Source organism: Phytophthora infestans, genomic scaffold (genome assembly GCF_000142945.1).
Source record: "Phytophthora infestans T30-4 supercont1.9 genomic scaffold, whole genome shotgun sequence".
NCBI classification, from domain to species: domain Eukaryota; phylum Oomycota; class Peronosporomycetes; order Peronosporales; family Peronosporaceae; genus Phytophthora; species Phytophthora infestans.
In genome coordinates, this window is record NW_003303750.1 from 2,170,751 (window position 1) to 2,237,801 (window position 67,051).

Here is a 67,051-nt window from a genome sequence, read left to right on the forward strand (position 1 = left end):
TGTATGCGCTTCCGGTGAGTATAACAGAGTTCTACACATCAAGGCGGGTAAAACAGTTCCGAAACCAAGGCGGGTTACACAGTTCGCACCGGGCTGAACGTCTTCAGTCGGCACGTCCGACGCGACCGTCCATGCCGGCGCAGTACACGATGCAGATAGCCGTCGTGCCTGCCAGTGATAATCACAAGCCACGAGAGACTCAGTAGTTTCAACGTTTAAGTGGTGGAGAGGCTCCGAAATACCTTTCCTCTTTGGCTTTGCATGAGGCAAGTAGCCGTCGTGCTGACAGTGGCTATGACAAGCCACGAGAGTCTCAATGGTCTAATGCTTAAGTGGAGGAGAGGCTCAGGAATACCTTTCATCCCTGGTCTTGAGGTAAGACCAAGTTCCTTACGAAACCAGGCATCGATGTACACCCATAACCCAAGTGTGGTGCACGAGTGCACCCGGTGTTGGTCGAGGCAACGAAAGCAGGTGCCGCGCCGAGCATGACACCGTGGTGATGGCTGATCCCATCACCAAGGTTTAGTACCGCATGAGTACTTGGTGTCAATGTCAGACACCAACGGTGTAGTGGCATGGTGGTGAGATATACCCCACCACGGTCGGGTACCATCCAAGTATATGGTGTATATGACAAAAACTGGTATAGGTGCAAATGATATGCTCCATACCACGGCTACATGCACATACCGTGCATCGACACTGGCTGCTCTCGATCAGCCTGCCAGGAGCTCCGCAAAGTGAACTCGTCGTGCATGACACACATGAAGTCCACGGAGCACTTATGGTAGCTGTGGTACGTGTCGTACGTACACAGCGTACCTGGTGTACGGGTCCATAGACCTGTACACTGTGCTTGTACATGCTTCGTGCATGATGCGAGCACATGCCATGAATCAGCTCAGGCAACAGCACAGCAGAAGCTGTTGCCGCCAAACATGACAACCTTGTGGTGGGCGGGCCGCACCGAAAGGTACATGGTGTCGATGGGAAATACCTGCACCACGACTGCGTACCATCACGGTACACGGTGTCGACGAAGGACACATACGCACCGTTGGTATGCCGACCAAGACGCGAAGAGAAGTGGAGCTCCGACCACAAGGATGGATCCTGCTGGGGCCAAAGGCATGGAACTAGGTGAGCTGAGTGCTCCCTCTAGTGCTGGGGCAGGTGTCGCCCTTCTCGGTGTCGTCCCTCGCGGGAGATACCATCACTCGCGATGACTGTCGTGTCCTCTGGTGCGAACTGTGAGCGAATGCCACACGTTCGGGTGCTATTGCACCTTGTGCTAAAGCACTGTACGCGCGCTAGCGCAGGTGCTAAGGCAGTGCTGAGTGTAGGCTTTACGACAAATAAAGTGTGAGCATAGGAATTTAAAACCCAGTGTGGTTTGAGAGCTCAAGTTACTGTAGGTGTGACTGAGAGCCGCGACAATCTCATGGCTGCTCAGTGTGAGAATTAATCTTTATGTGTTTATTTCTCTCACTTCTGATTGGAGAATCTGGTGATTTTCAGTTAAGTGGGGGAGGATGTAACAGGGTACATCCAGTGTACCTCCCGGCTACATAAAGAGTGACCCGTCACTCTTGTGGACACCTGGTACACGGTATCAGGTGCTCTAGGGTTAGCCCCACTTTAGGTAACCTCTAGTTTGTATGGAACCCAAGCTAAGCAAACTTATAAATACATCAGTCTTACTAGCAAACAGCTCCTTCTGAGCCCGGAAACACGTGGACTAACGTCCCCTCGGGTAGTTAAATACCCTTACACACTTCCTCTGTGCAAGGTGCTGCTAGTATAGCGTGAAGACATGCACGCGGATTGGAAAAAAAAGTTCTTCAAGTGAAGAATGTGTGTTGACGCTTAAGAAGTAGAAGAGCTGACATTTGACTCGGAGAAAGAAGAAATGAGGTCCAGCTGATCTTTTAACAAAGTCGCCCGGTGCACGAAGAAGCTTTGAAATAAAAACGCGGATTTTGATTTAATTTAATTAAGCACGGTCTCTCTGATTTAGAAGTTAAATCCAAAACTAATGTATTTCTATTGCGATCTGTCAAGGCGCCACTAGTAGCAGAGTAGACGACATTGGTAACGTGCTTAAGCTGACAAACATTAAAGCCAGTATACTTCGTAATCTCCGCTCTGAATGTTTTCGGTGCCTTGATGCATCTCCTGTGCATGCTTTGAAGCCACAGCATCTCCCCACTGTTTACCTTTAATTCATGGAAAACTACCCCTCCTTTCTGTCTTTTTAGAGATAAGAGCGACGAATGTCTCTACAAGCGGCCGCCCTATTGCCATTCTCTAATAATTGCACTGTGCCTTAATTGTGTCAATCGACTCTACACACGATGCTAGACTCGCTCTTTGACTGCCCTTGTCTTGCGTCTTACAGATATTTTGTCTTACATCTAAATGTGAGGACAGATTTACGGGTGACCCATGATAATCGTATGTTGCTTGTATCGGCGTAACAGATAAGCTACATTCTGCATTAAATGCAGTTCTTGGCGCTGATTAAACATTCTGGCCTCTTGGTAGTGCCGTTTAAAATTTACGATATGAAGTAGACGCTGCACCAAAGGATGCAGCTGTGAGATGTCATGATTTATAAGCGCTACGCTCAAAGAACCAAGACCAGAAGATCGACGCTTAGCTCCTCTACAAAGATGAAATGGGCGACATACTTTACTGCATCAACTTCCCTCAGCTGTAGATCGTGAATTTGCAGTGCGTCGAGAAACATGGTGAGGTCCCGACACATTTATCGCTGACCAAGAATTTCCCGACACGTTTATCGCTGACCAAGAATTTCATTGAAGATATAGCGCTGGCGTGAGAGGACTCAGTGTCTGCATCTGTCAAACCAACCAAGGAAATGCCGCTGATTCTAGACAACATTGCACAGAAGGCTTAATTGACTACTGAAACAGGACTTCAAAAGCTACGCGTTGATGGCCGAAATCTTGGAGCGCGCCACTTCGCGAAGCCGAACCAAGAAGGCAAGCGTCCACAAGAACAACGCTAACCAACTACTATTAGTAATACTCCGTTGCTACAGCCATAACAGCGATAAATGTATCGGTCCAACAAGCACTCGATGTCAGCTTAAGAGCAGAAAGCACCTGCGAATATTTTATTGTGTAGCTTTTTCATCAGTTGATTCACAAGCGTTCGTCCATCGCGTTTGAAAGTGAGGCGTTCTTCTCTCAAAGCTTTTGCGTTAAAGTCCAAGATCGAGACGTCCTTCATAGCGACTCGGAAGAACGATCAAGGTCCGCGCCGTGCGGACCTCGTTGCAGTCTCAGCTTCAAAGATGCGTGCTACAGATTTATACTTAAAATTTGTAATGGCGGAGGTTAACGTAGGCAAATGAATGCTGAAGAAGGTGCCGGAGGTTTTGGGATGTTGTTAACATAGCGGTTTGCTAACGGAGGATAATTAACTGAAACGACAGCACTACTCAGGCCTCGACGCTGTCGTGACTGAATGCTAAGGAGTAGGCGCGGCACTTTATCTCCATGCCGCATGGAGGTGGAGGGTCGCTCACTTCAATCCCCTCAAAGATCTATCAGAAGCGCACCATGTGGCATCTTTCACGCCGCGGCTCGCGCACGGTTATGCCACCGTACAGTACCATCTCCACCATCATTTTGAGCCCAGCCTCTACGACTGAGCTGCGCAAGTGATACGCCAGTTACTGAGGCGTCCTCAGTGAGGACCTATTGCACGGTACCCTAAGGGCCGAGACTGTCCGGGCCGAGAATATATAGTCTCTTCTTTGATGGAGGATCTAGGGGCAACCCCGGCCCCGGGTGGCGTGGACCTGTAGTGTTGACCCTAGGAGAAGAGGTCACGATCTCCACCCTGTGCTGGGTGGGGAGTATGTCTTATGCCTCTAAGCGTTTGACCAACAACCTGGCGGAGGCGCTGGGACTGCTCATGCGGCTGCGGGCGTGCCTCAGGGCAGGAAGATCTCCTCTTCACGTTGTAAGGGACAGTAGCATGGTGCTGCGTCAACACCGACGCCGAGTTCAACCGAAGGCGGACCACCTCCGGAATGTGTATTACTAGTGCCAAAGGGCAGCAGATGAGTTGTCGGTCATGTCCTGGAAACATCACCTCCGCGAGTACAACAGGATGGTGGACGCCCTCGCCAATCAGGCCATAGACGAGCGTAGAAGTGTCTAGACCCACTTAACGCCACTAAGCAACGGTATCTGTTAACTTGGTCAATGATGTAGGCCATTGTCTACATCGACCCTTTGATGGGGTTCTTTCGAGGAGCGAAGCCTCAACGCCAAAGGCGCAGGGGTTAGCTGGCGTTTCTTAAAATATGAGGCAGGGACGGCAAATAGAGACGACCGCTGACAACGTCACAGGGTGTCGTTCCATTAGCTAGCAGTTGTATTTTGCACTAGGTAGGTACAGTACTGCACCCCGTTTTCGCGGGGGTGGACCATATAGGATTTACAAATAAATCAGATTTTAGCAAGCAAACAATATATTATTTATATTTAGAATCATCACATCCGGAAGATTATTAAAGGTCCAAGGGCACGAAAACGGGGTGCAGTACTGTAAAAGGACAGAATGCTGCACAGAAAATAAGAAGCAGGGATCGCTAGCTCTAGCTTTCGCTAGTATTTCAAAGCTTCCATAAAATAGAGTTGCCGTTTGTAGAATTGATTTTTAAATTAATATAAAACTTTAATAAAAACAAGCTCCATTCGCGCAACATTCATGCCTACAATTGGCAAATACATTACCGTACTTAGCTGAGGTGGGCGGCTCAAACAACACGCATGAAATATTTATGTTTTTTGGTTTTTTTCTTAATTGAGCTCTGAATCACGTAGAGTTGTAGCAAAACCTTTTTATTTTGAAAAATGTTAGGGCCAAATAGTAAACCAGGTTTTAATTGATTCCCTTCCGAAATAAATTTTAGAACTTAAATTACGAGGGCTGTTTGCAATTTCATTGTGTGCTGTGACTTCGATATAGCATATCACGTCTGAGATGCATATTTATAACCACGTGAGACTCAGCTGAGGGATTTGAAAATCTCTGATATTAAAAAAGAGCTTCAATTTTTACCCTTTCAAGTTAATTTTTCTGACCATGGAAGAAAATGCCCCCCCCCCTGATTTTTTTTAGAGAAAGGGTTCTCGTTTTTCGATACTAAGTCGATCTTGGATCGTAGTCATCACCGAGCGCTTGTCCTCGTCGAGGGTTACTTGGAGAAACTGGTGAAATTCTTTGCTAACTGACGGTGTCACATTGACGAGAGATGGAAATTGGCGAATGCAAACTTCACATAGAATGCCCGAGCCGTCCAGCAGAGAGCGCATTGTTCCCCACCCTGTCAGAGTCGAATGCATCCCGCGAAAGATACCCTCGCCTTCCGTGAACACTTTCCAAACACTCACAACTCGGTCCTGCTCAAAGAATCGACGAACAGCAAGCCGCTGCACCACTGAAACAAACGTACCGGTCGTCAATGTCCGGACCAGGCGGTATCTGATTGCGAGTGTATTGCCGGGATTTCCAAACCCGTCGTACACTTGACGATCGCGCTGATGTTGTGGGAGCTCATTACTCTTCCAGACAACATGAACAGCCTTCTCTAGATCGTAGGGAAGCACAAATTTCTGCAGTTTTTGGTGGTACTCCAACTCACCATTATCATTACGCCAATGCGTTGAGTTTGTCTCCTCAGTATCCATTGTTGCCAAATTACAGCCATTCATTACGTCGTCCACTCGGGTGTAACATGCATCGATCTTTTGCAGCAGCGACGTAAACAGAGGAACATCCGACATCCCAAGCCGAGGCTCTATCGTGTCGATTCTCTCCGAGTACCCAAAGTCGCTGTTCTCCGTGTGCTCCGTTCCGCTCATCAAACTTGCTGGTTTTTGGCGAAGATGGAACGCCCCGCGCAGATTGTCGATGTAGGCCGCTTGCGTATTCGCCGTCGTGGCCAGCCTCCTCTGCTCTGCCTCTGACTTCAGTCACCCCTCGCGTTGGATCGAAGCAACCTCTTTCCAGATGGAGAATTGTCGACTTGAAGCAGTGCGTTTTACTTCCTTGCCAAGCTTGAGGTTCTTGAGTTGCAGACTCAGCTCGTCGCTTCTTCGCCGTAGACCTTCGATCTCGTCTTTGATGCGTTGCCGCTGTTTGCGTCGTCGAAACTTTTCTTTCTCGCGGTAAAGTTTCAGCGTGTTGATGGCTGCTTCGCCACTGATTTCACGCCCTCGAGCCTTCCCGAGGGATGGCGCTCCTCGTTGTTCAGGCATCACTAGCGTGCCGCTTGGCTCCACATTTTCGGTTGACACCAATGAATGCATCTCCAGGAAATTCGCAGTCTCCAAGAAGAAGGCGGCGTCGGTAAGAAGTTCAGCGTTGGATTCCATCTCGCGTGGTATACTGGTCACAGAGGAGGTGAATCGGAGACTGTTGTGAGCAGCACTGTCAGACTGACAAAGCAAGCGTTGTAGCCAGTAGCTTTCATAATCTTAAACACACGTGACGAGACGTGAGCAAGCTCAAGAAATACATAAGGTTCCACAGCTGGGATAATTTTTTTTGATTGATGACGCCAACAGTATTGGGGTATGGCAATACCAGGGCGAGCGGCAATGCCTCAAACCGTTGTTTGACAGAGGTGTAAAAAATACATGTTCTCTCTTTTAGACTACATGTTTAAAATAAGGCCCGGACAGAAGCGCAAATTATTTACCTTCTATCCTAAAGGATGCTTTGCCACGGGGTCATTGATGAGTTCCGTCCGTCACGAAGAACATCGCGGGGTCTTAATGAAAGCCGGATGATATTGAAGCAATGATGATCATTTGTGTGCAGAACAGAGACGTTTTTTTTTCTGCCGACAATCCAAAGCTGATGTTCCTCGTTGAGCTGTTGAAAACTCTACCGGCCATGCGCCATTCCTGCAGGACCTTAAGGCCGAGCTTAAGTTTACCCGATGGGAATATCTCTGTCATCGACTCCGATCCAATCTTCAATTATCAACGCTGGTGTCCGAGAGGGTTCAAGTGCGAGAGGGGGTTAGGAAGCGGCCATATCACTAGTGCAAGGTCTGTTCTATCCACAAGTTGGTCAGCGGCAGTGCTACCAGATTCTAATGTGAGGCCTGCAGCAATGGAAATAAATGGTGGGTGGTGGTGAATTTGACAAATTGCCCATATCGTCTAACACGCTATGTAGCGTCTACCTGTGTGATCGAGTGCGACCAAATCATTATTTGAGCGGCAGCATGACGTGCCATCATATATAGCACATCAAGTGGAAGAACGGTGACGAGCGCCCACGTCCTCGTGTCGGGCGAGACATCCAGATGCGTGGCCTCGGCAAGAAACGACGCCGCCGTCGTCCCATGAGCAGCAATGACAGCGATAACTAGAGGGACTCCGAAGCAGATGACGCTACAGGCTTCGACATGTCTAGGGTGCGGGGAGCACAGAATGCCGCTGACGTTTTGGAAGCGGAGGGGCAGCGAATGTTCACGATACGGCACTGGAGGGAGGAAACGATGGCGAATGAGGATGAGATGGCTACGTGCTGGAAGTTTTCAATCGAATTGTCCGTATCACCGCGCAAAGCTGTGCAACTTCGTTCGACCTTTGTTCAATCAAAATAAAACAGCCAAAACACAATTAAGTATATACGACGTGCATCACAAGTTTGACTAGCCCACATGGTTTTGACAACATGTTTGGTACAGAGCATTGCGAAGGATGCGAGCAACTTCCCGCAGTTCATAAAACTGTGTCCTACTTATGACAGACGATACAAATTATTAGTAAAGGCCAGGCAGGGGCCAGGTTTTTGGCTTGAGACCGGGCGGGGGGGGGTAATTCAGCGTGACCATCCAGCATACCTTCATGACAAAAATATAGCCGTTTAAATGAAAGGCAAAGCAATCACCGGCACACGTAACGTGCTCGTGTGGGTCATACGGGCTCGGCGGTGAGCGCGCCGCAACTAAATTCATTTGCGTACCTCGTACTGAGGCACCAACCGAAGAGACCAAACTTGGATTTGAGCGTCCACAGCTAGGGTACCTTCCTCCAAGAAGGCCGACAGCGCCTTGATTCATGGCGTGCGTCTTTGTTCTTCCTCAAACCCCTCCGAATCCAGATCAAACGTTTCTACGTCGTAACGGGATCGTTTAATCCAGCCTCTTCATCTCCGCGATCCATAGTCGCTGGAGAGATGACATCCCCGAAAGCGTCAGGCTCCGCAACTTCGCTCAACCCATCTCCTGGGGCAGCATTTAAAGTGCCCCCCCAGACGTCGGCAAGACGCACTCTTCTGTTTCCAGCTTCAACATCGAGCCCTCGACAGCTAAGGCACTCGCGGTCCTCTTGAAGAGCGTTCAGAGACCGTTTAAGTGGCCCAATTTTTTAGGCCTCGTGGAACACGTTTTAAAGCAGCTGAGAAAGTTCGGTCGTCCACCATGGCAGCTTGGCATTGATAGGACCGTTGTTCTCGTGAAAGCCCAGGTCTCCGCATTGTGGTCCGTATACAGATCGAGCTCATGTCTGTTCAGATAACACCGGAATTTTGTCGTTGCCCAGATGCCACCCCAGAAATCGATCTCCGAAGTGCCATCGTGGTGGGTGATCTTGTTTTTTTTTCGATCCGACGAGCAATTACTGGCATAGGCCACTACTCGGTCGCGATACGAGGACTCATCGGGGATCGCAGTCGGAACGTGGCGGCTGCAGAAAATGGATGGTAAATGGAACCGCTTTGAGCAGTCAGGGTACTCTTTAATACGAGGCTCGACCAGCCGCCTTTGCTGTTGCAGCAACACAGTCTAAAAAATGTTTTAATGGAACGGCACTCCCTTTATCTTGAGTCTCTCCATCGGCGAAGATATCAGAGCGTACATCGCGAAGAACAGACGAAAGTAGCTAGTGAGCCCTGTAATGGGCCCAACTCCAATTACATTAGTAGGTAGATATTTCTTGAGATATTACATAAGTAGGCAAAGTAGCCAGTGCCAATGTGTCATAATCTGATTGGTTGATAATGGGAAACAGACTCGCTTATTGACCAATCAGGTGTTGACCTGTATTTGAGTGGCTCACACGAGGCCAGGGGTAGCCGCCCTGGTCCCAAATAAATCAGAGTTGAATTTTACACAAGCCTAAGACTTAATCTTATTATTGCGAGCTTTTTCCGCACTATAGTGTAAGCTAGGGACGGTATCGCTTACCCCGTTACAGGTACTGAAGATGTGGTATATTATGTGCTGCAGAAACCTATCACCTAGTAACTCACCACAGCGCGAAAATGCTCCCTTATCCTCAAGCTGTGCGGCCAGGTATGTGTGCACTGTAAGCTAGTGACGGTACCGCTTCCCCGTTACTCCTGAGCACTTTGTAGTCCTTCCAATGACCAAATCTTCGATGAGCTAAGACTGGATCTCCGGGCGACCCTGGAGCACGCTGCATTCCCCCATCTCACTCGCGTGGAGTGGGAAGGGCTTCACCGCCTCGTGGTGGTGTCCGGAGATGCCGTTGTCGCATCGCTGTCGAGCTCAACTACGCCCGACCAGCGACATCTTGTAGCACAAGAGAACATGAAACACGAGCTCCCCGATGCGAATTGGTGGGTGTCAACTTCCTCGCGTCCATCCCAGAACTTACCGTCGTCAAGTTGAAGACGTCTACGTATTTTGGCGCCGGCGAAACCCAGCTCCCGCTAAACCGGTTGCTCCGCAAGATCGGCATCGCAAGCGCCTCGCGACTCATCGAGGTGTCATCAGCTAAGGTGACCTTCCTCCTCTCCCGGTTAGCCGGGAAGGCCAAAGAATGGATCCTTGGCAAGCTGGTTGTCGACCCGAGGCTTTTATAAATCTGGCAACTCATCCGAGCGACTTGCGTCTTGCGTTTGAGCCCCCGCATGATGAGTCTGGCGTTCGTGAAGAGTTCTTCGCCCTTCGGCAAGGGAAGATGTTCTTGCGTGATTACATTCAAAAGCCGCGCCTTCTGGCCTCATGTATCGTGACCAAGTCAATCGAAATGGCCTCGCAAGTCCACGTATTCGTGTTCGGCATGCGCGAGGGAGTGACTTGTTACTGGCTTACCATAGATGAACCCTCCTCTATCGCGGACAAATTTGTACTCGCGTTTCGCGAGGATTACATGGTCGCTGCGTCGTACGACGTAGTCATACCTGCGGATGATCGATAGTATACCCCGAGCCCACGGATGTCGACGCCATCAACTCGTCGAGCGATCGACGTCGCGGATCCTACCGCGGTGGCGGTGGGTAAAGCAATCGTTTGCGCATTTGTGTTCGGTGGGGAAAAGGAAGGTCACCGCACGGCGGCGTGCCGCGCGCCAGCTCCAGTCGTCGCGCACGCCGATGCGGAACATGCCTCGGTCGTTCATTGAAAACACACCCAGGACCAGTTGGGGCGGGCACTCTACTTGCTTTAACGAAGGAACGATCTCTCGGGTGACAGCCCAACCTTCGCCCCCCCCCGTTCTCCAAGCACACACCAATGTCACCACTACACTGGGCGACTCGAGACTGATCATCGTCAGCCTATACGTCACCGGCGCCCGACGACCACTGCGCGCGCTCCTTGTCTCAGGACCGACCAACAACTTCTTTTGCGCGTCGTATTTGTCAGTACTACCCAAGAACGTCCGCGTCCGGGTGGTCCGGGCAAGATTCAAGTCAAACTTGCAGATGGTAATGCGGTCTGTGACGCACGGCGTGGTGTGGTCTTGTCGTACAAGTTCGACGGCTTCCGCAGCAACGCCGTTTCCGTGATCGAGACAAATTATGTGTTTGACCGCATCCAGGACATCCCATGGCTTGCGCGATATCAGCCAGAGCTTGATTGGTTGACCCAATCTGTCAAGCGTTGACGTGGATTTGACGTGAGTGAGGTCTTCTCGCACCTCTTGGTGGCGCCAAGAGACTGGCCCCACGTCACAGTCGTGGGCAAAACAGCAACGGCGCAGGCGGTGCACAGAGCTAGCGATGGACCTCTCTGCATGGCTTGTGCTTCGATGTTGGACGAAGATCCCTCTCAGTGTCGCGAGGAAGATGATGGGATGGTCGAGCAGAGGCTCCCACAATAGGAGACAGTGGTAGATCAAGAGGTCCCCGCAGAAGGAATCGGCGGTCGAGCAGATTGGGCTCCCGTCAAACGATGCTGCGGTTGAGCAGGGGCTCCCGCGTATTCCCGGCCCGGTGAAGTATGGTCTCCCACGCCTAGAGGAGGGTGATGCATCGTCGAGTAGCGGTGGAGCGGTCTAGAGTGTGATCTCGAAGAAGACAAAGATGAAGTCGAAGAGACGACGTCTGTAACCTAATTGAGACGCCACGTCTAGCGATAGCCCGAGGTCCGAGTCGGTCGCGCAATATCGAAGTTCGCGAGTCCGCCACGCAAGGCTGCGAACACACGCCTTGCAGACTTGTCCAGGAAGAACTTCCTTTGGGACCTCAAAAACCGGTGACATCGAGCAAGTGTGCTTGATCACCGAGGTAGTCTCGGCGGATGCGTCATCAAACGCAGCCGCAAAGCAGAGTATGCGCTCGCACCCTCAAGATGCAGAGCCTAAGACGGCTCGTGAGGAACGATTCCAAACACACTCCTGGAAGATCTTGGGAGAGTCGGACAATCCCGTTGACGGCACCGCCCGCGAGTACGCCGGTGTCTTCCCGGATGCGATCCCCACCAAGCTACCGGCGGATCGAGGTATTAAGCACGAGATCGACCTTGCACCAGGGACGAAGTACTGCGTCACCAGACAATGGGTACTTCCCCGTGATCAAGTGAAAGCAAAATACGACTTCTTCGAGGGTCGCCGGAAGGCGGGTCATGTGCGCGAGAGTACGCTTTAAGCATATTGAATGATACCACCATCCCCGCGCAGACTTTGATCCCTCCGAAGGACATGGTACTGGACTCCATGACTGGAAGCGTTATTTACAGCGCCATCGACCTGACTAGTGTTTTTTATCAGATTCTGATGAGAGCATGTGATCTACCTCTCACCGCCGTGAGTACACCAAGTGGGATGCTCTGGGAGGGGCTCGGGATGCCACAGGGTCTGAAGAACGCGCCTGCCACCTTCAACGCGTGGTCTCCCATTGCTTCGTCCGGTCCGAGACGTCGCGCCAAGTTACTTCGACGCCATCTTCGTGCACAGTCGCGCTGAGGGCAACCTGAGTGCCGTGAAAGTACACCTGAAACACCTGAGACAAGTCTTCCAGGTGATGCGAGAGAACAAAACCTACGCAAACCTAATAGATGTGTCTTCTGTGCATCGGAGATTCCGGTGTTGGGATGCTACGTCGCGAGCAAGAGCGGTGTACGCGCGGATCCCGAGAAGGTCTCGTCTATCTGTGCTTGGCCAACATCGACAAGCCCCACTGAGTTGTGTCAGTGGCTTGGTATGGCCAATTACCTGTACAAGTACACGAAGAATAACGCTGGAGTGACCCAACCGCTGTCCTCGCTAATGAAGAACGGTGTGATCTGGGAGTTGAAATCGGAACGCCAAGCTGCATTTAACTCGGTGAAAAGGAGCTTAGTGTCTGAGCCGATCTTGAAGCTTGCTGATGACTCGAAGCCATTTCACGACGTCTGCGACGCGAGCGATTTTGCCATCGGGTGTGCGCTGATGCAGTTCGATGATGACGATCATGAACGCGTAATCAGCTATCAGTCGCGACACCTGAAGCCAGCCGAGAAGAACTACCCAGTCCACGACAAAGAAGCCCCTAATAATGCCGCTGTCATCACCTCGACGCCTTTCGGCGGATCCTTCGTGGTTTTTGATCCAATCACGACTGTGCCAATCCCAAGAGCTGGCACGCCAACATCACAGCTATTATCTGTAGCTGGGGTCCCTTGCATATCTGATGCGTCAGTCCCCGGAACCGACTTACCACCGTCACAGCTATTGCCAGTGACTTGAAGTTCTTTCATGCTTGATCGATCAACTTCCCGAGCTGACAGGGCCATTGAAGTTTGAATGTGTCTCAAATCTGATTTCCTTTTTTGAGACAGCCCAACGCCTGCCTCAGTCGTTGCCAGCTGCGAATGAGCACCGGAGGCCTCATCGTAAAGTGCCTTCTTAACGGTGGGGTCGGATGCACCTTGCTGCATGCGCGACACTGACAGGGCATCGCTCTCTGTCGCGTTGCGTCCGAAGCAAACAAGTTTATACTTCTTCCAGTTGATCGCTGGATCATGCCGTGCAAGCCACGGCATGCCCAATACCAAGTCGAACGTCTCGTCCAGCTCCAGGACGATGAGATGCTCCACAAACACCCGGTGTTTATTTGCGAAGCGCACGCGCCCTACGCGCTTCCCCGTTCTTACGGTGTTACCTGTTGCCAACCGTACCTCCAAAACACTTATGATATGTTTTTACTTCCTCGAAGCTTAGTTTCGGGAGCCTTTAAAGTCGAACAAAGTTGTTCGACGCACCTGAGTCAACCAAAGCACGATACACCCCTTTTCGCTTCGAGGTCACTTTCAGAATGACAAGATTGGGCTTGTCATCTTGCTTCTTGCAGCTGCAGTCCTCAGTATCGCGTGTCCGTTGTAGACACGGTGCAAATATTACTGGAGTTATTGCATGCAATATACAGTGGGCTGATACTCGTCTAGCTGGTGGGAGCCTCACCAAGCACAACCTTCCGGCCTGTGGCAGCGCTCCAGTAGGCTTGGTTCAGCGACCAACCATCAAAAGGAGAGGGAAAGAGCGCGGCAGATCGATTATAGATTGCGGTTAAGCTGGACGGCTGATCCGTAGGGCTCCATCGAGCTCGGCTAAAGGTTATTGCCTGGAGGGAGCGCGGAATAAATTATTTTGATTTTGAAATGAGAGCTCGCAAAAAAATTATTTTACTGCAAATAATATTTACATTTAATAAAAATAACGTTTTCGGAACCCCTGGTAACAGCGTGTACAAGGTGGGTAAGAGAGTTTTACACACGGTCGACCAGACCTTAAGGGAAGAGGAAGACGAGGGGTGCGCTTCCTGTGTGGGTAACATAGTATCACACGAGGCCTCGATATCCTCGGATGTCGGCGCTATAACATCCCCAGACGTGGGTTACGAAGTTCCACGTCACAGGCGCCGACGAGAGTCGTGTCTGAACCTCGTTCAGATCGACGTCTCTTCAAGCGACTCGGAGGACATGGCCCGGGCTCCTCTGACACGGGCGGTGGAAGAGGGAAATCATATCTACGATGACGAGACCGGTTTACCCGTCAAGGTATCTGGTGTCCACTTGGGGCCGTTAATAGAGGTTGCGGAGATACTGAGCCTCGAGGAAATGACGGACTAGTCTTTCCTGGCCAACCTCAAGGGGAAGGCTTCCGAGATGGTGCTCATAAGACCTGAGGCCACGCGGTAAGGGTTGAACTTCGCCTCTGTCTTGGACGAGAACGACCTCGAAGAGCTGAACAAGCAGCGTCAGGGGGGGGGGTCTGAGATCCTGAAGAATCCCAAGATCCAGTTTTGTTTTAGGGACGGAGTAAGCGGACGTGGTGAACAAGTACCTACCGACCCAACTCCCACCGGATCAAGGCGTACGGCATGAGATCAATCTCGTGCCTGGCACAAAGTACTCTGTCACGAGACAATGACATCTTCCACGCAAACAGTGCGAGGTCATCGATGCCTTCTTCACTGCGAAAGCAAAGGCAGGCATGGTGGAGGAGTCAAAGTCCCCGCACTCGACGCCGACTTACTGCATTCGGAAGCCGAAGGGGAAGTGGCGTCTAGCTCACGTTTATGACAAGCCGAGCATCGCGACGGTGTCAGCCCAGTCGCTAAATCCACGAAAGGATGGGTTGTTGAACAACATGGCCGGAAGTGTACGGTACAGTGCTCTGAATTTGGTAGACGGATACTACTAGAGCTGGATGCGCGAGAGCAACATCCCGCTCACCACGGTGAGCACTTCAAGCGGCATGCTTCGGGAGTGGCTCGTCATGCCGCAGGGCTTGTCTAACGCCCAGGTGACATTCAATTACCTGGTGACGCAACTGTTCTGGCCATCGCGCGCCTTTCTACAAACGTACTTCGACGACATATTCGTCCGTAGCCGTGACGAGGGAGGCAAGACGGCCATGGAGGTACATTTGGGGCACCGCCGTCGAGTGTTGGACGTGATGCGAACAAACAAGCTGTACACCAACATCGGCAAGTAAGTCTTCGCGTCACCGGAGAGCAAGGCTCTCGGTTTCTTCGTCAGCACGTGGGCGTTCGGGCTGACCCAGACAGGGTCAATGCCATAGCGGCATGGCCACTGCCCCGAAACTACCTCCACAGGTACAGCACAGAGTACGCGGGCCTCGCTAAGCCTTTGCCGGGACTCCTTCAGAAAGACTGGCACTGGGAGCAAGAGCACCAGGATGCCTTTGACAGCATCAAGGCCAGTCTCCTAGAGGCTCCTGTCCTGGCGCTGCCGGACGAGACGAAGCCGTTCAGCGTCGTCTGAGATGCCTCCGACTATGCCATCGGTTGTGCATTGCTGCCGACCGACACGGCTAGACATAAACGAGTCATCTCGTTCCAGTCCAGGCAGCTCAAAATTACCGAACAGAACTACCCTGTCCACGACTAGGTGCTCCTGGCAATGAAGTATGCCTTTGTGAGGTCTCAGTTTTATCCTCCGGACTTACGGACCTTTGTGATCTACACAGATCACCCATCGTTGAGGACGGCGACGAATTCACCTCACCTCTTCCAACAGATGGCGAGGTGGCTGTCCTTCTTCGCGGAGTACAACGGCCGCGTTGAGGACAAGCCGGGCAAGCTCAACGTGCTTACGGGCGCCCTCTCTGGGCGTCCAGACTACGAGTTGGCCCATATCACACGGGTGACAACGGATCTATATGATCGGATACGCGTATCGACGTATTGGGACGATGCGGCTGTCGCCCCTATCGTCACGTTCCTCGCCGCAGGAACTCACGCGAACCGAGAAATCGACTGGCTTTCGTCGCGACAGCGCTCCCGGCTTCGCCGATATTAGTTGAAGGATGGCATCCTCTATTAAAGGGTGGTGCCTAGTGAACTTTCACAGGTGGTCGTACCCAACGATGAGGATCTGAAGTTCGACATCCTCGCGAAGGCGCTCGATGTGCCCTCCAGTGGCTACTTGGGTCGTGAGAAGACCTCCCTCAGGTCATCTGGTGGACCCACATGTACAAGTGGGTCGTCCGGTACATGAAGACATGCGAAACATGTCAGCGGGTTAAATCTGCAGGACACGTTTCGGCTCCGTTTCAGAGCCTGCCTGTTCCGGCTGACTGTTGGAAGTCGATGAGTGTTTACTTCATCTCTAGGCTTCCCGCCGACGGACACGGCACCCTCCATTACTTAAGTAGGTAGATTTCTTTACATAGGTAGGTGCATCAGCACACGACTAGTGTGTGCTGAAATGCTGTCATGCCATTGGCTGATATATGGGGAGCCAGACCCATTATTAGCCAATTGGACTATGACGTGTATTGGAGTGGCCAGGGCTGTGGCCTTGGTCCTAAAATAAAGTCAGAGTTGATTTTTCCTTAAATCTAAGACTCAGTCGTCCTATTGCGAGCTTCCTCAACACTATAGTGTAAGCAAGTAACGGAGTAAATACCTGGCCCGTTACACGGCAAGACCGGGATGTTGGTGTTCGTGAGCAAGATAGTACATCTTGCTCCAGTACCAGTTACCGTCACAGACGAGCAGACGGCGAGGCTGTTCGTCGATGTCGTTTTCCGCTATCACGATCTCCCGGAGACGATTGTCTCGGACCGAGACCCGCAGCGCACGGATGCGGTTTCGGAAAACGCTGTTTCTCTTTACTGTAAACTCGTCTACTGATGTCCACTGCGGACGACCCACAGACAGACGGCAAGCCGGAGGGTCTCAATCTAGTACTCGAAGACACTTTGCGCAGTGCGTACGCGGAAGCTCCAGGTACGTGGCCGACACAGCTTCCGGTTGCTGATTTTGCTCTCAACAACGCGGTGCACGCGTCCACGGATTTCACGCCGTTCTACTTGAATGGCTTCCGTCAGCCAAGAGTGCCTCTCATGCTTCGAGAAGTCAGAACACCCACCATTCTAAGTGAGGTAGAGGCTCGGAAAGTTCTTTCCTCCGAGGCCTCAGACATGAGACCAGTTTCGCTGCGGAAACAAGTGAAATCCTTTGTGGATACCACGCTGAGCGTGATCAGCAGGGTCGGGGACGACAGGGCAGCGGACCAGGACAGACAGAAGGGGTACTCTTACTAACATGGAAGAGGAAACTTAAGTGGGTGAATTAGTGCTATTAGACACGAGGAACCTACGCCTAGACACTGTAAGCGATGTCGACAGCAACAAGCTGAAGTACCGCTTCGTTGAACCGGTCGCTGTCCTGGCCAGGCATGGTGCATCGTACACCATCGACCTGCCCAAGTCAATGGCGTCGCACCGGCCGCTCTACGCTGGCCGTCTTAAGCGGTATCATGATTCGCAGGGGGCTGCTGACTCGCAGACCCATCTGGATCAACCCCTCGAAGCGAAGGCCGGTCACAGCCGTCGACGAGGACGTCGGAGCAGGCACCTAATCCTCGGGCTGAACAGCAAGGCTGCGGTCGAGGCCGTACACCGGAGGGGCCCCGTACGAGCGGACCCCAGAGCCATACGCCGAGTACGTCGGGTACGCACCATACGTGTACGACTGGGAGTGCACCGAATGCGGCTCTGGTCTATGAAGCAGAGCCTCGATACGTCGGATCATGCGGATGGCCTCGTCAAGATCGGAAAAAGAGGCCCGCCGGTCCACCCGCAGATGCAGGTTCGAGACCTCCCGCTCCAACAGGTCCAGGCGGCCGGCAAGACGAGCGAGCACGCCCTTATGCCCGCCCTGGGTGGCAGCATCTCGGCCATTCCCAAAGCCAAGTGCAATTTCAAGCACGAGGGCGCGTTGATGAAGGCGGTCGACCCCAGGGCCGTGTGTCGGACCCGCAGAAGAAGTACGCGGACGAGAGTGGCGTTCGGAAGGCGCCGAGTACTCGTACGAGGGCATTTCCGCCCCTGCTTAACCGGAATGGAGAAGTTCACAACCACGTGCAGCGGATCTTCCAGGAGAAACAGCGTCGCGGTAAGCGTCAGCTCCTAGTGAAGTGGAGGAGTTATGCTCACTCCGAGAACTCGTGGGAGCTGATTGAGCGGCCCCTGATAGACGCCCGAAGGCTGTCGCAATCTAGGAACAGAAGCGGCGGCAGCTTCATTAGTAGTCCGAAGCTTCTTGCCCGAACGGGGTACGGACGTTGACGATACTCCGTTCCCATTCCTACATGGCGCCAGTATCGATCATCAGTGGAGCCACCATTCCTATATGGCGTCAGTATCGATCATCAATGGAGTCACCAAAGGAGAGACGTGTCTCCCGCTGCCTCCTATCGACGGCAACGCCACCAATCTGAGCAATAAAGTGTCTCTACTCGAAGGCTCCATCGTCATCTGGACCAAACAGATCAAAAATGTGCTCAAACAAGACCCCGAGGATTTACTCAAGTAAGGGCTCCACCCAACTCCCGATGCCGAGATTGAGTTCTGGAAGCTCAAAGCTGCCAACCTCAACTCTATTTTCGACCAGCTTCAGTCCAAGAAAGTGCGCAAGATCCTCACAGCTTTGGATCGTACGTATTGCACCACGTTTGCTCGACTGTGTAAATAAAAGGGAGTCTTCACGGCTCGTATCGAGGCCAATGACAACATGAAGTATCTGCGTACGCTGGAGGAATGGTTCATTCGCCTCAACAACGACGAAGACTTTCCAGCTCTTACGGAGCTCTTCAAGCCGATGCTTCACATTATTCTCTTGATATGGAAGAACGCCAAACACCACAACACCCCGGCTCGTCTCGTGGTGCTCATGCGGGAGATCTGCAACTCACTCATTAACCAAGCACGGAAATATCTGAGTGGCGAGTTGATATTTGCTCTTATTGACCAAGATGAAGCTGTACAAGCTGTAGAGCAATTCAAGACGACTCTACAAGTGTATCCGCACTAGAAGCCGCGCGCTTCAGAATGTCCCTTGGCAGCATGCGCTTGCTGACCAAGTGGTCGAACGGTAGACGAAGATCACGCTGGTCCAAGATGCGGGACAGCATCTGTTTTTTTTTCATGGCGTTCCCGTAACTCCGAGGGCGAGTACTTGAGAGACGCAACCCACGCCCAGACCATGTCCTCACACGAGCTCCAGTTGGGACAGCTCCTGGGAAGATTCCAAGGGTAGCCCCAGAGAGAGTAGTTACCACCCCGATTCTCGGGCTTTATACGACAGGTCGTGAAGACCTTCAGAGGGATTCGGTGTGCCGCGAGAAGCATGCACCAGGCCGCCTTCAAGTTGTCGGCGAACAGCGGCTCTTTCAGGATCTGGGAGCGCTCATAAACGCCCTTAGAAGTGTGACCACCGATAAGGTCAGGAGGGGCGACAGGGAACTCCAGAAAAAGGTCAGCCCCAGAGCTCTCCTCGGGAGGCCAATATCCTCTTGAGTTGATGGCAGCTCCCTGGTTGGCGGGTGTCACCACCGGACCCCCGCGCATGCGCTGGGCAGCTTGGAAGTCCTCCAGCTGCTGATCGAGGTCGTTCGTGATCTACCGGGGCTCATGGATAGCACTCTCCTCTTCCTCTTCATCCGAGGAGCCGAAGAGGTTCCGATTGGAGTACCCAGTCTCCTTCTCCTCGCAGAGTGGAGATTTCGAAGCCGTGCGCTTCTTAGAGGGCTTGGCGCCGTCGGGCTTGACGGGCTTGGGACGCGCAAGACCCTCGGCGAGCAAGCGATGTTTGAGCGATTTCTCCCCCTCGTCGCCAGTTTTGGGAGAGCCCTTAGCCTTGACGGCAGGACTCTCATAGCGTACAGACGTCCTGGGGCTGTGATCACCGTGGTCACTAGCGCGCGAGTGCACGCTGTCGTAGTCGTGCTCGCTGGGCACTGGAGTGTGTCATCCAACGGAGCCCACAGGGGCATCGTGAGTGATCCCGGACTCGGCCTCGTTCTCAGTGCCCGAATTGAACTCACGTTCAGCGAGCCGCGAGTTCGGATGGTTATGTGGTGAGACGGAAGGTGACGGGCTGTGGCGTTTGCTTGTACGCTTGCTCGCAGCCGCGTCTCCAAATGCGCTGATCGTCTCCGAGGCCATCTTAGAATCATCCTAAAGTGCAGAGCCTTTGCCGTGAGGCTTAGTGCTCCTGGCTTGCGCCTTTCTAGCGCTTTGGAGCGTGTTTTCGCACCACTCTTTACTGTGCCACGGGTCATGCTAAAGGTCGATGTGGGGACCGAGAAGAAGAGCGCTCAACCGCAGCTCGAGGCTCTAACTGTAAAGTGAGCCTCCACCGCGCTCGCGCAGCCAAGTCGATGTATTTCGACTTTGACATTGACGTACACTTCTTCATTCTGATTGGTCGGTAAACCGAACCTAAGTGGGGGAGGATGTAACGGAGTACGTAGCTCCAAGTGTACCCTTAGTTACATGAAATGTGACACGTCACACTTCGGGATATCCGGTACGTGGTACCAGGATTGTCCGAGGCCAACCATTGGCTAGTGACATTGCTTTTGTAAAGTTGACTCATAGTTTGCTAATATAACTCAAGATTAGCCTACCTATAAATATATTTAGCTTACAACTTCCCTTAAATTGGTCACTTCGCTCCCTTATGCAAAAAGGGACCTGTGAACTGCCGTTCACTGAGAGTTTGTAAGCTCTCGGAAGCCAACTTCCTCTAGCGCAAGGTGCTGTGTGACACCGTCATACCATCTCAGCTAGATAGACAGGGTGTTTGGTGGAAAAATGGAATAGGAGGTTGGAGTAACCGGTTACGGGGCCTGCTTACGAGCTTCATTGCAAACTTTGCAGGTGTAGCCGTCGTCGGGACCATCTCCAAAAACGAAAGCACAGATTTCATCACTCCATGGCATCGTGGAAATGTGAGAGGCGAGCAGAGGCTTGTTGCTTGGTGTCGTAGAGCTAGTAAATAACAGAATGACATGAATCAATAGAGAAACCACGTTTTTACTACCCTGATAGTACTTGAGAGGTGATCAGCTGCATACGGCTGTCTAGACTTCACTACTACTTATTTGGGGTACTTTAATGGGAATTTAAATTCTCTATTTTTTTTAAGCAAACTGCGCTAATAATAAATAGTGTTCTTATTATTGCCGTCAAAGTTATTTTTTCGATTTTTGAATAGCGCTACTGCAAACCTAACCAAAACTGGTTTCTTACAAGCAAGCAGATCGCGGAAATTAAGCGAGCCTTTTGTTCGATATGATGTTTTAGACATTTGACAAACAACTCATCTGTTCACGAATTTGGCATGTGTGAAAACACCATGACTCTCCAACAAATCACGCTTTCAGGACAAGTATAATTTGATCCTGTTACGGAGGCTAAAAAATGAAGAGTGCGCGTAGGTAAGCACGGCGAGCTTCAAAGGTCATCTTCATAACGTTTCAAAGAGGTCTGACGTCATGCAAGAAAACTGCACTGTAAGCAGTCCTGGCTGTCAGAGTTGGATACAAGTAGCGACTCCAAGAATCAAGTGAAGGAAATCCCTTTTTGTAGATAAAGCAGCAAGAATTTCATCGGCAAAATGAAATGTTAATTGTATACAGGTCGGGATAAATATATTTTAGAAAGTGACTTTTAAATAGTATTTCATTTTGAAAAAGCAATTAAGTCATCTATAATTCTAGTACTTTTTAGCTTAGAAAGAAGAAAAAGATTATTCTGCGCTGAAAGGTAAACAAAAAGCAATGATGCTTTGCAGGTACTGCACTTTCAACAACTCCACAAGTAAAGGCTACGCCACTTTTGATTTCGGAACTCAGGCATGACTTGGGCAAAACTGTGTTCCATTGCCGCACTGTTTACTCTACACGTAATAATGGTGTCTGCAGACGCAGCTTCACTAACCGACGCACCGTCCGTAAAACTCCATGTCACTTCTGTTAGAATGAACGCTGTAGAGTAGCTCTCAAAACAGTTTATTTACTTTTACTCTTAACTACCTATTCTCTAGACTTGTGCTCAGTCTTGAGGCAGAAGAAGAAGCGAGCTCGTCCTCGGACTGACGGCATCTCTCCCTTCTGCCTTCAAGTCCTGATCGCACTGGTTGGCAGACAGCCTCTGCCTGCTGGTGCACTCTATCCAAGTGCTCGTAGGATCTGTTTTACTCTAGTACTTCTTATTGCTTTAATGAAAGTAAGTCTTTTATTGTGTTGACACACTTATCTGTCTGGCCTCTACCGACTCTTCGCCGCCTTCGGCGACTCGGCGTCTGATCGCCATGCTGGCCAATAACTTCCACACGGGCAGTCTGAATTCGACATTTTCGCCAACCCAGTCGTGTCAGCAAATGGTGTTGCTGTGTTGTACGATGGCTACGCGACTTTTAAGGAGGAAGGCAACACCTTCACTTATTCCTACGTAAACGGGGTCGGCAACTTGTCAACGAATGGAGATAAGGAAAACATCCAGTGTGTTCCATCATCTACGTTTCCATTTAACGCCATCCTACCTGCACTGAACGATGCGACGCCCATTTCAAGTGCGTCAATCGGCGACGAAGCGGTCGAGTGCGCGAGTGGAAACCTGTTTAAAACAACGTTTGCTGGAGTCCACTTTGCTATCTGCGTGACAGGCGAGTCTGAATTTATTGCATACAGCAGTGACTTCACGATCGACGTCGAGTATTTGGAGAAACCTGTAAAGATTCCGAGGACAGAAGAAGCCACTTGTACTGCCGTGGCTACACTGACATCTTTGACTCCAACAGCGTTAGCACTTATAACTGGAGGGATCATCCCGACGTGTATTAATAACACGAGACTGCTCAAGGTTGCAGAGCACATGTCGATGGAAGCGTCTTCGTGTAAGTGTAAGTCTACGCCTCGTCCGTGCATCTTCTTCCACGGAATTGGCAACGCGCACAAAGAAAGCGGGCGGTAGGATGGGGAACATGAACAGACACGCTCCTTGCTGTTCTACCGTGAAGTACGCCATCTTGAACACCATGGACAACAGCTGGACAAACAACACTTTGCAAAACAAATTCTGCGACCGAGCACTCCGATTTAGCGACATCAGTCACGTGAAAGCAGGGAGAATTACAGACACTGTTATCATCACACATTCGATGGCTGGACTTGTCATGTCGATGGCCATAGCAACCGGTAAATGCAATTTCGGTAAAGGCTCGACATGGGTGGCTTTGAGTTCTCCTATATGGCTTCGGACTATTTCCAAGACTTTTGCAGCGATGAAGTCAGCGAAATGGCTACAAATTTATTGGATCTCATGGGCCAATGCCCCATGCCGAAAGCTCGACAATCTATTATGTATCAGAACGACAAATACGCGTCCAAGAAGCTCAATGCAGCGTATGTTACCGCTCAAAAGTCGTACCGAGAGAACATTGATGCTGCAATGTGCAGTGACAATCCTCGCGGTGTAATCTCCTTGTACCAGTCCATGATGCTTGTGGCTGCAGACGTTATCCCACACAAGTCGCCACAGAACGACGGTCTCGTGGAGTTCCAGAGCTGTGCTAAAGGTCTGGAAAAGTCCAAGTTTGGCTCGAGCTACAAGGATACGTTCTACAAACCGCAACTGAACCACGCAGACACAGTATTCCTGACGAGCGACGGGTGGTTCAAGGATTCCCAGAAGCCAGCGAAATGGTTCAAATGCTTGTTGTAGAATACAATACATGAAATTCTGTAGTCGTTGCTGCTCAATTGTTTTATATATTTCCAACATGTTAGCTGTTACTACTCATAAGTAGTTGCCAACCTTCAGAGCAAGCATTCAAACCACGTCACAGGGCGCACAGTGGTCTTAAAAATTCCATCTCCCGTTTTGAACGCCGTGTCCGCGTGGTTGAGCTCGCATCGGTAGAACCGATCGTAGGGTGTTTTCCCGAACTTAGAGGGCGCCATCCCTCCCGCACAACTGTGGAACTCGACCAGTCCGTCGTTCTTTAGCGACTTGTGCGGGATGACTCGGCCTCCTACCATGTACTTTGCTTGGTACTTGGAAATGTTGCCGACGGACGAACTACTGCACATGGCAGCGTAGACGCGCTTGCGGTACACTCTCTGAGCCGCGTCGTACGCCTCATCGTGCTCCTTAGTGCTGTATTTCTCGTTTTTATAAGCCACAGACGCCGTGGACCGTGGTACGGGACATCTCCCGTCGAACAGCAAGTCCGACATGAGGTTACGAACCTCCCCGTTGCAGAAGTCCATGAGATAATCGGACGACATACTGCCGGTCATTGGAGGACTCAGTCCGATCCACGTCGAGCTTTTATCAAGACTACACTTTTTGTTAGCAAGTGCACCCGCGAACATCAGTCCGCCCATGGAGTGGGTCACTACGATCGTGTCTTTAATTTTATTCGAACCCAAGTCAGAACTTGGCGACATGGACAGCGCGCGGTCACAGACTTTCTTTTGGAGGGAACCGTCGGTCCACGCGAAGTCGACTGTGTTCAGTGCCGCATACTTGATCGTAGTACAACACGGAGCGTGATCATTGATGATATCCCAGCCAAAGTGACGAGAAGAGTCTTGCACGGTCGGTTCGTCCTTCTCATTCCCCAAACCGTGGTAGAAGATACACGGACGAGGGGTCGATTTACACGAACAAGTCGACTGAATTGCCATGTGGGACTCTGTTTTGAGCTTTCTTCGATCATTGACGGGGAGTTCGTCTCCACTTAACAGCGCGAGTGCTGTAGCCGTCATTTCTGTGGGCTCTGCTAAGACACCGCACGTCGATCCGTCCTCCAGTTTTATCGGTGGGATACTTACAGGAGCGTCGAGATAATCCACGTCAATAGTCACATCGCTAGCAATCGCAGTGAAGCCAGAGTCATCTGATACACAGATTGCGTAGTGAATCCCCGCAAACGAAGTCTTGAATAGGTTCCCACTCTCGCACTCGATTGGAGCGCTACCAATTGAGGCACTTGGTATGGGTGTTGCATCGTTTACCGCAGGGAGGATAGCATCAAACGGAAGTGTGCTGGGAGGAATACAATCAACGGTGGGGGCATCCGACGAGCTGTCGTTTGTCATTAAGTAAGGGGCACCATCCACTAGCGCGTACGTGAACCGCGAGTGGCCCTCGACGAACGTCGCATAGCCGTCGTAACGCACTCGAAGCCCGTCAGCAGACACCACGGGGTTGGCGAAGACGTTAAACTCGAATGCTCCATGGAGCTCCAAGGCCTTCCGCTGAAGCGTCACATGGAGTTTCAAGGACGGCAAGTCGGACAGCGATGTCTTGAGATGGCGAGCATCATGAGCAGCTGTGGACGCTGTAAAGGTGGACAGCAAGGTGAAAACAGCAGCACCTACGGCTCGCACGAACCCTCTCCTCATCTTGCCAGCGTATGGGGAAGCGTGACGAAACCAAGTCTGCAGCCGACGAGTGCTTCAGCCCCCGACAGTATGAAGCCACGTTTCCTGTCTGGTGTCCGGACCTGTGCCGTAGCTTACGGGAATTCCCTGATTCCATGCTGATCCCGGTGCAGCGATTTGTGGCGTTCTTTGAATGTACAGTACTTCGCATCGATTGGTGCTCGACTGCAAGCATATCTGCATAGACGGGAGAGCAAAGCATGAAAGGAAATCTTAAACTGGTACTTGTACTGCTCAGCATATGTCGGAGTTCGAGTGAACATGTGCACACATCCTTCTTGCAGACCCCACCGAAGCTAGATTTTGGTTTATATAAGTACCTCGAAGTAAAAAAGAAGGCCACCCTCGCCATGGAGATATATGCAAACAACTCGGACAGCAATAGCGCTATAATAGCTTGAGACTTGTCTAAAAAACAACACACTTTGTACTGTATCGAGTTAAATCAAATTCTGCTTACTTTATTGTTTACTTTGCTAAACATAACTTGAATCCGAAAACAAGGGTCTAAAATGTTTTATTAGGGTTAAACTTTTATTTCAGAAATGCAAAAGTTGCAAAAAGTGCATTTGGGTAAGAACAATATTAAGGCAGCATATAATGAAGGTGTACATAACAGAGTGAATTACATGTACATCATTATAAGTTGCTACTTTAGTTGCAATTTGAACTAGCTTATCCTCAAGTTGTTAGCGATCTTGCAGAGGGCGCTCACTTGCATTGGGAAGGGCTAACCTTTTCAGCCGCATGAGCCACGGATAACAGGGGGAGGGAAAACAATAAAAAGAAATCGATTTACTAGGAGCTCATCTGCAACTGGCGGCATAGTATAACACGAATTTGACCCTGCCGCCGTGTGCACTGGTCTTGCCACTCGCCCTACATATCGGCTGTCTTTTCACATGTTGTTAAAGCGGCTTACCCCGTTTCAAGCTTCAAAATGGCCAATTTTTTTTCTTCAAAAAATATGACTTTGTTAGATTTTTGTAACTTTTTCTTATAAGTTTCAAAAACTTCTTCTTCTTGCAGCTTGGCGTAATACTAGTATATGGCTGCCAATGCTGTACATGTAGTCGAGGTGCATGACGACATAAGAGATCCAGCACTACTCACAGTCATCTTGATGCAGAATTGAAGCCAGAGTCCTTGCTTCTTGACTCAAGGGAGCCGGAAATTCAGATTATCCAGATACCGTCAATTGATTTGCAAGTGTCAACACTTTATCGAATTGACCCATATAAAATGGACCAGCACATCCGAGCATCGGTGCTCATTAACATCCAGAGGGATCAAACTCGAGAAAAGTCTGTTGTCCGTCTCGCACATTGGTCCAACGATGGCAGTGGTAAAAGCTGTTCGAACGCACAAGCCCGTTTGTACCAGCGAGTCAGTCAAGAGGCTCAACTCGATAACGCTCATTGATAGTTTTCCATTGACAAGACATCAGTTGTGAGAGAATACTTGCGTCGATGAGAGTTTTGTTCACCTCCATCGCCATCGCTCTGCTTGGTCTCGCGCACGCGACCCCACTGAACGATGCTCCGTCCGTAAAGCTCCATGTCACATTCAAGCGCAAGTCCATGAAACTCCACGGACAATCCGAGTTTGACATCTACGCCTCTCCTGTTGTGTCAGCCGACGGGACCAGTGTGCTCTACAACAGCTACACGACGTTCCACGACGACGACTCCGAGCTCACGTACACTCTAGTTGATGGATCAGTCTATCTGACGACGACAGATGCCTCTGATGCTGAAACCGTTCGGTGCCTCCCGTCCAACACTCTGCCGTTCGACGAGATTCTACCTGCTCTCAACAGCGTCACACCCATCCCCAGTGCCTCAATAGGCGACAAGTCTGTCGAGTGTCAGAGTGGCAACCTCTTCAAGACGACGTTCGGTGGATCTCACTATGCTATTTGCACGTCTGGTAAGGCTGGGTTTACCGCGTATAGTAGCGATTTAGACATCGACGTCGAGTATCTAGACGGCCCCGTCAGCGTCTCCAAGCCTGACTTGACGGATGGCTCTACGTCGTGTGAAATCGTTCAGACGGCTACATCCCTAACGCCAACAGCGCTGGCTTTGGCAACTGGTAGCGAGGTCCCTACAAAGACGTTGAGGAAACTTAAACAAGCGGCTCACATGGCGATGGAGGCGACAGAGTGTGATACGTGTCTGACCACACCTCGTCCGTGCATCTTTCTGCACGGTTTGGGGAACCCAAACGAAGAAGCACAATTGCAAGACAGCCCGAAGCTCACAAAGAGGAAATATGGTGACATGCACGGCCACGCTCCTTGCTGCTCCGAGATCAAGTACGCTGTCCTTAATACGAATGACGCAGGTTGGAGAAATGACACTCTCCAACAGAGGTTCTGCGACCTCTCGCTCTCGATGAGTAGTACCAGTGACGTCGCTGCTAAGGTCATCGACAATACTATTATCGTGACACACTCGATGGGCGGACTCGTGATGGCTCACGCTCTCGCTAAGGGCAAATGCAGCTTCAGCAAGACGACGTCGTGGGTGGCTCTGAGCCCCCCGATGTTGGGCAGTATGGCTTCGGACTATCTTATGGACATCTGCGACGAGAACAACGACATCGCTGCGGGATTATTCGAGATAGTGGGACAGTGTCCCATGCCAAAGTCCCGCAAGTCTACCACTTACTTTGGCGGAAAGCACACGTCTCCGTCCATTGACGCTGCCTATGTGGCCGCTCAGGATGCGTATCGTAACAATGTTGCAGCAGCGATGTGCAGCGATAGCTTCGTCGGACTCCTTTCAACCTACCAAGTTCCGTGCATTTTTGCTGGCACTGTCGTTCCTCACAAGTCCAAGAAGAACGACGGGCTTGTCGAGTTTCAGAGCTGCTTGGGCGGCCTCGACGAGAACCTCTTTGGCAACCACTACTTGGATCGATTCTACAGACCCCAGCTGAACCACGCAGATACGGCATTTCTCACGGGCGAGGGCATCCTTAAGAACTCCCAGAAGCCACACAAGTGGTTTGAATGTCTAGCACTATAGACTGGAGTATGGCACGGATACCTAACTGTAAGTACATGTAACATTTGCAAGGTGTCTAAAGCAAAGAACGATAACCATTGTACACACAAAACGACGCGTTTGTGACGGGAATTACTACGCAGACTTATGCTGTAGTATTTACTGTCAAAGATCCTTGCTGTATTTCCGTAAATGTTGGCTCTAGCAGATTTTTATTTTAAGTTCACGAGTCTTTAGCGTCCTCTAATCGGACTCTGTCTTCTTCAAACCCGAGAGCAAGTTTCTTCTCCAAGTACGGCAACACCCATCTCCAACTTGCAAATAGTAAAGTCACCAGCCACGCGATGAGGACCAACGTGTCTCTGGGGAAGGCTTCGAGCAGCACTTCCTCCACCACAATATCGAACACACATTCCGTCATTTCTAGCGTGGAATCTGGATGTCGAACGCCTTCAACCTCGGCCAGGAGTGAAAATTCCACTTCGATCGCTCCCCCTGATGGCTCCAGACGGTATCGTACTGACTCGTGCGTCTCCATTTCTGTCGGGTGGAGTCGAAGTTTCGCTGTGTTTAACACTCGTCTACGAGGCGGCATGGGCGTATTTTTCGCGAAGTTTGTAGCGTCAAAGTCATTATTGCTTGCAACTGGTAGCGGCAGCAGCACTCGCTCCACCTGCAGCGCAAAGATCGACGGCTGTGTCGATGGGTATGACACTTTTATATCGTAAACTGTGGCAGGCTGCAGCTCCGAGACACGGAAGAGCTGCGGGACGCCGTACAGCACGCTCTGTGATGCCAGTGGGGACTCTGGGCGCAGATCGATCACAGGCAATGTCGGTGTAGAGGTAGAGGTGGCGGCCAAGAAGGCCAGGACAGCGAGGAGGAACATCATTGTCAAAATTAACACTTTTCATAAACTCAAAAATATGTCGCTAAACTTACCAGTACTCTTTCAAAATATCCTTCCAATAGTAATATCCAAGTTTGGGAGCTCTTCCCTGGTTTAAATTTCGATACAATTTATTTTTGACAAGGTTTGCTTAAAATAAATACAAAAATTGGACAACAATACCCAATTAAGAAGTAATAGTGAAGTAAAGACAGCCGTACGCTGTCGTCGTGGACCATCCATCTCGCAGTGCTTTCATACCAGTTTAAACGTGGTTTCTAGATTAATTCTTGTCATTATGTTATTCAGTAGCTGTACGACACCGCACAACAAGCCTCTGTTCGCCTCTCACCTTTCCACGATGGCGTCAAGTGCTAAAATCTGCGCTTTCGTTTCTGAAGAAGGTCCCGACTACGGCTACACCTGCAAAGTTTGCAATGGAGGTCGTAAGCAGGCCCCGCAACCGGCTACTCCAACCTTTTATTCCATTTGCCACCAAACACCCTGACTTTCTAGCTGAGATGGTGACCGCCCAGCGCCCAGAGTGCGGGTCCATCGAGTCGTTCGGGTTCGTTTAAGCACACTGAAGTCCGAGATCGAGATGGATGAGATCGTCCACGATGAGGAAGACTGGTAATATACAAGATTATTGACTATGTCGATGCTGGTTACATTGTGGTAAAACACATGCCGTCTAAGGCCATGCCTGCTGATGCCTTAACCAAGCCATTGGGTAAAAGCAAATTTTGCCATCATCGAAAGCAACTCGGTGCCGAATGCCTGTGTACTCAAGTCGATGAAAATACAGATGAAGAACCAGAACAACAATCCGGCCCAGATGACGCTCAAACCATCTAAGGAAGACTTCAAGTTTCGGGGGAGTATGAGATCTGGACGGCACAGTCTCAGAAACTAGATGTCTTTTTAATATTGGTAGTCACTCGCCCGTTAGATACTTGGTTGACATTTTTATTTCTAGCGGAGTCCACCAAGTGTGGAGCTCCAGTAATTCCCAATCTGCCAAGTGTGGGGCGAGTATTGTGTTGACGCTTACTTCTTCCGTCGTGCTCACTGCCCAGACATCGTACGCGACCTCTGCAAGTGAATGAGTAGCAGACGCTCGCTGTTACATTCCCTGTGATCGATCTACGCCCAGAGTCCCCACTGGCATCAAAGGGCGTGCAGAACGGCGTCCCACAGTTATTCCGTGTCTCGGAGCTGCAGCCCGCCACAGCTTACGATATATAGTGCCATACCCATCCACACAGCCGTCGATCTTTGCGCTGCATGTGGAGCGAGTGCTGCTGCCGCTACCAGTTGCAAGCAATAATGACTTTGACGTTACAAACTTCGCGAAAATTACGCCCATGCCGCCTCGTAGACGAGTGTTAACCCTTTAACCACTGGCTCATTTACGGGTTCCTATAGACCCATAACAGACGGTAATCTAAGCCGCGTATTGGCTGAAAATCTGTCCAGTTGCGCGACAGGCGATCGTGCGTCGCCGTAGAGGTCCATACAGACCTCTTCCACGAGTTAGCCGGGCCATCAAATTCTGTCCGCTTTGGACCACAAGCAGCGATATAAGCGTCACTAAGGTTTTCTCCTTCCCTCTACCACGGAAACAATGGACAGCGCTTTGGCCGGAGATTGGGAAGCACTGGAGCATCAGCAAGCGTACTGCATTGATGACATTGCGATGGACTCCCTCGTGGACGCGTGGGAAACGCTAGAGGACGACGAGCTGCACATCGAGCCCGTCGACTTGCAGGACGCCACGAGTGTACTCACGTCGAATGGCTACCAGCAGCTTCCTAAAGATAGCCTTCAACCTTCAAGCCCAACACATCAACACGCCAGCACCTCCAGCAGATGCCTAGACGGACCCTCGCAGTAGCAGCATGCAGGGGCTTCTCCAGTCGACAAGCAACCCCAAAGTCAGCTCACAGCAGGGCGAAACAAGCGGAGAGCAGCAGCAGATACCGGCGGAGACAGCCCGTAGCAGTGTGCCAAGCATCTATGAGCCTAGTCGTTATGGCAGAGCCTACATGGCTGCACTGGACATGCAGAGTGGGCTCCATGTCGTTGCTGACGCAACGGTGGCGAAAGCCTACCGTGAAAACGCTGAATACGGATTGTTTGCCCTATTTGTGACGGCCACGTTTTGCCACAGTCTCCTGACCTGGACATCGGATGTTCTTACTGCCAGCCAAAACTTACTGAGAGTGAATTCAATGCATATTGCGGGCTTGAAATCGCAATAAGTATTTGTTCGCTGAGTGATATTGCTGAGTAATGGTCTGACAGTCGTTTTCTTGGTCAAGCTGCCTTTATAGATACTATGCCGAGGACGAGATTTCAAAATATCCGATCCGCGTTACAGTTACACCCTCCTAACGACCCGACACTCGATAAGCAACATGATCCATTGTGGCACAGCAGGTTGATACTGGCACACTTTCAAAAACGATTCGCCGAGTTTGCTGTGCCTACTGGAGTGAGCAGCATTGATGGAATGACGGTGGCGGCCAAGGCAAGGTCGAAAGCCCGGACTTATATGCCGTCCAAGCCCGACAAGTACGGAGTGCGTTTCTACGCAGTGGTCGGTTGGGACTCGCTTTACGTGCATACGTTCTGGGACAACTCCTTGGGCAATTCACAGACAACTACGCCAACACAGCGATACGTTCAGCAGTTTCCATCACTTCGCACGCCGCTTTTCAACACGCTGCGTCGCGATGAAGTTGCCGTGGGAGTTGATTCAGCGACGGCGTTGTGGCTAGCAATGGTGGGGCATCAGGCAAAGATTTTCCTATCACCAAGTGGTTATCGGCTTACAGTTTCGGGCAACTTTTATACACGACACACGTTTGCTAAAGCTATACTTGCGTTCACGGATTGCGAGATGCATACGATCGGCACCGTCCGGATCAACCTAATCGAAAAAGTGGAACAAAATAGCTGTGGAGGCTTCTGTGGAGCGAGTGGCAAAAGCAGATAGAGGAGAATGGGAACTTGTAGCGGCAGTCGATGTAGAGTCTGGCTGGAAGAAAAAAGAAGCAGCTCGTCAGAAAACACAGAGAAATTTGCCAGCAGCACGCCAAACAAAGTACCAACCAACTTTGCAGTTTGCGGACCGAGCTGGATATGGTGTATACAAAGATCGCAAGGTGGTAGTCTTCTACAGTAACGACCTACGCGCAACACCATCGGCTCGGACACTACCTGGTACTTCTGATGAGGCGATAGCTTGCTGGCACGGCCTGTAGCCCATTCAGCGATGGACCGACGACCGTGTACTGCACCGAAAACTATTCATGGCCCCCACTATCATTGCCGTTTACAATCGGTACATGAACGGCGTTGACCGTGTCGATCAATTGCGCTCAACGAATCCAAACAGACGCCGCAAGAAGAGGCTTGACATGACATTATTTACGTAGATGCTGGATAAGGCTACAAACAATGATTTTGCGCTTTTGAAGCGTACGAAAACGACAGCCTTGACACTACGCGAGCTCAAAAGAAGAATTGCGGACACTCTGACGGGCAATGAGAAAGCGCTTCGGCGTCAACAACTTCGACGCAAGAAGAAACGCCAGCACGAAACCGTGGATGACGTTGTGGGAGCGGACGCGTCGTTGCATATTATCACACCCAACTCGACCAAGCACAGCAACGGCAAGCTCACGTGCTATCTGTGCAGTCTTAGAGGGATGGCAAAAAAAGGAAGATATGGATGCACCAAATCTGAACGTGGGTTACACGTAGAGTGTTTTAGCGCATTCCATTACTAAGACGTCTTCAAAGCGCGTTCGCACGGAGTTCGCGATGTGCTGGACGCGGTTTGCAGCGCAATGACCGATGCCCCTATAGCATTTACACGGAAACGAGCCAATAAGTCAATCACAGGCGCAGAATCACTAACGCTACCTTCAGCTTCATAATATATTCACCTTCTCGGCGTCCGGCCAAACTGTGTGCAATTGTCGTTTGACACACTCGGGTACGTCCCCTTGCATGCTTCCACTTTTCAAGTACAGATACAATCGGCACAGTGCCTGGCGGACAGCACCGTTCCCTCGCCGTCTCCGCGACAGCTTGACTTGGAGGCGACACCCGGCCTCCTGAAGCTCGAAGCCGTACCGCTTCCAGCCACACACAGGTGCTCCGCACCAATCGCACATAACCTCCGCTTCGTCCATGGTGTGGAGACTGAGGTAATGCAAATTTGAGGGTGATTTTGCTGTAAGAGGTTGCGGCTCTTTCCTGCGCTCTCACGATTGGTTCAAAAATTCAAAATTCCATGCTTTCATTGGTTCTAGTAGAGGTCTCTGCGGACCCCTAAAACTGGCCTGGTAGTTAAAGGGTTAAACACAGCGAAGCTTCGACTCCACCCGACAGAAATGGAGACGCACGAGTCAGTACGATACCGTCTGGAGCCATCAGGGGGAGCGATCGAAGTGGAATTTTCACTCCTGGTCGAGGTTTGAAGGCGTTCGACATCCAGATTCCACGCTAAAAATGACGGAATGCGTGCTCGATATTGTGGTGGAGGAAGTGCTGTTCGAAGCCTTCCCCAGAGACACGTTGGTGCTCATCGCGTGGCTGGTGACTTTACTATTTGCAAGTTGGAGATGGGTGTTGCCGTACTTGGAGAAGAAACTTGCTCTCGGGTTTGAAAAAGACAGAGTCCGATTAGAGGACGCTAAAGACTCGTGAGCTTACTTTTTTTGCTAAGGGCCATGCCGAACCGGGCGTTGATCGTGCCATCCGTGCCATAGGGGTAGGGATCAATTCAGGTGCCATTTTCTTCATGCCGAACCGAAATCGGTTCGTGCCACCGTGCGTGCCATGCAGATTTCGTCGAGCAGCAACTTCTCCCATACGCAGCTTCGCAGCACACAAATGACTCGCTCTCGCGCTCGTAGCGGAAGGCCGCTGTGTTGCGGTGGGCACTAAGCACCATTTTGTGATTTCAAGTGGAGCGTTAAGGCCTGCGCGAACGAGGATGGAGGAGCTGGCTGCTTTAGCCGCTGCTGGAAGCAAGCGAGAATACAGCAACAACCAGTCCCGAATCCTCATCCATCTTTTGGCGCGAAAATGGAAGTGCAAGCCCGCACGAAATCGCTGTAAATTTGAATGTGGCGCGTGGCATGGCATGGCACTACGCGGAGCCTTGGCACTTTCGCGGTGCCATCGATGGCAGGTTGCCCCTTAGCCCGCTCATCTGGCAGACCAATCAGATGCCGTCGTGGCACGGATGCCACGACATGGCTCCGGTTCGGCATGGCCCTAAGAGTCAACATTTACAGAAATATCTATTAACACCCCCCCCCCCCCAGCACGAGACGCTGTATTAGACACGTTTCTGCAAAACGCTTAAGCTGTATTCGACACGTTAAGGAAAAGTCACTTGAAGTTTGCATGGCAAAATACAAACTTCAAGTCAACGAGGGTTAGGTATGATCTCCCATCGTTCCCGTGAAGTCGAGCATAGCATTGCAAGCCCCAATTTTACTATTTTCAAAATATAAGAAGAGGCAGGGATTTGATGGGTGCAGGACTTATCACTATTGGGGATAACAGGTTTGTTTTCACACCGCTCATTTCAAGCTCATTTCAGAACACACCCGGAAGCACGCAGATCCTGCTTCGCTGCACGCTGCAATGGCCTTTCAAGCGCGCTGGAGAGAGGTAAAGAAGCTCGGATGGGATTCGAAGAAGCCGTCGGGGTTTCTTTCAAATGACCACACGTACATCAAATCCGGCACGACGTTGAAGGGTGTGCCAAATGTTGACTTCTTTGTGGGTGCGGAAGCGCTCATGGCCTATCTCGACCGCTGTGACCTCGGTACGTTTCAAGTTTGTTATTTGCTGTTTGTGTACTGCTGACGAGCTATGCTATGGTTAGAGGAAATGAACCGTGAAAGATCTGAACAACGTGAAGCCTACTCGCAAGCAATTGCTTATCAGAACCAAGCTCCTGAGGATGAAGCTCGTGCGAACGATGCAGCACTAGGAGGTAAAGTCGCTTGAGCTGGTACTATACACGTTACGACGCTTGTGTTATCGTGTACTGTTCAGATAGCTCTATTGTAGAGGACGCCAGACAATTGACTAGCCCTGAAACTGGTTCGCCTCTCATTCCCATGTCCCCTTACGTGATGGACGACGACGCTCCAGTGGCAAGTCCATCCTCAAGTCCGAACACGCCTGGCAATTCCGGTAGGTTCGGCCGCAGCACATGGTTTATACTGCTGCAACTAACGAATGTATTCATTTATATTGTGAAGAAGGGAATGCGCCTGCCTCTCCTTCGCGTCGGAACCTTGACGCAGAGTTTGCTGTCGCGGATTCTTCAGGTAGCGAATATGTGATGTCCGACATCGAATCCAGCGCCAACGGTGCTGCGGGAGCAGATGAAATGAGGGAAGCTCCTCCGGCTGTGTACGGCTAGCTTATAGTGTATCTACACGATACGGATACACGTTACTGACCTTTATCGTGTATTATACAATGTACAGATGGTCCAAATAATGTATTGCCGAACGAGAATCCCGACGACTACACTCGCCTTGATTCTGATGAGGACGACGATATCGTACCTGCTGAACTCGCATCTGAAGAGACTGGTGTTGCCCTGGATTTGTATTGTCAACCAGAATTACTTGATGCAGTCGGTGGGGTGGCCGAGATTGCGCGCGGCAAAGTGAGCTCAGAAGTACTCAAAGACGTCAAGTTCACTGGGTGGAGCGAACCAAGTTACGTGACTCCCTATCCCTATTTGCATGAGCCATACCAAGCTCGACCTGCAAATTGGTTGAGCGAGGATTATCCTGGGATCTATGACCGAGAGTATGGGCCTACAGCTGAAGCTCTTACTGCTGCTGAAACACCGGTAGGAGCGTTCTTTCGGTTCGCACCCCACACATGTGGTAGACTATCGCCGGGACAAGTGATGATTACTTTGCGGCAAACTAATGGAAGTCACGGGTTTTAGGAAACGTTGGGCTTGTACGAAGCGAAGGGAAGAGTCACCACTCGGGGAGTAGACCGGAGCGAAGACACTTGAGGGGAAGAAGGAAGATTCCGAAGTGATTGATTTATCGGAGCTTACACAGTCCTCACTACCTAGGTCATCCAATCAATTGGTGCATCCAATCACCAACATTCTGCACTCGTCCAATCACCCTACTCGTCTAATCAACGCACCGTAATTATCGCGGGATCGTGTTGGACCGGTTTGGCTACCGGGTTATGGGTACTTACCGCCTGAAACCGGTACCCCTCAATACGCCCCCTCAATGCGAACACGCATTGACTCCGAGCGCCGCCGTAAGGTCCTTGTGACGTGGCCCCGGAAGCGTCTTCGCCATGATGTCCGCCAGCATCACAGAGGTCTCGCAGTACTCCAGCTTGACCTCACCACGCTTGACCTCATCACGAATGTGATGGTACTTGATGTCGATGTGCATGGCTCGACCATGGTTCACTGGGTTCTTGGTCATCTTGATGCATGACTGGTTGTCTTCGAGGATCTTGAGCTCTGGTCCCGATTCTCCTGCTGCCGTCAAAATCTCGCAAAGTAGGCGGTGAACCCACTTGGCTTCTTGAATAGCTAAACTTAGCGCGATGTATTCTGCCTCGCTTGTTGACAACGACACACTTGACTGCTTTTTGCTCCCCAACTCACGGGTGCGCTTATCAAAAGAAACGTGTAGCCCGAAGTTGATTTGCGATCGGAGTGGTCACCAGCCCAGTCTGCATCAGAGTACCCTCGGAAATCCACTTTGTCACCAGGCTTGAAGCAGATTTCATGCGACTTAGTTCCTTGTAGATAGCGAAAGATGCGCTTTACAGCAGCTCACTGCTCGACTTGTGGGTTCTCCATGAAGCGAGAAACGTATCCCACGGCAAAGGCAGTGTCCGGTCGTGTCGCGGTCATCAAGTGCATGAGTGCACCTACAGCCTCGCGGAACGGAGCGTTCACCTTGGTCGATGCACTGCTTGGGACTAGTCGAGAGCTCAAATCAGCTGGACTCACCACCGCCTTGCACTCATCCATACCAAAACGCTTAAGGATGTCGTCGACATATCGGCGCTGGCACTTCGTCACACTCCCGTCAGCGCTGTACACCAATTCGATTCCCAGTACGAGCGCACACTTGCCACTGTCGGTCATCTCGAAGCGCTTCTTGAGATCGCTCTTGGTGGTTGCAATGAGCTCGGCCGAGCTACCAGTCACCAAAACGTCGTCTACGTAGACCAGCAGAAGCACACAGTGATCATCCACAATCTTGATGTAGAGACACGGGTCGTATGCTGAAACTTGAAAGCCGATGGAGCACACGTAGTTGTCGAAGGTTTCGTTCCACACGCGCGATGCTTGCTTGAGACCGTAGATCGCCTTCACCAGCTCCAGGCAGTCGAAGTCATCATCAATTTCGACACCTTCTGGCACCGTGCAGAGCACCACCTCTTTCATTATGCCATACAGGAATGCTGTTACCACGTCCAGCTGGTCCAGGGGCCAGCCGAGGTACAATGATCATGCGCAGCGTCACATACTTCACCACGGGCGAAAACGTTTCGGTGTAGTCAATGCCATACTTCTGCTTGAAGCCTTTCGCTACAAGGCGCGCCTTGTACTTCTCGATTGAACCATCCGCTTTGCGTTTGATCTTGAACACCCACTTCGTACCGATGGCCCGTTGACCGTTCGGTAACTTAGCAGCTCGGAACACACCGCGAAGTCGCATCGACTTAAGTTCGGCACGGATGACCTTGCGCCAATGCACTTGATCAGGCCCGTTTACTGCTTCTTGGAACGTTGCCGGTTCAGCTAAATCACCAGCTTCCACTGCGTTGGCACATGCTCGCCAAAATACAGGCGGAGTTGCGTCATCGTCGTCTTGATCCTCGACGTCTTTTTCTTCTTCATCGGCCACATCACAGTCATTTCGCACACCGGATCGGCGCTTTGTTTGACGCTCAAACGAGGTTTCTCGAGCACTAGCTTCCTCCAAACCGGCAGCCTGCTGTGCAGCGCGCGATCTCGTAGTCATGCCGTGAACGTTACTTGTGCGGGACTTGCGTTTCCCCGCCTGCTTGAATTCCGTTGGACCCGCAGTTTCGGTATCGTTGATACTGAGAGAGTCGAGGTCGAGATCAGAACCTGCGTCGTCGTCGCTTGGACTAGCCGTTGAAAACCCAAAGTTGGATTCGTCAAAATTGACATCGCGACTAATCACCACCTGCCCCGCCTCGATGTCATAAACTCGATACGCCTTTGACACTTCTTCTTAACCCATGAACAACCCTTCTCGAGCCTTGGGGTCCCACTTGCGTCTCTTTTCCCTCGGAGTTAGGGCGTACGTCCGACAACCAAACACACGCATGTGCTTCACACTTGGCTTGGACTTGTACACGATCTCATTGGGAGTCTTGCTTTCAATCTTGGGTGACGGAAGACGGTTCTTAGCGTAGATAGCGGCCATCGCCGCTTCGCCCCAGAAACGCTTCTCCAACTTGGCACGATGCAACATGCTGCGACCAATCGTGACGATAGTCCTAATAGCTCGTTCTGCAGTGCCGTTCGTCTGGTGCGCGTACGAAACCGTGGTCTGCTGTTCGATGCCTCGATCTTCGTAGAACACCTTGAGTGAGTTTGTCGCGAACTCACGAGCTCCGCCATGGCGTACGAACTTGACCCGCTTGCCGAATTGCGTCTGTACCGTCGTGATATAGCTCTTAAGGCATTCTTCAGCGTCCGACTTGGCTCGTAAGCAGAAACCCTTCATGCATCCACTGGCTTCGTCAACGATGAGCAGCAAGTACTTGCTCCCACCCAACGATTCTTCTTCCATGGGGCCGCAGATGTCGAAATGAAGCAACTCGAACGTGTCGTAACTGCGTTTGTCGCGGTTACTGGGGAACGGCTTCTGGACCATTTTCCCTTGCTGACACCCGCGACAGACACTTTGCTCACTTGACTTCTAAGGTGCCTTGGCATCCTTGATCATGCCGCTGTTGACCATCTTGCGTAGCACGTCGATAGGAGCATGGCCCATGCGCGCGTGCAAGTCAATGCTCGACTTCGAAGTTACTGCGTTTATCGAGCATAGTGGTGTGCGCAGCCAGTAAAGACCGTCTACGAGATCTGCTGTAGCCACCACTTCCTTCGAATCCTTGTGCGCAACGTGCATGGTTTCACCGTCGAACACCACTTGAAATTTGCCGCTTTTGTTGATCTGCGGCACTGATAGCAACTTCTTCTTCATTTTTGGCACGTAGAGCGCGTTGTTGATCTCGACTTCGCGCTCATCGCCGTTGGGCAGAACCACGCGCTCGATGATGGTCCCCACACCCTTGATTGCAACGCTAGTGCCATCAGTGACCTTCAGCTCACCTTCCTCTCGTTCGTTCAGCATGACAAACTTAATCTTGTCATTGCAGATATGGTGTGTCGCACCGCTGTCGACTGCCCACAGCCCGGACATGCTCTTGCCCGTCAAAACCCCACATTCCAGCGAAACCGCAAATGCCACGCGATCATAGCCGTGGTCGTAGTCGTCGTTTCGCAACTGGACATTGTTGGCCCCGCGTCCACGACTGTTGCCGCCGCGTCGGCCTCCTCGATTCTCATCCTTCTGCTTGGTCCAGCACTTCTCAATCACGTGCCCCAATTTTCCACAGTAAGTACACTGGCGAGACTCCCGCTCGGTACTGAACACCTTCGCCGCGTCTTCAGTCTTCACCGCAGAGGTCTTCTCGCCTTGTCGCTTGATATGCTCGTTCGTGAGCACCTTCACAACGTCTTGCGTCTTCAGCTCAGCAGTACTCATCTCCAGGTGTAGCACGACGTTCTCGTAGCTCTTGGGGAGACTGCGCAACAAGCAGACCGCAACGTCCTCGTCCTCCATCTTAGAGCCGATGCTACTACGCTTGGCGCTGATGTTGAGAACTTCATTGCAGTGATGCAATACATTCGCGCCTTCAGACATCTCCATGCTGAAGAGCTGTCGCTTCAAGTAAATACGACCAGCCTTCTGCGACCAACCGTACAACGTCTTCAAGCGCGCCCACGCGGTCCACGCTTCCTCGCAGTTGTCGACCGCGCGGTGGTAGTCCGCATCCATGTGGAGCAGCATCAATCCGAACGCGATGTTGCTCGACTTGACATATTCGTCCTTCGCACGAGGGTCCGTGAAGCTTGGAGTCGTCTCTCGGTTTACGACATGCCATACTGACTTGGTCAGGAACACACCACGCATGTAGCGGCTCCACGTCGCGTAGTTGTCACCGTTGAACTTGTCGATAGAGACCTTAGTTGAAACGTCTTGCGCAGAGGACATGTTACTTGGGCTCATAACCTGATGGAAGTCACGGGTTTTAGGTAACGTTGGGCTTGTACGAAGCGAAGGGAAGAGTCACCACTCGGGGAGTAGACCGGAGCGAAGACACTTGAGGGGAAGAAGGAAAATTCCGAAGTGATTGATTTATCGGAGCTTACACAGTCCTCATTACCTAGGTCATCCAATCAATTAGTGCATCCAATCACCAACATTTTGCACTCGTCCAATCACCCTACTCGTCTAATCAACGTACCGTAATTATCGCGGGATCGTGTTGGACCGGGATTGGCTACCGGTTTATGGGTACTTACCGCCTGAAACCGGTACCCCTCAATACAAACCTTGATCACGCGAGTGGCTTTGCAATTTAAGAAACAGAAGGCCCGCAAGTTGAAACACCGTGACTTTCAAGCTCAATCGCCGGAACAAATAAAGGGGTCGTTACAACTCACCTCCGAATTGTCTGGTCGCGAGATATATGTATTCATCGGGTTGTTGATCGCCAGCACCATTGCGCCGAAAAAAGAGAAGTTCGAGTACCATTGGAAGACCACCGACGAAGGTGTAGTCCCTCGCGGTTGCTTCAATGTATTCCTCAAGCGCGATGGTTTTGCTCACATTTCAAGAAACCTCCATTTTAGTGGCAACGGAGACGCACGTGCGCGGACCGATCGCGCTTGGAAACTACGCCCAGTAATCGATGCTCTGCACGAAACTTTCCATGATAATTATGTCGCACCTCCAGTTATGGCTTTCGATGAAGCGATGCTTCCTTCACGGTCAACCTTCAATCGCATGAGAGTCTTCATGAAAGATAAACCCCACAAGTGGGGGACGAAGCTGTTCATGCTGTATTGCTCACAGACAGCCTACTGCATTCGGTAAGAATGAGCGTGCCTCACGGCGCGCTCATTTGTTTTTTTTTGGTCCCAAGTTATCTTTTCGTGTTTGATACAGCTTTGAGGTCTACTGTGGAAAGCGTCAAATGCAAGCTGACAACACGGTGCCGGATGCGAAATCTGGTCCAGCAGCTGTAGTGCGGAATCTCCGCCGCGTGTTTGGCCCCACAGGACCTCGTGATTTCTGCTTGGTCGTAACAGATCGGTTCTACACGTCAGTGGTTCTTGCGATGCAGTTGCTGACAATGAAGTTCTATACTGTTGGAACAATCATTATGACCAGGCTGAGGTTTGTGTGAAGCCATCCTCCCGAAGAAATTGAAAATCGGACGACGAGCATCGAACAAACGGCCCAAGAACGTTGACAAAGGGACATTCCAAGTGGCAGACTATCTTGTTGCTCCAGCTTTGAAGGCGATACTTTGGTATTACAGCCTAGGCGTCCACGTTCTCGCAACTGAAGGAAGCGGGCAGCCAGATCGAATTGTACGACGCGATCAGCAGACAGCAGAGCAAACTGAAGTGATGGCACTGAGGGTGATGAAAGATTACCAGACATACATGGGGGGAGTTGACGTCCACGATTAACAACGCTTGCAGAGGTAAGTCTTGCTATTATGTATGTACAACTTTGCGGAAAATGCCTAACGTGTCTCCTGTATTGTATTTCAGATACTCTCTCCAAATGGCGCGGCGGTACAAGAAATATTACAAGTCGCTATTCCTAGGTCTAATTGACCTCGCTATCATCAATGCATTCATCTTGTCCAACTGCAGGCGCACCACAAACGGGAAGCCCAAGGTTGCGCATGTGCAATTTTTGAAGAGGCTTCAACTTGAGCTAATCCAGCTATAAGCGGAAGACTGGACACAAATGCTGCGCCACCGTGGAATGCAGTCAACACCGACAAAGCAACGCCAGTCAGCGACTAGGCACGTGCCCGTGCAAACAGATGAGTGTCGGAAAGTGAACTCAGACGCGACCAGGAAGCGTCGACAGCGTGCCTGTAAAGTGTGCTCGGTGTTGAAGTGTGCGAACGAGTTTCGGGGGGGGGGGAGACAACACTCTACTGCGGCGAATGCAAGCTGAAGACGGCATCGAAGAATGTGGACGCTGCACGTGTGTTTCGTTGCAGCAAGATCAAGCACACTAGTCAGGGCGAGACAGCTACATGATTTGATATCTGGCACAAGCACTGGAATAATGGTACCTTGATCCCCAGATCCGCCGTCAAGGTGCGAGGTAGTATCCGTGCACGAAAGCCCGCGATACAACGAGTTGCTGTAACTGGCGCCGCTGATGCGTCCGAGGCATCGAGTGAATATGGAAGTGACGACGCACAGGATCAGCAGCGCAAACGTGCCGCAGTGACACGATGTAGGGTGCTAGCACCTGTTCCAGCTCTATAGATGACTTGCTTTCATTATGCCGCTAAGTTGCTGATAGTCATGTGTCTTCCTTCTTTAAATTTCAACTATTACATGTCTTTTGAACAGCGTCTTTGTACGAGATGGACACTTCACAGTCCGTACTGTGTATCTTACAATGCACGTTTCCTTGTCGATACACGTTTGGTGAAGGTACGGAGAGTCCGGGTTAGGGGCATGTCCTGGCTTTGAGAGATACACGTTTCTAGTTAGCTTGGATACACTATGGATGCAGATCCCGCAGATGAAATTTAACGTGTACCGGATTTGGGCAAACGGTGGAGATGAAAATGCCTCGCGGGGGGTATCACAGTAAACATAAAATGATGTTAATTCTCGTCACAAACGAGCTTTTTTGTGTGTATAACGGTTATCGTTCTTTGCTTTAGACACCTTGCAAATGTTACATGTACTTACAGTTAGTTATCCGTGCCATACTCCAGTCTATAGTGCTAGACATTCAAACCACTTGTGTGGCTTCTGGGAGTTCTTAAGGATGCCCTCGCCCGTGAGAAATGCCGTATCTGCGTGGTTCAGCTGGGGTCTGTAGAATCGATCCAAGTAGTGGTTGCCAAAGAGGTTCTCGTCGAGGCCGCCCAAGCAGCTCTGAAACTCGACAAGCCCGTCGTTCTTCTTGGACTTGTGAGGAACGGCAGTACCAGCAAGAATGCACGGAACTTGGTATGTTGAAAGGAGTCCGACGAAGCTATCGCTGCACATCGCTGCTGCAACATTGTTACGATACGCATCCTGAGCGGCCACATAGGCAGCGTCAATGGACGGAGACGTGTGCTTTCCGCCAAAGTAAGTGGTAGACTTGCGGGACTTTGGCATGGGACACTGTCCCACTATCTCGAATAATCCCGCAGCGATGTCGTTGTTCTCGTCGCAGATGTCCATAAGATAGTCCGAAGCCATACTGCCCAACATTGGGGGGCTCAGAGCCACCCACGACGTCGTCTTGCTGAAGCTGCATTTGCCCTTAGCGAGAGCGTGAGCCATCACGAGTCCGCCCATCGAGTGTGTCACGATAATAGTATTGTCGATGACCTTAGCAGCGACGTCACTGGTACTACTCATCGAGAGCGAGAGGTCGCAGAACCTCTGTTGGAGAGTGTCATTTCTCCAACCTGCGTCATTCGTGTTAAGGACAGCGTACTTGATCTCGGAGCAGCAAGGAGCGTGGCCGTGCATGTCACCGAATTTCCTCTTTGTGAGCTTCGGGCTGTCTTGCAATTGTGCTTCTTCGTTTGGGTTCCCCAAACCGTGCAGAAAGATGCACGGACGAGGTGTGGTCAGACACGTATCACACTCTGTCGCCTCCATCGCCATGTGAGCCGCTTAAAGAAGAGCAGGACAAAGTATTTTACAACTTATTAGAAAAAGCTACAACAATCTAAAGAAGTCACATTTCTAGGAGAAAAAGAATTGGCCATTTTGAAGCTTGAAACGGGGTAAGCCACTTTAACAACACGTGAAAAGACAGCCGGTATAGAGGGCGAGCCACAAGACCAGTGCGCACGGCGGCAGGGTCAAATTCGTGTTATACTATGCCGATGAGCTCCTAGTAAATAGTTTTTTTTTATTATTTTCCCTCCCCCTCAATGTTATCCGTGGCTCATGCGGCTGAAAAGGTTAGCCCTTCCCAATGCAAGTGACCGCCCTCTGCAAGATCGCTAACAACTTGAGGTTAAGCTAGTTCAAATTGCAACTAAAGTAAAATCAAGGCCTTAATGAAATGTAATCCACGTTTGGTAAATCATCCGTGATTTGGGTCTTCCCCAAATGCACTTTCTTGCATTTTTTGCACTTCTGAAATAGACGTTTAGCCCTAATAAAATATTTTAAAACCTCAAGTTTTGTTTAGCAAAGCAATCAATAAATTAAGCAGATTTTTTTTTAACTAGATACAGTTCAAATTGTGTAGTTTTTTTAGACAAGTGGGAAGAACAAAAGAGCACGCATCAGCCCATGCTGTATACCGCTGTTGATGACGCCAACAGTCCACGGAAATGGAGTTATTTACTTGCATTCGCATTACACTTATAAAAACATATGCTGTGTAGTACCAGTTTAATACACGATTTAAAAGTATGTGGTAGAGAGTATGAGTAGCGAGGTACGTACTCACCGCCTGCGAAAAAAAGAAGAAGGGAGTAGCCGGGCTATCTGAGCTTTCCTTAAGCTTAAAAAGATTTTACTCGTCGAAAAAATGTTTCATCCAATAATTAAGCTCTTCGATCCGCCCGAATTAAGTACAAACGCTACGATAAATCGATTTAGAATTTCAGCTACATTTGACACAACTTATTCATAGAGTCCAGGTACTAATTGGGTTTTATCCGTTTGCTTTGGGGGATTAGTATCGGTACAATAATGCAACCAGCTACTTGTACTAAACAGTGCAGTTTTAGAACAGCTTTATAGATGCCGCACATTTTTTAAGGACTTGTTATTTTGCCCGACTGAGGTAACATAACTTCGATTTTTATACGTGTACAGACAGCATAGTACGGTTAAATCGGAATAAAGGTAGGACACTAGCGCGTTTGCACTCTTCTCTGGATTTATAGCCGTTGGCCCGCCCCTCTCTTCACATGCTGCGCTGCGCTCGGAGGGCGCCGCTGCGAGACCTGCCCCATCTCGGCCTCTAAGACCTCGACTCGGCAAGGCGCTGTGTCTGGGATTAGAAATTAATTCCGAGCGAGTGTTGCCAAGACCGTCAGCTAAGTCCATTTTATGCATGTTGAGGAGTATAATTGTATAGTCGGCTAGCCAGTCGGGCAAAATACTCACTTCCATCTTTTACATGTAATTGGTTCAATGTCATTCACGCAATCAGCAATATTATTATAGTATCGGTACAATAATGCAACCAGTTACTTGTACTAAACAGTAATCACGATTCGTAGTATATTACTTGTTACGTATTTCAATGGCATTCACGCAATCAGCAATGACAAACAGGCTGATTGCGTGAATGACACGGACGGAAGAGACTACCGCATCGCCCCTGTCCTATTAATAAGCGAAATTTTGTCCTAAGCGAACTTCGATTATGACCAAATGCACTTGTTGGCTATCGCATTTCTGCACGCAAATGCCTATTGAATTGTGCCTTGCGTCATTTTCTGAAGGCCCCCAACGGCAGCGCCTTTTTTAGAACAGATGGCTGCACGTTAATGTGTCCTTCCGCGAGCTAATTATAGGAGGTGATAAAGAGGCAATAGGAAGAGCGACAACGTACAAATAGGTAGAGCTGTCCGACCGAAATGATATTAGCAGCTCTCTCCGGTGGGCCACTTTGGAGTTATTGTACTCGTCAATGAGCGTTGGACCAGATTATTTTAACATGCCATTTGAAAAGGCGAAACTTCTCGAGCTGGCACCAAAATAGAACAAGGAGCCTACGTAAATGTTCCTTAGCATCTCGTGCATCTAGTGAGCTATTTGCGTCCTTACTAACATGTAGCACCTCGCAGCAAGAGCTGGCACCAGGCCAGAAGGATTACGTAGTACGGTGCTTAGACTTCATGGTCAAAGCTAAGGAAGATGGCCTCTTCAGAGGGCATCGAACCCGGGGCCTGGTTGCTGAGTGTCTACAGATAGCACACGGCACTGTTACGACTGTGACGAGCACCTACAGAGCCGACAATGAGACCACTGCGAATCAGCTAATTCTGACCACATTTTTGAAATCTACGCCCGATTTTACCCCTTATATCTAACTGTTGCTATAGGATTTGGGATGCTGAATCTTCATAACAGATGGCTACATTTTGGGTCAAGGACTTGTGACGAGTACAATATTGGAGGTAGGTCATTCACAAACGGAATATTCAGTTGGGGTATTTTTTTACTTTTTAGCACTAATTATGAGATTTGCTAGTAACCTTACCCGTAAGCGTCGAACATGGGCGTTCGCTTAGGACAGGGGCGATGCGGTACAACTTTTTCAAGCGTTCCTGAGGCTGACACAGCCCGCAGCAAGCGTCGACAATCCTAACTTTTTACCGATGCAGACTAGCTATTATCCGGGGTCAGGAGTAATTATGAGAAAATTGTTTATTATCGGCAAGCGCATATTAAAGCAAACACTCGAACCATTTAAATGGTTTTTGAGAATCCCTGAAAAATCCGTCGCGAGTCAGGAACGCAGTGTCAGCATGATCCAAATTGGCCGAGTAAAATCGATCGAGGTAGCTGTCGCCAAACAAGTCAGGGTCCAGGCCGCCCAGACAGCTCTGAAACTCAACTAGAGCATCATTCTCTTCCGACTTGTGAGGGATTACCGTGCCTCCCACTAAGCAGGAGGGAGAAAATTTTGATAAAACGCCGATGTAGCTTTTGCTACACAGAGCTGCACTGACGTTGGTACGGTAGGCTTCTTGGGCTGCAGAGTACGCCGCATTGAGCGCTGGGGTGCTGTACTTCCCGTTCTGGTAGTAGATCGACTGCTTAGCCACGGTAATAGGGCACTGGCCAAGTATTTCCATTAACCCCGCTACAAATTTCGTATGCTTGCCGTCACAAATATCTTGAAGAAAGTCTCCAGCCATACTCCCCATCATCGGAGCACTCAAACTCACCCAAGTCGAGCTTGCAGCTAGCTTACATTTCCCCGTGGCGAGTGCACTTGCCAGCACTAAGCCGCCCATGGAGTGTGTCACTACGATCGTGTCTGATATTGTATGGGATGTCAAGTCGCTGGTTTCGCTCATGGAAAGCGAGAAATCACAGAACTTGTGCTGCAGCGTTTCATCCCTCCACCCGACGTCAACTGTGTTCAAGACCGCGTACTTTACTGACGTGCAGCACGGAGCGTGCCCACGGATATCACCGAACTTTTCCTTTGTCAACTTCGGGGTGTCTTGCAATTCTTCCCTTTCGTTCGGGTTGCCTAGACCATGCAAGAAAATACACGGACGAGGTATAGATTGACACTCACAAGAGGTCGCCTCAATCGCTACGGGCGATGCAGCCTTCAGACTCCTTGAAGCAGTCGTCGGTAGGGGTCTACCGGTAAGTAGCGCCATTGTAGTCGGTGTTACTGTTCCTGGTGTTACCACCACTGGACATGACGCGACTCCATTGAGTGGGGGCTTAGGAAGACGGATAGGAGTTGGCAGATACTCCACGTTTATGGTCATGTCGAGCCCATACGCAATGAAACCTGAAACACTCGATACGCACAGAACGAAGTCAACTCCGCTGAAGGATGTTCGAAACAAAGACCCCCCAGGACACTCGATGTTCTCCCCTCCGACGGATGCGCTTGGTGTCCAAGTAATGTTGTCAAGTGCTGGAAATATATGTTCGAATGAAACAATCGATGGTAGACAATGCGTTGATTGCTGAGACGAGGAAGCGTTGTCGTTGACGGAGCTCTCTACCATGTAAGATGTCCCGTTCTCGAACACGTACGTGAACTTGGTGTCGTCTTGGATAAAAGTACTAAAACTATCATAGTGAAGGCTAGTTCTGTCACTGGACTCGATTGCATTGGCAAACACGTCAAAGGCAGATTGTCCGTGAATTCTTACATTGTTGTCCTTCAGTATAACGTGGAGACGAAGCGTGGGCGCCGCTGAAAGCGCAGTCTTGAGCCAATCTTGCTCGACCTGAGCTGTCGATTCATACGTTGTAGTGGCATCAACCACGAGGACTAAGAGCAGGAAAGCAATTGCAACGGCTGAAACACTCATTGCGCGTATCTGCAATTGTCGCTAACAACCTGCGTCGCTGCTTGTTGTAATTTGTGAATGGGCTAGTTCTGACCGTCTTTAACACCACCGAGAAAGGGGATGAGATGTGTCGTTCGTGTATGCAACACTGGATACCTGATGTACTACGGTATTTGGGTAGCTTTGGGAGATTAGTATCGGTACAATAGTGCAACCAGTTACTTGTACTAAACAGTGTAGTTTTATAGCGCTATACTAGTCAGTTTTAAAAATAATAATAGCGTAATCGATCATTTTGTGAAACCGCAAATCTATTACTTGATTCAATGTCATTCACGCAATCAGCAATATTGTTGATATGCACCGACTCTGCACGGTTCGGCTGACCGGCGTGACGTTCCAAACTGGACCGGTCCCAAACCGGTTAATCTGGTGGATGGCCAGGAGCACTGAAGTTTAGAGGACAGATTTAACTGACTTTAATCTACTCACTTCGGCATTTTCCTTTAACAACAACAACAGGTTAACAGCCGCAACGCTCAACTCTACCGGAACGTTCCAAAACATGACGACGACCAAGCGCGCCGAAGTCCTCCTAGGGAGTGGGAGCTACTTCCACTGGGAGTACAATATGCGCATGACGCTAGCCAGGAAGGGCCTGCTTGCGCATATTCAAGCCGACAAGCCGGAGAGCGAGATCACCGAGGCGTGGCTCGTCAATGATGCCAAGGCGCTCGGCATCATCGCTCAGGGAGTGGAACTCCAGCATCAGATTAAGATTCGGTCGGCCACTCGTTCCATAGAAGCTTGGGGAACGCTGCGAGAGTTCTATAACCGCACCACGCTCCACAACCGCGTGACGATGACGCGTCGCCTCCACGAGTTCAAGATGGAAAGTGGATCGACTATGGCCAAGCATCTGGATGCGTTTGATGAGCTGATCGTCGGGTTGCAGACGCTAGGAGAGACCATGGACGAGGCACGCCAGCTGGTGGTGCTGCTGAGCAGCCTCCCTGATGAGTACGAGCTCATTTCGTCTATCGTGGAGAACGCCAAGGGTGTGACGCTCATCGAGGCCAAGGAAAAGCTGTTGAAGGAGTACGAGCGACTCGAGAAGAAGGAAACCATGGAGAAGGCGTTCCAAGTGAATGGGAACGCAGGCAAGTTCCGGAACGGCCGAGGGAACGGTCAATAATGGAACGATCGAAAATGGAACGGTCCGAAACGGAACGTTGGTTTCAAGGGCAAGTGTTTCAACTGTGACCAAGAGGGTCACAGGAAGCGGGACTGTCCTGCTGCAAAGAAGAGCAGTCCAGACGATGCAGTGTTTGCAGGTGTCGGGGAGCGCTCGACCGGGTGGCTGATTGATAGTGGTGCGACGTCGCACATGACCCCTCACCGAAACGACCTATTTGGGTACGAGGCACTAGACAGTGGCATCAACGTGACGATTGCAGCTGGCAAGAAGCTGCGCGTCGCAGGAACTGGAACGGTCAAGTTGACTGGTTTGGACGGTAAACGCATCCGAATGGTGGACGTGCTCCACATTCTGGGGCTCGATAGACGGTTATTGTCGGTCGGGAAGCTCGCGGAACGAGGCATGAGCGTGGAGTTCCAGCGTTCCAGCTGTGTAATTTGGGGATGTAACGCTGCGATAGCGTCAGGGAAGAAGGTCGGTAAGGCGTTCCTGCTGGACTGTCAGCAGGAGGAGGCACACTTCGTGCAATACGCCGGTCCTGACAGCGAGTGGGAGCTTTGGCACGCTCGCATGGGTCACCCGAACAAGGACGCGTTGACGAAGACTCAACGTTCCACAATTGGTATCCCACATGTGACAAATGGGAACGAGACTTTGTCCGGTGGATGTGTGAAGGGAAAGCAGACCGTGACGACGTTCCCGTCACGATCGCTAATGAGAACGACGCGTGTGTTGGAACTAGTACACACGGACGTAATGGGCCCAATGAGAACGATCTCAAAGGGTGGTGCCAAATATGTTCTGACGTTCGTAGACGACTACTCAAGGTTGGCGTTGCGTACTTTATGAAGAGCAAGAGCGAGGTGGGCAGCAAACTGAACGTGTTCAAGGCATTGTACGAAACACAGTGGGGGAACGTCTAAAATGTCTTCGTTCCGATAATGGAACGGAGTTCGTGAACAAGACAGTTTTGGAACTATGCAAACGGAACGGTATCGTGCATCAGCGTAGCGTTCCATACAGCCCTCAGCAGAATGGAGTGGCGGAGCGCATGAACCGTACCATCATGGAGAAGGCAAGAAGCATGCTGCACTACAAGTCTATGTCGACGCAGTGGTGGGCGGAAGCGGTTAGTACTGCAGTGTATCTCATCAGCCGTTCCACGAACACATCAAACTCTGATGTCACGCCGTACGAGCTGTCGTTCCAGGTGAAGCCACGGATGGAACACCTACGTGTTTTTGGGTCACAAGGGTACGCTCATGTGAACGACGTGATGAGAACGAAGCTGGAACCCAAGAGCTTCAAGTGCACGTTCCTCGGGTACGCTGAGAACGTGAAAGGATATCGTGTGTACGACATGGATGCGTCGAAGGTCAAGGTGACACGGTCGGTCAAGCTGGACGAGCGTGAGGTGGGCGGAATCTATGACACGCAGTCGCCAGCTTCAGGAACGGTCATCCATGAGACGAGGAACGATGATACGATCGTTCCAATATCGGGAGCGGAACGTCAGCCTGCTCAGGATGAACCGATGGAAGAAGCAGAGGAGCCTACTCAAGACATTGAGATGGACGACCTTGAACCGGAACGGAACGCAGAAATACAGCAGCTACCCGCGCCGGAGGAACCCAGGTTAAATGGGTTGGATTTGGCAACGTTCCAATCGCAGCCTCCATCGTTCCATGAGGACCAGATGATCTTCCATCCTGAAACGGAACGATCTACGCGCCCTCGTGAGCCGTTACTTCTACTTGGGAATGGTGACGATGAAGATGTGGAGCGTGGAAGTGATGGACCGTCATCTCCTAAGCGTGCCAGAATCGACGAAGATGGTTTGCTCGCAGAGGCAGTGTTGGCGTACGCGGCCAGCATCGGTGGCGTTCCAGATACGCCTAACACGTACGCAGAAGCTATTGCCAGTAACGAAGCAGGAGAGTGGCGTCGTGCTATGCAGTCAGAGCTGTATTCGCATTCCCGGAACGGAACATGGACCCTCGTCCCACGTGAAACGACAACTCGCTCCATTGGATGTCGCTGGGTGTTCACGAAGAAGCGTGACGAGAACGGCCATGTTATCCGTTACAAGGCACGCCTAGTAGCGCAGGGGTTCAAGCAGAAGTTTGGAATAGACTTCTTTGAGACGTACTCCCCAGTTGCGAATATGAACTCGATTCGAGTTGTACTCGCTGTTTGCGTTACGTGCGGCTACATTATGGAGCAACTGGATGCCGACACAGCGTTCCTAAACAGTGGTTTGGTGGATTTGGTCTACATTGACGGTCCACTTGGTCTCGAGAATGCTGAAGGCATGAAGTGCAAACTGCTAAAGACCATCTACGGCTTGAAGCAAGCTCCAAGTGCATGGAACAAGACTATTCATCGCGTGTTATTGCAGAATGGTTTCAAATGTTGCGGAGCCGACCAGTGTGTCTACGTCAAGCGTTCCAAAAACGCATTCGTGTACGTATGTCTATATGTAGACGACATGATCATTGCGGCCAAGACGCGCGACGAAATTCGCGAGGTCAAGAACGCCCTGAAGAGCGCATTCAAGATGAAGGAGCTTGGCGAGGCCAAATTCATTTTGGGAATGGAGATTGACCACGATAGAGAATGTGGAACGTTGATGATCAAGCAAACTCGGTACATTGACGACATTGTGGAACGATTCAATCAACGGAACGCCAAGATGGTGGAGAACCCTTGTGCAGCAAATCTGAAATTGTCTAAGATGATGTCGCCGACTACGGAAAAGGAGCATGCTGAAATGTGGTCACGACCGTATCGTTCCTTAATCGGGTGCCTCATGTAAAACACAACCTGTACTCGGCCGGACATTGCCTACGCTGTCACGCAGCTGTCACGCTTCCTAGAGGATCCTGGAACGCAACACTGGAAGGCAGCGATTCGTGTTCTGCAGTATTTGAAGTCCACTCGCCATCATGGTATCGTATACAAAAGTGGAACGAGTGGATTTGGAACGCAAGCTGTCAAGGCAGAAGCGTTTACGGACGCAGACTGGGGAAGCAACATTGACGACAGACTTTCAGTGTCTGGCGTCATGGTCATGATTGGGAACGCTCCGGTGGTGTTTAAATCCAAGTACCAGAGGACGGTTGCGCTGAGCTCAGCGGAAGCAGAGTACATGGCACTAAGCCTTTGTACTCAAGAGGTGCTGTGGACACGTGCCATGCTGAAGGATATGGGTCACGAGCAAGTGGGAGCGACGCAGGTCTGGGAAGACAATCAAGGTGCTATTGCACTTGCAAGCAACGCTGGATATCACGCGAGGACCAAGCACGTGGATATCCGTCACCACTTTATTCGAGAGAATGTGGAACGTTCCACAATCAAGGTGGCCTACATCGACACGAAGCAGCAGTTAGCTGACATGCTTACGAAAGCACTGGGAACGAAGTCGCTAGCGTTCCTTCGCGAAGCAAGTGGAATCAAGAAGAGGAACGACGTGCAGTAGCGGTGAGTGGGAGTGTTGATATGCACCGACTCTGCACGGTTCGGCTAACCGGCGTGACGTTCCAAACTGGACCGGTCCCAAACCGGTTAATCTGGTGGATGGCCAGGAGCACTGAAGTTTAGAGGACAGATTTAACTGACTTTAATCTACTCACTTCGGCATTTGCCTTTAACAACAACAACAGATATTAACACAGCGTGAATGGCATGGACGGAAGAGAGTACAATTTTTTAAGCGTTTCTATGGCCAGGGGTTAATGGTGACTCCAAAACCGGTGAAGCTAATATTGTGAAAATATCACCTGTAGACCAGCTAAGTTAAATTTTTCACTCAATATTTTTTTCTGAGACAACTTGATATTATAAAATATCAACTTAATATTAGTTAGCACGATCAGGGATTAATGGTAACTCCAAAATCGGTGAGGCTAATATTGTGAAAATATCACCTGTAGACCAGCTAATATAAAAATTTCACCCAATATTTTTTTCTGAGACAGCTTGATATTATAAAATATCAACTTAATATTAGTTAGCACGATCAGGATTAATGGTAACTCCAAAATCGGTGAAGCTAATATTGTAAAAATATTGACTGTATACTAGCTAATACAAAAAAATATCACCTAATATTTTCTTCAGAGACAATATGATATTATTAAGTATCAACATAATATTAGCTATTACGATATTATATTTTTAAAGATTGCGTAATCCGGCTAAATTAACTAATCAGATGTCGTTAACGCTCGACTAGCTGAAGTATTACTAATCAACCGTGAGGGAGGGACAATTGTGAGAGTGACGGCAAGGTTGGCGTCGTGTGTTGGTACTGCTGAGCGCATTAACCTAGCGCCACAGGCAGCAGGTTTATCAGACCCACGATATGGACGAGGAGATCGGTAGAGAACAAGAATAAATGTTTTGATTTCGCTCTATCGACGTTAACCAACTGCAAGCGCTGATTTATTTGGCTCCGCTCAGTTCACAGAGGGTATTAATAAGGTGCCAAGAAACGTACTTAAGTGAGAAAATATCATGATGTATCTAATATTTTTAATTCTCCGAGTTAAAATAGAAATATTACGTTACCCTCCAAAAAAAGAGTCACTTTTTGACATTAAATATCGAAAATAGTACTATTACTATCAAAATATTTTGGTTTCCGTTAGCCCCTGCCTATGGGACACAGCCCGAAGCGAGTGTCAATAATTCTATTAATAACGTTTTACCGATGCAAAATTGCTACTATCCGGGGACAGGAGTAAATATGATGAAATCGTTTATTATCGGTAATCGCATATTAAAGCAAACTCTCGAACCATTTAAACGGTTTTTGAGAATCCATAAAAAATCCGTCGCGAGTCAGGAACGCAGTGTCAGCATGATTGAAATTGGCCGAGTAAAATCGATCGAGGTAGCTGTCGCCAAACAAGTCAGGGTCCAGGCCGCCCAGACAGCTCTGAAACTTAACTAGGGCATCATTCTCTTCCCACTTGTGTGGGATTACCGTGCCTCCCACTAAGCAGGAGGGGGAACATTTTGATAAAACGCCAATGTAGCTTTTGCTGCACAGAGCTGCACTGACGTTGGTACGGTAGGCTTTTTAGGCTGCAGAATACGCCGCATTGAGCGCTGGGGTGCTGTACTTCCCGTTCTGGTAGTAGATAGACTGCTTAGCTATTAATATTGCTACAAATTTCGCATGCTTGCCGTCGTGAGAAAAGTCAGTGATCCGTAAAAATTAATAAGGCAAAAAATATGCTGCATATAAAACGTTTAATTTGTTTTTATGTCACTTTTTTCACCATATGTTACAAGGAAAACAATTTGGAAGCCGCCCGTCGAAGTAACCAAAAAGCTTGGCGCAGAACCTCACAGCTTCCTTACAAAATTCAAGTGTCAATATGATAAATTTGAGGACAGCATGCTTCATAAAATCGATTTTTTCACCACCGTAAGCCGGGAGTAAACAGCTACTATTAATAACTTTAACCCCTTGGTTCCCAGGATTTGGACCTCGGAACCGCTAAGATAACGTCGTAACTTACGACCTTCGTTGTATCATGTCGTTTGTATAGTCGTGTACTATCCACATCGAGCTAGGTGCATAGATTTTCACAGGTGAATTTTTATTAAGTCGTAAGCTACACTGCTTCGTTTGTTGTTGAAAAGATGCAATGTCGTAACTTTGTGCATTGCAGAAGACCCACAGCTGAGCACAGTTGGATTAGGAACCAGATAAGTCCAGAATTTGCTAGACAGAAGATACGATGACTCAAGAAAGCTTGTTTTATAGCTACCCACAAGGAATTTGACCATTGCGTTTCTACAGATCAAACTCACTGTCGTCCTCACTACCATCGTCACTACGACGACGTTGCTCGTCGTCTGCTTTACACTCTTCCTCACGTAGCAGCTCTCTTGGTCTTCTTCCGCTCTCCGGTCTTCTTTATAGGTCGCCTGAGGACAACGTACTTGCCAAGCGAAGTCGGAATGGCGAGCCCACACTCGAAGTTCTCGTGCCAAATCTAAAAGCACGTTTTCATCACGCCCCTGTACTCACGCCTTGCCTTCGGACACTGGTAGCATTTTGCGTCGTCGATAGAGCACTGATCACAGTAGAATGTGGTCTGAAACGACTTCTTTCGCTCTCCACCAAGCAGCGCGCATACCTTACAAGAACGTTGGCGTCGTTTCTGACTGCCCGAGACCGTTACCCAGTCGTCAAACTGGATGAGAGAGTGGCCAGCGCGTCTTCGCCTGCGTTTCTTGCCTCCAGGAGAAGGTGTAGACGCCACTCCAGCAAAATCCTGCTCCTTTAGCTACAGCAACTGCTTGTGTAGTACGGCATACCATTCTCCACGCTTCAACGCCGGGGTATTCGTGAATTTGCACGCCTCTTTGTGCGATATATAAGCGTTCGCCATAACGAGATCCATGATACCTAAAAATAGGCTATTGTAATACTTGGCAAAACGAACGGATGTCTGAATTGAGAAGGTTTGGAGGTGGAGTTGGTCGTGAACATCCACTCCGCCCATCCACTCCTGGTAGTCGCTTACTGCCTGTGGACACGGCACTGTCGTCGGCCCTGCACCCTTCACGCTGCGGTTGATCATTGACGCATTCATCACTGACCCTGTGCATAGGTAATGGACCGGTTTACGGTCCCACCAGTGGAAGGCAATCAGACTTGGCACTGATAACTACCGCGAAACTGTGAACGACCACGCGGTATGGTGCTTGGTCTGGTTTTCCGAAACTTTACAACATTGCGATCATATCCAAGACGTCGTGTCATGATAGTGCCCACGACGTACACACTCATAGACAGCAACTCGATTGCCAACGGGATGGACGAATAAAAGCGGTCAATCGTGACAGCATGAAACGCTTGGCGTCCTGAGGCAAGTACAACCTTGAGGTTGCGGACCACCGCTGCAGCTCCAGTCTTATGGTCAAATGCGCTCGCTTGATCTTCACGAGTCTTCACCTTGCCCACGTAAATCTCGAATCTCCAAAGTTACGACAAAATATAGCGCAGTCAATAGCAAAGGCGTAAGTTACGTCATTACGATTTGAAGAAAAAAAGCACGGGCTCACCTGTGGCAATACGCAGTTCTGGCATCACACGTCATAAATATTTTGGACCCGTATCGGTGCGGCTTGTCCGGCATGAACGTCCTCGTGGTGTTCCGTCTAGACGTCGCTGGAAGAACACCTTCGTCAAAAGAGAGCACAATAGGTAGTGCCCACCCGACAAGGAAGCGCTTTTGCAATTTGTCAAACCACAGGAATAAGCTTTCGCAACTTGTCACGGGTAGGCTCACTTTCGTTATCCCCAAAATGTAGATCTCTCAGGATATCCTGGCAGCGATTGCGGGGTAGAAGCCTGCCGAAGGTTCCAGCGGGGACCGCGCCGTCTTCTGTCATCGACCAGTGTTGAGCAAAGCGCTGTTGCTGCGGGCACACCATGTGTGCTACCAAGAGGACCCAGCACATGAAGAATTTTATAAGTGTCATACGCTGGCTTCATTCGAAGGCGTCGTCGTATTTGTTTCAGCTTCTCGGTTGGCGCCCCACGCCGCTCAGTCTGTTTTGCGCGCAATTGCTCGGCTCTTAGTAGGATCTGCTGATTGCGGTAGCGGTTGGCTTCCTCACAGATACTGACCCACAAAGACTTCGGAGCAAAGTAGAAGAATGTATCCAGTGGTGAGTCGCATAGGTTCCGTAGTTCAACAACGGGATTTGCTTCTTCGGTAGCGAGGCCAGGATATCCGTCAGACAATTCGAAATTGGACGATGGTTGAGTCCACTGCATTGGCCAAAGTGTTTGCTGTCGCCTTGCCAGCGCCGGTCGGCTTAGTTGATCGTCGTCACCGATACTTAGTGAAGCGACAAACGCCTCATCCATCTGGACAGCATCCGTCTCCGAAATGACGTAGTCATCGTCGTCCAGGGCACGAAGCTCCACAAAGTCCTCCTCTTTGTCTCTCAGTCCACTACCATCGCTATTTCCCGAGCTCAACTGCTCGTAGTCACTCGAGCTCTCGTTGGCCTCCACAAAGTTAACGTCGCGCTTGAATTCACGTCGTGGTTGAACTCGCCTAGGGACAGGTGCATCGGAATCCAAGCTTTCGGCTCCAGAAGCCCCGATAGATGTTGTAATTGGGCCGCCCCTTCAATTACATCCCGCTCTGAAATGCCATCCTGACCGTCGTATTGCGGAAGGTCAAATTCGCGATTTACAGCTCCTTGCGACAGCTCCACTTCGCTTGGCGTAGGCGAACCGAATAGGTCTTGCATAGTGCCCTGGGGCAACTGGACACTGGTGTCGATCTGGGACGCACGCACAATGACCTCCGCTTCGCTGCGATCTTCGCCGTCTTGCACATCAGCTTCATGGTTGACCTGGTCCCCAGCTATGCGCTCCTCGTGCTCTACTGACGCCTCTCCCTGTTTTCATGCGTTAGTTCTGATGCTTTTCTTGCATAAACGATAGCCTCACCTCGTTCTCGGTCCGTAGCAGTCCGAACTCAATGATATGAGCCACTACGACGCCTCGCCGAAAAAAATGTCGACGCCCATATCGCCGTTAGCAGGCGCTCCTGGCTTGACGTATGCCCAGTCAGTCTCTAGGCCTTTGGGACGTCTGGAACGCCAGCCAGCCTCTCGTAGCTGTCGTTACAAGTGCCGGAAGTCGACGCCCTCCGTAAGCGTGTCAGGTGTCGCGCGTCCAGTTGATCGAATACGCGCCATCGGAAAAAATTCAAATGAGGGCTGCGCAACCTGCAACACACCTTTACAGACCCTATCCCTGTCTAGTTTTTGTACTTTCCTGTGTGACCTTCATGAGCTTATATTTATCTCGAGTGGAAAACAACTTGATGAAAGTATTGACTTTTGCCTCCGAGCCAATTTCTATTGTTCAAAGCTTTTTGTCGTAAGTTACGACGAACAATTCCGCTACGTCGTGACTTATGACGTTGAAAACCAAGGGGTTAAAGTACTTCCGTCTTGGAGGCAGAGGCAACCATGTCAATTCTACGATAAACCTATCTTAACATGCGTCTAGCCGATAGATGATACAGAGGCCATCGTAGGAGCATTTCCGAGGGACTGGAACGGCTCAGAGGAGCTCACATAGCTAGTCTTTTGACGTCGCAGCGTGTATTTTTAATGTCATCGGCCGACGGTCCAGCAAAGTTCACCACCAGCATTTCCATTCCAGAGACCACAATGCCGTTGCCGCCCTGCAGCTGCAACTGCGATTGAGATAGGGGTACTTGATATGAAGATGGGGTGGGTATCTCACCTCTCCCGCCGTCCGACTTCGCACCTGCAGAGACTTCGTCTATATCTACCATACCGACGTCCCAGAGGTTGGGGAGACGCCACACCCCGAAATGCGTACTCTGCACCGTTCATCTCCCCATGAGAGCTCCCCTCTGATACGGAGCTATTTGAATCCTCTGAATTCGACCTAGATCAAGGCACTTCATGGACTCTGTGAGTCCTTAAACCAGTGATTGGAAAATAAATATATTGACAGCGATTTGTTTAAGGCTTTAACAAACCGGTAGAAATAAATACAGTCCGAAAACGATTTTGCGTCCAAAAACATGTCTTGGATTTAAAGCCCCTCTGTAGAACTGACCCATTCATGTCTTATAAAACATGTTTTTGAAGCATATTAAGGATGCCTTACCTAAAACGTTAGCTAAAGGCAAGCCCAGCGCCAAGCTAACCTGCGAGCCACACATTGCACTCTCTAGTATATGCCATTGTCTCTATCTCGAGCGAAGCGCGCCGTAGTCCGTTTTTCGTACGTAGAAATTGAAGCGCCGGCCTTGCAGATTTTCATTTAGACCAGTGCGTTTTAGAGCTACCAGGCTATGACTTGAAACTATTCGCCAAGATATGCCGTCTAGGAAACCATCGTAGCGTCTGCTAGCTCGAATACTTCAGCTCTCTATCTTCGCTCATGTTGCCAAGTGCCCATCATAATTATTGATTTGGGGCTTGTTGAGTAAAAGGCAAATACCGAAGTGAGTAAATTAGTGCTAGCCAAAACTGTCTAACATGTCTCTCTAAACACTATCTCTCTGTTGTTCCTCTTGTTGTCTTCTCGTAAGTGTGGTTTAATACTAATGCCATGTGCCTTCATCCAATCATAGCGCTCTAACATGTGATTACCCAATGGCGTTCCAGAAGCAGTTCCAGCCAATAGTGGAACGGTTCGGTAACCGCTAAAACGGTCACGCCTAACTGTGCCGAGCCGGTGCAACTGCAATACTCCCACTCACCACTACTGCACGGTATCCTTGTTCTTGATGCCGGTCGTATCACACTGGAACGCCAGGGTCGACATCCCAAGCAACTTTGTTAGCGTGTCGTCCAGTAGGCACTGCGCGTCGCCGTTGTCCACCTTAGCCGTTTTAGGTTCCACTTTCTGACGGATGTCGACGTGCTTGGCCCTCGCGTGATATCTAGTTTTCCTCTCCAGTGTATTGGCGCCCTTCCAAATCTGCATGGCTCCCACTTGCTCTTGACCCGTCTCCTTGTGCATCCGTTGTGACCAAAGCCCCTCTTTCATGCACAGGCTCAGAGCCATGTACACCAGACACACGAGCAAGGAACAGTACGGCTGCGACGGCATCTTGAGGCTTTCCAACTTCATCTCGGAGCGTTTCAACTCGATCGTTGGCGACATAGTCGTCGATAGCTTCAAGCTTAGCGGGCATGGGTTTTCCACCAACTTGGCGTTACGCTGATTGAAGCGTTCCACAACGTCGTCAATGCATCTTGTCTGCTTGATCATGAGCGTTCCATCTGGAATACCGTAACTGATCTCCGTACCCAGAATAACCTTGGCCTCGCTAGGTGTCTTCATTTTAAAGACGTTGTTCAGCTCGTCCTTGTATCGGATAATTTGTCCATGCTCGCCAGGCTTCTTGGCAAACACCCAGCGATTTTCGATAGGACGTGCAGGCGTTATGTAAAGCAATAGTTCTCGTTCCGCTCTCAGCGCGAGTCTGCACCCTCTCATTCATACCCTGACGCCGTTCCTCTGCTTTAGCACTAGCAACTTCTTCTTGGAGCGCGTTAGGGGTATTAGGAACGCCATCGATGCTGGCAGCATATGCCAACACGGCTTCAGCGATCAAGCCGTCTTCATCGATCCTGGCACGCTTCGGGGTTGGCGGGCCGTCACTTCCGTTCGACTTGTACTCTTCATCGTCGTTCGGACCGTTCGCAAGTAGGAACACAGGCTCCCTCGATCTTCGTTACCGTTCCGTATCAGGGTGGAATACTAGGCGTTCCTCTGGGAACGCCTCCGGTGGCGAGTGGTACGCTGTTAGTTCCAAACCTTCCGTTCTTGGTTCTACTGGAGGAGGCAGCGCTTGAAGCGCTCCTCTCTGTTCTGGTTCCAACCCGTCCATTTCAACGTCTTGGACAGGTTCCTCCACCTCTTCCATCGGTTCGTCTAAAACGGCTAGGCGTTTCACTTCGGTTAGAACGCCAGCTTCATCGCCGTTCTTAGCCACCTGGACAACCGTTGGCAACAGCGTGTCGTAAATACCTCCAATTTCACGCTCATCCAGTTTTAAGGAACGCGACACCTTAACCTTGGACGCGTCCCAGTCGTACACACGATACCCTTTAACGTTCTCGGCGTACTCGAGGAACGTGCACCTGAAACGCTTGGGTTCGAGTTTCGTTCTCTTCACGTCATCAACATGAGCGTACCGTTGCGATCCGAACACACGCAAGTGATCCATCCGAGGTTTCGCTTGGAACACCATCTCGTACGGCGTGATATCTGCGTTCGCCGTGTTCGTGGAACGGTTGATAAGGTACACCGCCATACTCACTGCTTCCGCCCACCACGCTGTCGACATGGACTTGGAATGTAGCATGCTACGTGCCGTCTCCATGATAGCCCGGTTCATGCGCTCCGCCGATCCGTTCTGCTGAGGGCTGTATGGAATGGTACGCTGGTGCACGATGCCGTTCCGCTGGCAAATATCAGCGACCGTCTTATTCACGAACCCCGTTCCATTGTCGGAACGCAAACACTTCAGGCGTTCCCCCATTGATTTTCGTGGAGTGCCTTGAACGCTTTCAATTTGGTGACTACTTCGCTCTTGTTCTTCAAGAAATACGCCACGACATACCTCGAGTAGTCGTCCAGGAGCGTCAGCACGTACTTGGCACCACCCTTCGAAGGCGTTCTCATAGGCCCCATGACGTCCGTGTGAACCAGTTCTAACACACGCGTAGTCTTTGTCATCGACCGCGACGGGAACGATGTCACCGTCTGCTTCCCCTTCATGCATCCACCGCACAAAGAGCCGTTCCCATTCTTCACCGGCGGGATACCGGTCGTGGAACGCTGTGTATTGGTCACCGCTTCCTTGTTGAAGTGTCCCAAGCGAGCGTGCCAAAGCTCCCACTCGTTCCCAGCCCCGGTGTACTGCACGAACCGTGCTTCTTCTTGCTGACAGTCCAGCAGGAACGCCTTGCCAACTTTCTTGCCCGAGGCAACCGCGCAATAGGCGTTCCAGATCACACATGAGGAACGCTGGAACTGCACGCGCAAACCCCGTTCTGCGAGCTTCCCCACCGACAGCAACCGTCTGTCGCGTCCCGGAATGTATAGTACGTCGATCATACGAATGCGTCTTCCGTTCAGACCCGTCAGCTGAACCGTTTCCGTTCCTTCGACGGGCAACGTCTTGCCGTCTGCGATCGTCACCTCAATGCCAGTGTCCAGGCCCTTGAACTCTACAAAGTCCTTATTGTGAGGAGTCATGTGCGACGTCGCACCACTGTCAATCTGCCACCCGACCGAGCGCTCCTCAGCCACTGCAACTGCAAACACTGCATCACCATTGCTGTCACCGTTTCCAACGGGACAGTCTCGCTTCATGTAGCCTACTTGGTCACAGTTGAAGCACTTCCCTTGGAACGTTCCATTCTGTCTCGGACCGTTCCACTTTCGACCGTTCCCTCGACCGCCCTTAGAAAGCCTAGCGCTCCCGTTCGCTTGGAACGCCTTCTCCGCGGTAGTCTCCTTCTTCTCGAGGCGTTCATAATCCTTGAGCAACTTCTCCTTAGCCTCGATAAGCGTCACATCCTTAGCGTTCTCCACGATGGACGCGATAAGCTCGTATTCGTCCGAAAGACTGCTAAGCAGTATCACGAGCTGCCGTGCCTCGTCCATTAGCTCTCCAAGCGTCGGAAGACCAACAATCAACTCGTCGAACGCGTCCAGATGCGTAGCCATAGGCGTTCCACTCTCCATCTTGAACTCATGAAGGCGACGTGTCATCGTAACACGATTGTGCAGCGTCGTCCGGTTGTAGAATTCTCAAAGCGTTCCCCAAGCCTCCATGGCACGCGAGCCGTTCCGAATCTTGGTCGGGTGCTGGAGTTCCACGCCTTGAGCAATAATGCCGAGAGCTTTCGCGTCGTTCACAAGCCACGCCTCGGTTATCTCGCTCTCGGGCTTGACCACTTGAACACGTCAGAAGCCCCTTCCTCGCCAAGGTCATGCGCATGTTGTACTCCCAGTGAAAATAGTTTCCACTGCCTAGGAGGACTTCAGCTCTCTTCGTAGTCATCATTTTTGGGCGTTACAGAACAGGCGTTCCAGGTTCGGCGTTCCAGGTAGAGTCGTAGCTGCAGCTGTTAACCTATTGGTTTGGGCTTGTTGAGTAAGAGGCAAATACCGAAGTGAGTAAATTAGTGCTAACCAAAACTGTCTAACATGTCTCTCTAAACACCATCTCTCTGTTGTTCCTCTTGTTGTCTTCTCGTAAGTGTGGCGTAATCACTAATGCCATGTGCCTTCATCTTATCATAGCGCTCTAACATGTGATTACCCAATGGCGTTCCAGAAGCAGTTCCAGCCAATAGTGAAACGGTCGGTAACCGCTCCAACGGTCACGCCTAACCGTGCAGAGACGGTGCAACTGCAGCAATAATCCTTACTTACAGTAAATCCCCTTTCAACAAGTTTATGAGCTCGCGGTGGAAGAATAATCAGATGAACAGCAAGTCGAAGACGGAAGGACTTCCGTACGACTGGGAAGGCAAGGATATGCGCTGGTATAAGTATACAAAGCGGACGGTCTTTCGGGCGCACGACCTACAAGACAGCGCAGAAGTAAAACTTAAGCGAGACGGACTGATTAGTGAGGAATCCGAGGCTCGTTTCGACAAGAAGCAATTCAAGATTAAGCGTATGATCGGTGCCACGATAGCGTCCAGCAGGCTGCAACAAGTTGACTAGTATGTGTTAGGCATGAATATGACGGCAGCGCTATGTAATAGTTACGATAAGAGACAATATGCAACGGTTCGGGAGAGCGTTATCCTCCGTCTTTCAGAAGAACCGAAGTCCATGAAGTGTTCGATTTCCGAAGACATGCAAGCACACGTGACGCTGATGTTTTGGTTGAGAGCTGACTTGGCAATAAGACGGACAGCTTAGATATAAAGTCAAGGCTGTTGAACAAGGGTTACTGGATCAATCCGAATTTGAGCTGCTCGTGGTGTTGTCAAATATTGCCGAGACGGCGGTGCACTAACGGCCAAGGAGCTTTGTGTGATTATTGAGGAAGCAGCAGAGCGCCAGGCCAAATGTAAAGAGAACAGCGCGAACAGCGTGCATCAGGATAGTCATCGGCAAACACCAACATGGAGGTGGTCAAAATACTGGTGGTCAACTGTCCGGGCGGACAAGTGCTGATCATCGCGAAAACAGTGGCTGGAGATAGCAACACGAAAACTGCGGTGGTCGACCCAACACCAGAGGGTGATATATTTGTGGCGAGCTAAGTCCCTTCGAGGTAAAGTGTGCAGACAAATGAGACTGCATCAAACAAAATGATACCTACGAACCATTTAGAGCTATCGAGATAATCGAGCTTAAAGTTGGCCAATTGATTTTCGCACTTAACCGAAACTGTGACATTTATTGTAAACCTCCTTCGAAAAAACTGTACTACCCTTTGTTCAATTGCTTTTAACAAGATCTCATAATAACACAATTTTTTTTAAAAATATCTAGTCACAACACTCCTAAATGTATCGTCATTTCGAGACCCATAAATGGAGATAAAAGTTTTGAGCGACCACAACTTCTTCAGTTTTCAGCATTATGTAGCTTATAAGGGCTCATGAGATAGAGGAGACGCCCCGCTTTCGTCTTAAATCACGATTCGTACTTAGGTTCGTAAGTATCATTTTGTTTTGGGTGGTCTCAAATAGGCTAATAATACCGCTGTCAACGATGGCAAAGTAGATCTAACTTAATCCAAATCAATAACGTTGAGCAATCGCCTAAAGAACCTGAAGCACGCTAATGCGGTCGATGAAGCGAAACCAGTCAAGACAAGCACATAGGTAGCTGACGCAGCGCTAGTCGAGACTCAAGGTGCGACGATGTCTTTTGTTCCTCGTGGTGATGCTGCGATACTGGATCTAACTTTCACATCATTGGTGAACCTGACAAAATTATTCACTTAGAATATATCATACCTTAAACTCCGGCAGCATATGTAGCAGAGGAGTCCAATCAATGATGTCGCAGACATCGGGTATTGGCACGGTGAAAACCGTGCCCGATGTGGGTGGTGAAAAGGTGGAAGTTTTAATATATGATGTGCTTTACGTCCCTGAAGCCACGCACAGACTGTTCTCTATGGATCTTGCGTTTGAGCAAAATTCCGAAGTGGGCTATGATCGAACCATCAGAGTATCTAAAACGATGACAAAATGATGATGGATGCTCGCCCATCGCAAGCTATCTGGGTCTTCATCTCGAAATCGGGCAATGGTGGATACCCTGGCCGAAAGTAGCACCATCGCGCAAGTGTCAATTACACTGTGACTGGCTGATGGTGTGGGTAATCTGAAGGCCTGGCAAGAACGACTGGCTCACACTTTCGCACAGTAAATGAAAATCATGCTGGGCCGTCGTTTGGTGAAATAAATGATGTTATCTCAGCGCCAAGCCAAAGCCTGCGATGCATGCCATGTTGGAAAGAAGAAGTAGAAAAGGCGCCAGAAGAAGCTTAACTAAGGTTTCACAGCTTCAACCATGATTGTATATGCCTGCTTACCGTTCCTAGGACACCGAAATGGTACTCAGTACAAGGTCATCTTAGATTATATGAATGATGGGAGTCAGTTTCTCATAGTCCACTTACTGACGGACAAAATTTCGCCTACTTTGAACACGCTAATGCGAGAATATGCTGTAAGGACAGAGTGACAAGCCGGTTGGGGAGTCATAAATATTGTTAAATGAGAGTTGAAAGCACTCGAGAGCGCACGGTTCCCGGTGAAGCAAATCCTTACCGACAAGGGAGGCGAGCGTTACCGTATGCTCTCAAGAACGCAGCTTCCACCACGAACTGAGTATACGCCAATCCAATAGGAGGTATATCCTATGGGCGCAAGTTTGGCGTGAAACAGAAAATGCACCGTATCCGAAAAATTAGGTCACTTGTCCCCGTTTCTAAGGCAAGACGCTAATGCGTTTGTGTCGCTCGTGGTCGGCTATGCTGACGACACAATACGATTTCAAGTCGACAATCCGAGCGATAGGACAGCGGCGTTCGGCGCAAAAGCTCGTGCTTAAAACAAAATCACCTATCGAGATCGTCACGCTGTAGACCATGCAGACGAAAATGTGACTGAATGGCTCTAGCTTGAAACAAGTAGATAAATAGGAAGGAGATATTCTGTCCAAAACGAGTCCAACAATGTCCAAATTGTCCAATTGATAAATGACGGATTTAATAAACTAAAAGATTGTTTTGTATATTTTTCCAGGACTGTCCAAACTGTCCACAAGCTATCCAAACTGTCTAAAAGCTATCCAAACTGTCCAAAAGCTATCCAAACTGTCCAAAAGCTGTTCAAACTGTTTACATGAAGTTCATGTAGTCGTCTGGGACTTGAGTGACGACAGCTTCAGCGTGACGAGGCGCTGTTTGAATTCCCAGCTTGATGTCATGGATGCGGCTCACGTAACCTAGTGCCTCGGCTTTAGCTGTCTCCATGAACGCCAGTAAGCTTGGATGAGCTCAACACGA

General features: G+C 50.2%; 5 protein-coding genes and 1 pseudogene across 5 annotated transcripts; 3 read left to right on the plus strand and 3 right to left on the minus strand.

The window, feature by feature from the left end:
- Positions 1-18,285: 18,285 nt before the first annotated feature.
- Positions 18,286-19,071, plus strand: PITG_22796 (annotated as a pseudogene; the record flags this gene model as incomplete).
- Positions 19,072-21,464: 2,393 nt separating this feature from the next.
- Positions 21,465-23,018, plus strand: PITG_05964 (uncharacterized protein; the record flags this gene model as incomplete). Its single annotated transcript, XM_002998143.1, has 3 exons — positions 21,465-21,481; positions 21,838-21,863; positions 22,423-23,018. The coding sequence occupies 3 exons, from the start codon at positions 21,465-21,467 to the stop codon at positions 23,016-23,018; spliced, it is 639 nt and encodes a 212-aa protein (XP_002998189.1).
- Positions 23,019-23,863: 845 nt separating this feature from the next.
- On the minus strand, positions 23,864-25,290 carry PITG_05965 (uncharacterized protein; the record flags this gene model as incomplete). Its single annotated transcript, XM_002998144.1, has 3 exons — positions 23,864-24,744; positions 24,841-25,230; positions 25,278-25,290. The coding sequence occupies 3 exons, from the start codon at positions 25,288-25,290 to the stop codon at positions 23,864-23,866; spliced, it is 1,284 nt and encodes a 427-aa protein (XP_002998190.1).
- Positions 25,291-26,874: 1,584 nt separating this feature from the next.
- On the plus strand, positions 26,875-28,527 carry PITG_05966 (uncharacterized protein; the record flags this gene model as incomplete). The annotated part of the gene is made up of 1 exon (XM_002998145.1): positions 26,875-28,527. The coding sequence occupies one exon, from the start codon at positions 26,965-26,967 to the stop codon at positions 28,525-28,527; it is 1,563 nt and encodes a 520-aa protein (XP_002998191.1).
- Positions 28,528-28,729: 202 nt separating this feature from the next.
- PITG_05967 (uncharacterized protein) lies at positions 28,730-29,398 on the minus strand (the record flags this gene model as incomplete). Its single annotated transcript, XM_002998146.1, has 1 exon — positions 28,730-29,398. One exon carries the CDS (start codon positions 29,396-29,398, stop codon positions 28,730-28,732), a length of 669 nt encoding a protein of 222 aa, XP_002998192.1.
- Positions 29,399-47,164: 17,766 nt separating this feature from the next.
- PITG_05970 (uncharacterized protein) lies at positions 47,165-48,158 on the minus strand (the record flags this gene model as incomplete). Its single annotated transcript, XM_002998147.1, has 2 exons — positions 47,165-48,045; positions 48,146-48,158. 2 exons carry the CDS (start codon positions 48,156-48,158, stop codon positions 47,165-47,167), a joined length of 894 nt encoding a protein of 297 aa, XP_002998193.1.
- Between the last annotated feature and the right edge of the window lie 18,893 nt (positions 48,159-67,051).